We start from the raw sequence: 72,089 nt of genomic DNA, 5'->3' as shown, positions 1-72,089 counted from the left end.
CGGCAGCCGCAAGGAAGTGCCTCCTTATTATGTGGAAAATAATTATTCCTCCACCTGACAGCAGGGACCCACCGGACGAGCCACCAGTATTTCGTGAAAAAAATGTTTCCCCTGACTACTGGGACCCACAGGACGGGCCACCGTATTTCATGAAAAAAACGTCCCCCCCGCTGTCAGCTCGGACCCACCGGAAGTGCCTCCTTATTACGCACAAAAAATGAATACCCCCCTGCTAGCTGGGACCCACCTTGGTGGGAGGCTGACTTGTGGGCCTACTAAGTTGACTGGGACGGAGGCCTTTGTCAACTTTAGTCAATATATGAATGATTCTAGCTCCAGTGACCGTACGATGTCCATCCAACGGCCGTAGTGCTTCTTCAACCTCTGGTCTTCTTGCTCCAGCCGCCCAAAGCAGCGCCGGTCGTGCCGCCTACTCCTGCCGCCCGTGGCCGGCTGTGATGCCGCGGAGGCCTCACCGCCCCTACTACTCCCACCGCTGGCCAGGCCATCCCTCTACACACCCACACCCCCTGTTATTCTGCGGCGACGGCAGCCTCACACCGCAGCCGAACGAGTGAACATACTCCTCTACGCGTGGGCATCCACCGCCGCGTCTTCCCCGGCTCCGCGTCGTCCCCTTCTTAGGCCTCGCCATCGTTCACCGCCCTGGTGCTCTCGGTGCGGCGTGGTCAACGTGGTCAAGGAATGGCTTCCATCGGACGTGGACTATACGTGGAGAGGCTGACAGCTGGGTCCACGGCCGCAGCAAGGAAGTGCCTCATTATTACGCACAAAATAATTATTCCTCCACCTGACAGTGGGGACCCACCGGACGGGCCACCGTATTTCACGAAAAAAATGTTTCCCCCTGACTGCTGGGACCCACCAGCTACATCTTTGCACGCAAGGAAGTGCGTCCGAAAAGAAAAACGATTCGCCCCCCTAACTGCTGGGACCCACCAGCTACATCTTCGCACGCAAGGAAGTGTGTCCGAAAAAAAATGATTCGCCCCCCTGACTGCTGGGACCCACCAGCTACATCTTCGCACGCAAGGAAGTGCGTCCGGGCAAAAAAAACAAAACAATTCCCCCCTGACTGCTGGGACCCAACAGCTACACCTTCGCACACAAGGAAGTGCGTCCGGACAAAAAAACGATTCGCCCCCTGACTGCTGGGACCCACCAGCTACATCTTCGCAGGCAAGGAAGTGCATGACAGTCGGGACCCACCTGGTCGAAGCGTACGTAGCGTTGTCATTCTGGTCGCGAACGTGTACGTACATATATACTGGTCGATGTAGAGGCGCGCACGTGTCGTAGTAGAGGCGCATACGTGTCGTAGTAGAGGCGCGCACGTAGCATGTACACGTACGTACATCGGCCAGGGTGCAAGAAAGAAAATACGGCCACGTACGTACATACGGGCAGGGTCTCGAACGCCTACTCGTGCATACGTACGGCCATGGCTCGTGTACATGGCTGGGTCGGAACGGATAAACAGCGTCGTCGTCGTGTTCATGGGGAGGCAACGGAATGCGTCGTGTTCATCGGGAGGCAACGGAACGCATGGGAGCCAACCGGCTGGGTCGGAACGGAATGCGTGGTCGTGTTCATCGGGAGGGCTTGGACGGAACAGGCGATGGAAACGAGGCCTGGCGTACCGCAAAACGGAGGAAACGACCTTGTGTTCGACCGGCCACATTCGAAACGGGATCCTGTTCATCGGGAGGGGTCTGGCGTACCGCAAAACGGAGGAAACGGACCTCCTACGGTCGAAACGGGGGTCCTATTGATCGGGAGGGGTGTGGCGTACCGCAAAACGGAGGAAACGAACTTGTGTTGGAGCGCTACGGTCGAAACGGGGGTCCTGTTGATCGAGAGGGGTGTGGCGTACCGCAAAACGGGACTCCACGGGATACTGTTCATCTCCACCGTCGACCTCCTCCAGCCTCCACGGGCTCCTGTTCATCCAGCCTCCACCGCGCGCTACTCCACCGGCTACTGTTCAACCACCCTCCACGGGCACCCTTCCACCGTCTACTGTTCATCCAGCCCTCCACACCACGGGGTCCTGTTCAACCACCCCTCCACGGGCACCCCTCGACCGTCTACTGTTCATCCAGCCCTCCACACCACGGGGTCATGTTCATCCAGAGGCAACGCCACCGCTCACTGTTCATCCAACCCCCCCCCCCCCCGCAACACTCATTATTCATCCAATCGATCGGCTTTAGTTAGCAGCAGTAGCGAAGGAATCGCTCGATCGGGTTCAGTTAACAGCCATCGATCGATCGCTCGGGTTCAGTAACGCATAGCCTACAGTGCAATCGCTCGGGTTCAGTTAGAGCCCAATGCCTCGCTCGGGTTCAGTTAGAGCCAATGCATCGCACACACGCGCGTACGTGTATGAGAGAAACGCGCATCGCTCGGCCGCCGACCTCCCACCGTAACCGGGAACTCGCCGAAATTTTCCTCGCCCTCGCTTCTACCATGGTTTTTTCCGTCATGGACGGCCCAAAGAATGTCATGCAGTTGCGTCTCCGGCCCGCCCAGGACAAAAAGCCCATTTTCTGTCATGATTTTTTGTCATAGAAGTAGGAGCCCACCACGTCTATGATGATACCGGGTTTTGTCACAATTATCGTCATAGAAGTGTCATATGTATGACAGAAAAAATTTCGTTTGACCCAAAATGTCACGGATGTGTATTTTTTTGTAGTGTAAACATCTGGGGGGGCATGTATTTACAATAAGTAAAGTTCATCTTTTGTTCACCGACCGAGTATGCCCTTAAGAACGCTAGCTTTCGGCTTCACCCAGCCTGAGGTACACATCCGGCTGACCCGACAGTAACAATCGCAGAGGTGCTCCCCTTATGCCCTAGACGAATTAACGGGAACGTAGGGCATAAACACAAGAGCCAGGCAACCCAGCTTGGCCGAAACTTAAGTCATATCGATGCATATAATGGCGAAAAAAGGTCCATGCGGAAGAATAACACATGTGTGGGGCATAGAGCCCAGAAGATAGTTATATTATGCTTCTGTATAAGAAGCCCCCAGGTATCATGAGCGCAGCTAGCGCATCAAGATTGTGTAGTCAAGACACATTTTAGCCTTTTAAGGCCTTGAAGAAAAAAGGGGAAGACAGAAAGAAAGAAAAGACAGATAACGCATATACAAAAAATTGACAGAGGTAAGGAGACGAACACCGAGTCCGGCGCTAGGCGTAGAACCTTCGGAGCCTGGCTGCGTTCCATGGGTTTGGCTCGAGTCGATTGTCCGATGCATCCCGCAGACGGTACGGTCCACCGGTCAGAACTTGGTCAATAACGAAGGGACCTTCCCGTTTGGGCTTGAGTTTGTTCTTTTTCTTCTCCGGTAGGCGTAGAACGAGTTCGCCAACATTATAAGTTTTGGCCCGTACTTCTCTGCTTTGATATCTCCGAGCCTGTTGCTGATAGAATGCGGAACGGGCTTTTGCCACGTCACGCTCCTCCTCCAGGGCGTCCAAAGTGTCCTGCCGATCAAGCTCAGCTTCTTTCTCTTCATACATGCGCACTCGAGGTGAGTCATGAATTATGTCGCGGGGCAGTACCGCCTCTGCGCCGTACACCATAAAAAACAGTGTGTATCCGGTAGTGCGATTCGGCGTGGTCCGCAACCCCCATAGTACGGAGTCGAGCTCCTCTACCCAATGCGTATAGGATTCCTTCAAGGATCGCACTAATCTGGGTTTAATGCCGCTCATGATAAGACTGTTTGCTCGTTCGACTTGACCGTTAGTTTGCGGGTGATAGACAGAAGCATAATCGAGCTTGATGCCCATGTTGCTGCACCAAAGTTTTACCTCGTCGGCTGTAAAGTTCGAGCCGTTATCGATGATGATGCTGTGGGGGACGCCATAACGGTGTACGACCCCGGATATGAAGTCTATCACTGGTCCGGATTCGGCCGTTTTAACTGGTTTGGCTTCTATCCATTTGGTGAATTTATCCACCATGACCAATAAGTATTTTTTTTTTCTTATGGCTTCCCCCTTTGAGGGGTCCGACCATATCAAGCCCCCAGATCGCAAAGGGCCAAGTAATGGGGATTGTTTGGAGAGCGGTAGGCGGCATATGGCTTTGGTTGCAAAAAGCTGGCAACCGACGCAACGTTGAACGAGGTCCTGTGCGTCTGCTCGGGCCGTCGGCCAGTAGAAACCTGTACGGAAGGCCTTGCTTACAAGGGCCCGAGCTGCGGCATGGTGGCCGCCAAGTCCAGCATGAATTTCTGCCAAAAGTTGCCGCCCTTCTTCTTCGGAGATGCACCTTTGAAGGACTCCGGTAGCACTTTTCTTATAAAGCTCTCCCTCATGGACCTTATAGGCTTTAGACCGCCGCACAATGCAGCACGCCTCGTTTGGGTCTTTGGGTAGTTCCTGCCTAGTTAGGTAGGCCAGGACTGGTTCTGTCCACGGGGAGATGACAACCATTATTACGTGGGCGGAAGGTGTTATTTCGGTGGCAGAGCCCCCAATTATGTCAGAGTGTTCGGTATCTGTTGTTGTGGCCGGGTCCGGACTATTATTACCGGTCTCCCCTTCCCATACCACGGATGGCTTAAACAGCCTTTCCAAGAAGATATTAGGTGGGACGGGGTCGCGCTTAGCGCCGATGCGGGCGAGGACATCCGCTGCCTGATTGTTTTCCCGAGCCACGTGGTGGAATTCAAGCCCCTTGAATCGAGCTGACATTTTGAGGACGACGTTGCGATAAGCCGCCATTTTTGGATCCTTGGCGTCGAAGTCTCCATTTATTTGAGATATTGCGAGGTTCGAGTCCCCACGCACCTCCAGGCGTTGAATGCCCATGGAGACTGCCATCCGGAGACCATGCAACAGGGCCTCATATTCTACCGCATTGTTGGAGTCTGTGTATAGTATTTGGAGTACGTATTGGACTGTATCTCCGGTGGGGAACGTTAGGACGATGCCAGCCCCCAGACCAGCCAGCATTTTAGAGCCGTCAAAGTGCATAATCCAATTGGAGTACGCGCCGTACTCTTTAGGGAGTTCGGCTTCTATCCATTCGGCGACGAAATCGGACAGTATTTGTGACTTAATGGCTCGCCGTGGTTTGTATATTATGTTGAACGGGAGGAGCTCAATAGCCCATTTAGTAATCCGACCTGTGGCCTCGCGGTTGTTTATTATGTCGTTGAGTGTCACTTCAGAGGCCACCGTAATTGAACACTCTTGAAAGTAGTGTCATAGTTTCCGAGATGCCATGAAGACCGCATATGCTATCTTTTGATAATGTGGGCACCGTGATTTGCATGGAGTGAGGACAGTGGATACATAGTATACCGGCTTTTGAAGCGGGAACTTATGTCCGTCCATCTCTCGTTCGACGACGAGCACTGCGCTTACAACTTGGTGTGTTGCCGCTATATATAGCAGCATTGGTTCGCCGATGTTAGGTGTGGCCAAGATTGGGTTCGCGGCCGAAACGGATTTTATTTCTTCTAATCCGGCCGTGGCCGCATCCGTCCACTCGAAGTGTTCGGTGCGTCGCAGAAGGCGATAAAGGGGTAGTGCCTTTTCTCCTAATCGGGAGATAAAGCAGCTTTAGGCAGCCACGCATCCAGTTAGCTTCTGGATTTGCTTGAGATCTGTTGGGATAGCCAACTGTGACAGAGCTCGGATTTTAGTCGGGTTTGCTTCAATTCCTCTATTAGAGACGATGAATCCTAAGAGCTTTCCGGCGGGCACGCCGAAGACGCATTTTTCCGGATTGAGCTTGATGTCGTATGTTCGGAGATTGTCAAACGTGAGCCTTAAGTTGTCTATTAAGGATTCGACGTGTCTGGTTTTAATGACCACATCGTCTACGTATGCCTCCACTGTTTTGCCAATCTGTGTCTCCAAGCATGTCTGAATCATGCGTTGATAGGTTGCACCGGCATTTTTGAGCCCGAAAGGCATGGTGTTAAAACAGAAGGGGCCGTATGGAGTGATAAATGCCGTTGCGGCTTGATCAGACTCCACCATCTTAATTTGATGGTATCCGGAGTATGCGTCGAGGAAACACAACGAGTCGTGTCCTGCAGTGGCGTTGATAATTTGATCGATGTGAGGGAGGGGGAAGGGATCCTTTGGGCAAGCCTTATTAAGGTCCTTGAAGTCGACCATAGGCGCCGGGATTTGTCCTTCTTTGGTACCATCACCAGGTTTGCTAGCCAGTCCGGATGTTTTATTTCTCGAATGAATCCGGCCTCCAATAACTTGGCTAGCTCCTCTCCCATGGCTTGTCGCTTAGGTTCAGAGAAGCGCCGAAGAGTTTGCTTGACCGGCTTGAATCCCTTTAGGATGTTAAGGCTATGCTCGGCCAGCCTGCGTGGGATTCCTGGCATGTCTGAAGGATGCCACGCGAAGATGTCCCAATTCTTGCACAAGAACTCCCGTAATGCGGCCTCTACTGTGGGGTTTAACTGTGCCCCGATGGATGCTGTTTTTGTAGGGTCCGTTGGATGGACTTGGAATTTGACTATTTCATCCGCTGGTTTAAAAGAGGTGGACTTGGATCTTTTATCGAGTATCACGTCGTCCCTGTCCACTGTGGAGCGCAGCGCAGTTAATTCCTCGGCCGCGAGGGCTTCGGATAACGCCTCGAGGGCCAGTGCGGCTGTTTTATTTTCGGCGCGGAGTGCTATGTCCGGATCACTAGCTAGAGTGATGATTCCATTGGGTCCGGGCATTTTGAGCTTCATGTACCCGTAATGGGGTATAGCTTGGAAGATCGTGAATGCCTCCCGCCCTAGAAGGGCGTGGTATCCGCTATTGAATGGGGCCACTTGGAATGTGATTTCTTCGGACCTATAATTCTCCCACGTGCCAAATACCACATCTAGTGTGATTTTTCCAGCACATCGTGCCTCCCGACTAGGTATGATTCCTCTGAAGGCCGTGCTGCTTTGCTCAATGCGGCTTCTGTCTATTTCCATTTTTCGAAGGGTCTCCTCATAGATGAGGTTTAGTCCGCTGCCGCCGTCCATGAGCACTTTAGTAAGCCGGAAGCCGTCCACAATTGGACTAAGGACCAAGGCGGCTGGTGCTCGGGCTGTTCGGAATTTAGGTTCGTCACTGGCATTGAAGGTGATAGCCGTGTCGCTCCATGGATTTGTTGCTGCTACGTGGCAGACTTCGGCAAGGCTGCGGAGTGCTCGCTTACGCCTATTATTTGAGGCGAAGGTCTCGAAGACTGTCAATACTGTATTGTTGTTCTCCACGGGATGGTGCTCTGCGGTATTGTTGATGAGGATATCCTCACCGCTCTTGGCCACCTGCCGGAGTACCCAACATGCACTAAGGCTATGTGTTGGTATGGTATACGTTGTACTGTGAATTTTGCATGGCCCGTTGAGCCATCCCTCCAATACGGTTCCACGCCCTATAGTGGGCTTTTGTTTCTTTGTAATTGGATCGGGTGATTTATGAGAGTACACCCTTTTAATTCGGACGGGGGTTTTAGTGAGAGCCGGAGGATCCCAGAATTTTGTTTGGGTTTTCCAGGCGCTTTCCATCGCACAGTACTTCTATACTATGGCCGCCAAGTCAGCGAAGTGTGCTATGTCACGGCGACTTATGGCATTGAGGATTCCCTTGTCCGTGCAATTTTTGCAAAGAATGAAATTGCATCTTCCTCACGACAGTCCCTGACCTTGCTCATTACAAGGAGGAATCTGGCCCAATAGTGATGTACTGTTTCTTGGGGCTCTTGTCTAATGTGGGAAAGATCACTTATATCTGGGTGGGTGGGTAGATTTAGGTCCGAACCCTGACCCGATCTGAGACCCGGGAGCGGCGGAGTTTCCGATCTTGAAAGTTCGGGCTCCGGTTTGTTGCCCAATAGGTCTGTCCCGCTGTCTGATTCTAGGTTCAGAGCTTGGGCCATGTCCTCCCGTAGATGGGTATCCGGCTTAGAGAGCTCGGGAATCCGGACATAGCTTGTCCTCAAGATAGAGGAAGAATCGCTGCGTTGCTCCTCCACCACCGCTATCTGATGGGTGATCGACGGAGAGTTAATCTCCCTTTGGTCGGGTGTAAGCCTGATCCGATCATAGTCCATAGTGACTCCCAAGGAGGCGATGCGATCCAAGAGCTCATTCAAAGAAGAGAGCTCCATTGGATCCATCTGCTCGGCGAATTTCGAGCCGACGTGGAGACTGTTTTTGATGACCTGAGAAGTCATCGTCGGCGCAGCGGCCGAACGGGCGGTCATGACGAAGCCGCCTAGTCGGAGAGTTTGGCCTACAGCCAGGGCTCCCCCAGAGGTGACGTTGTCCTTGACAACGAGACGAGCCATCCCTCCTTATGATGACGGCACAGTGGAACTCTCAATGAAAGCACCAATGTCGGTGTCAAAACCGGCGGATCTCGGGTAGGGGGTCCCGAACTGTGCGTCTAAGGCGGATGGTAACAGGAGGCGGGGGACACGATGTTTACCCAGGTTCCGGCCCTTTCGATGGAGGTAATACCCTACTTCCTGCTTGATTGATCTTGATGATATGAGTATTACAAGAGTTGATCTACCACGAGATCGTAGAGGCTAAACCCTAAAAGCTAGCCAATGGTATGATTGTTGTTGTCCTACGGACTAAACCCTCCGGTTTATATAGACACCGGAGGGGGCTAGGGTTACACAGAGTCGGTTACAAGGGAGGAGATCTACATATCCGTATTGCCAAGCTTGCCTTCCACGCCCAGGAGAGTCCCATCCGGACACGGGACAAAGTCTTTAATGTTGTATCTTCATAGTCCGACAGTCCGGCTAAAGGATATAGTCCGGCTGTCCGAGGACCCCCTAATCCAGGACTCCCTCAATGAGAGTGATTATGCTTATGATATGAAAAGGCCCAAGCTTGGGGATGCTATGTTTGATGAAGATGATGTTTTTGAGAATATATTTTCTGCAATTAATGTTTGTCCCAAGCTTGGGGATGCTACATTTAATGAAGATGATATTTTTAGTGTCCCAAGTTTTGATATGCAAATTTATAATGATGATAGCATGCCTCCTACTTATGATGATTATATTGATGAAAGTGGGTTTGGAAGAGTGTCAACTTTAGGAAGTAATGATCCCACTATTTTGGAGGATGTTCAATCTTATTATGATAAATATGAAAGTGGATTTGGAGAGGTCATGACTTTATTTAGTGATGAATCCACTATTTCGGAAGAGTTTTAAATTGATTATGATGAGAACAAAGTTGCTACTTATGATGATTATTGTGATGAAACTTATGATATAAAGAGTAGTGATGATTATATTTATAAAACTTGTCATGATCATGATTACCCTTTTTCTGAACATTACTCTTTTAATGTGGAAACAATTTATAGTATTCAAGTCTCTTATGATACTCCCACTATTCCGAATGAGAAGAATTTTGCTTATGTGGAGAGTAGTAAAATTTCTATGCAAGTAGATCATGAAAAGAATGCTTTAGGTGCTGGTTATATTGTTTAATTCATTCATGATGCTACTGAAAATTATTATGAGGGAGGAATTTATGCTTGCAGGAATTGCAATAATATCAAGTTTCCTCTCTATGTGCTTAAAGTTTTGAAGTTATGCTTGTTTTGCCTTCCTATGCTAGTTGATTATTGTTCCCATAAGTTGTTTTCTCACAAAATCCCTATGCATAGGAAGTGGGTTAGACTTAAATGTGCTAGTCATATTCTTCATGATGCTCTCTTTATGTTTCAATTCTTATCTCTTATGTGAGCATCATTGAAATCATCATGCCTAGCTAGGGGCGTTAAACGTTAGCGCTTGTTGGGAGGCAACCCAATTTTATTTTAGTTTCTTGCTTTTTGGTTCTGTTTAGTAATAAATATTTCATCTAGCCTCTGGTTATATGTGGTTTTATGTTTTAATTAGTGTTTGTGCCAAGTAGAACCTTTGGGAAGACTTGGGTGAAGTCTTTATGATCATGCTGTAAAAAAACAGAAACTTTAGCGCTCACGAGATTTGCTTCAACTTTTTACTGGAGAGTGCTATTTAGTTAATTCTTTTTGCAGATGATTACTGGACAAATTCCTCAGGTCCACCAGTTTATTTTAGAATTTTTGGAGTTCCATAAGTATACTTTTGATACATATTACTACAGACTGTTCTGTTTTTGACAGATTCTGTTTTCATTGTGTTGTTTGCTTATTTTGATGAATCTATGGCTAGTAAAATAGTTTATAAACCATAGAGAAGTTGGAATACAGTAGGTTTAACACCAATATAAATAAAAAATGAATTCATTACAGTACCTTGAAGTGGTGTTTTGTTTTCTTTCACTAACGGAGCTCACGAGATTTTCCGTTAAGTTTTGTGTTGTGAAGTTTTCAAGTTTTGGGTAAAGATTCGATGGACTACGGAATAAGGAGTGGAAAGAGACTAAGATTGGGGATGCCCAAGGCACCCCAAGGTAATATTCAAGGATAACCAAGAGCCTAAGCTTGGGGATTCCCCGGATGGCATCCCCTCTTTCGTCTTCGTTCATCGGTAACTTTACTTGGAGCTATATTTTTATTCACCACATGATATGTGTTTTGCTTGGAGCGTCATTTTATTTTCTTTAGCCTTGCTTGCTGTTTGAATAAAATACCAAGATCTGAAATTCTTAAATGAGAGAGAGTCTTCACATAGCTACATAATTATTTAACTACTGACTGATCTTCACTTATATCTTATGAGTAAATGGTTGAATGATTTGAATGTCATAAATCTGAAATTATATATGATTCATATGCCTTTCCCATGGGGAGTAATGCCTTCACATATAAGTAGGAGTGGTAAATTTATTGAAGGTTAGCAAACATCGTATTGGTCACTTGAACAATTCATGAAAGAATATTGAGGGAAGAGAGATTTCACATATAAATATACTATCTTGGACATCTTCTATGATTGTGAGCCCCATTAATTATTTTCAAACCTGAGCAAATTAGTTGAAGTTGGACAAGGAAGACAACATAATGAGTTATGCTTGAGTATATTTGTATAGAATTTATATTGTTATGGATCCTCTAACATGTGGTGCTTGCTATTTAGAATCCTTTGCTAGCCAAAATATCTGTACTAAGCGGGAAAACTGCTTGTGCATCCAAACTCCTTGAACCAAGTTTCTTCCATGAGTGTCCAACATATCTACCTATATGCGGTATTTACCTGCCGTTCCAAGTAAATTTGCATGTGCCAAACTCTAAACCTTCAAATAATAATCTGTTTTGTATGCCCGAATCGCTCATGTAGCGACTAGGGGCTAGCAGTATCTTCCATGCTAGGTGGGTTATTCTCACGATGAGTGGACTTCGCTCATCATTCACGAGAAAATGGCTGGTAACTGGGATGCCCAGTCCCATGATCAAAAGATCGAAATCAAATCAAAAATAATTGCAAACAAAACTCCCCTAGGATTGATGTTAGTTGGAGGCACCCGTTGTTTCGGGCAAGCCATGGATTGATGATTGTTGGTGGAGGGGAGTAAAAATCTTTACCTTTCTGTTTGGGAACCGCCTATAATGTATGTAGTATGGAAGATATTGGGAACTCTTGGTCGTTATGTTGACAATGAAAGCATACCTCTCAAAATTATTTTCATCTCTGTTTTTGCTTCGAGCTCTGGCACCTCTGCAAATCCCTGCTTCCCTCTGCGAAGGGCCTATCTTTTACATTTATGCAAGAGTCAGTTGTATTCCTTCTCATTCCAACCTACTCTTTAGTTGGCAAGCATCATGTGATGGAAAGATCTAGGCATATATGGCCATTCAAATATATTTGAGCATGAATTATTACTGTTGACATTACCCCTGAGGTAAAAGCTTGGGAGGCGAAACATTAAGCCCCTATCTTTCTGTGTGTTCGATGAATACTATTTGTTCTAAAAATATGCTTTGAGTGGTAGCAATCATGGAAAACTAAATGATAGTTGAGTATGTGAAGTTTGCTGAATCAACGCTTTGACATAGACTCTTCCTGAAAATAAGATGAATTGTAATTGTTTGATGACTAATAACACGGTTCGTTAGTTTTCAAGAAATTTTATGTTCTATACTTGAACATGTGAATAGTTTGTTACTTGATCATGCAAAGTTATTTGATATGAGCTACTGTTATGACATATAATGATGCTAGAAAAGGTGATTGAAATTATCATTGATCAAACTTGTGCACCTGCTAGCATTCACACTTCATAAATTCTTTCTTTTATCATTTACCTACTCGAGGACGAGCAGGAATTAAGCTTGGTGATGCTGATACGTCTCCAACGTATCTATAATTTATGAAGTATTCATGCTATTATATTATCCATCTTGGATGTTTTATGGGCTTTACTATGCACTTTTATATTACTTTTGGGACTAACCTATTGACCCAGAGCCCAGTGTCAGTTTCTGTTTTTTACCTTGTTTCAGTGTTTCGAAGAAAAGGAATATCAAACGGAGTCCAAACGGAATGAAACCTTCTGGAGAGTTATTTTCGGAAAGAAAGCAACCCGGGAGACTTGGAGTGCACGTCAGGGGATCAACGAGGAAGGCACGAGGCAGGGGGCGCGCCGACCCCCTGGGCGCGCCCTCCACCCTTGTGGGCCCCTTGTGGCTCCCCTGACATATTTCTTCCTCCTATATATACCAATATACCCTAAAACCATCGGGGAACATAATAGATCGGGAGTTCCGCCGCCGCAAGCCTCTGTAGCCACCAAAAACCAATCGGGACCCTGTTCCGGCACCCTGCCGGAGGGGGGATCCCTCACCGGTGGCCATCTTCATCATCCCGACGCTCTCCATGACGAGGAGGGAGTAGTTCACCCTCGGGGCTGAGGGTATGTACCAGTAGCTATGTGTTTGATCTCGTGTTCTTGAGGTGATACGATCTTGATGTATCGCGAGCTTTGCTATTATAGTTGGATCTTATGATGTTTCTCCCCCCTCTACTCTCTTGTAATGGATTGAGTTTCCCTTTCGAAGTTATCTTATCGGATTGAGTCTTTTAATGATTTTAGAACACTTGATGTATGTCTTGCGTGGGATACCCGTGGTGACAATGGGGTATTCTATTGATCCACTTGATGTATGTTTTGGTGATCAACTTGCGAGTTCCTCCCATGAACCTATGCATAGGGGTTGGCACACGTTTTCGTCTTGATTCTCCCGTAGAAACTTTGGGGCACTCTTTGAGGTTCTATGTGTTGGTTGAATAGATGAATCTGAGATTGTGTGATGCATATCGTATAATCATACCCACAGATACTTGAGGTGACATTGGAGTATCTAGGTGACATTAGGGTTTTGGTTGATTTGTGTCTTAAGGTGTTATTCTAGTACGAACTCTTGAATAGATCGATCTGAAAGAATAACTTTGAGGTTTCGTACCCTACCATAATCTCTTCGTTTGTTCTCCTCTATTAGTGACTTTGAAGTGACTCTTTGTTGCATGTTGAGGGATAGTTATATGATCCAATTATGTTATTATTGTTGAGAGAACTTGCACTAGTGAAAGTATGAACCCTAGGCCTTGTTTCCTAGCATTGCAATACCGTTTACGCTCACTTTTACCACTTGTTACCTTGCTGTTTTTATATTTTCAGTTTACAAAAACCTATATCTACCATCCATATTGCACTTGTATCACCATCTCTTTGCCGAACTAGTGCACCTATACAATTTACCATTGTATTGGGTGTGTTGGGGACACAAGAGACTCTTTGTTATTTGGTTGCAGGGTTGCTTGAGAGAGAGAGACCATCTTCATCCTACGCCTCCCACGGATTGATAAACCTTAGGTTATCCACTTGAGGGAAATTTGCTACTGTCCTACAAACCTCTGCACTTGGAGGCCCAACAACGTCTACAAGAAGAAGGTTGCGTAGTAGACATCATTTTGCTGCGGCGTTTATATGCTGCTTTGTTCCCTATATTTGCACTTGTGGCAAACTTTGATGCCCAGTGGATGTAATATGTGTAATAGCCGTGATAGCCTAGCGTAAGTTGCTTGCTTATTTATTTCCTTATTGTCTTGTTTATTTGTTTTCTTGTAGTCAGTGCAGTTCTTTTTTCGCGGTTTGCTAGTGGCTGCAATAACCTATTTTTTAAAACTAGGCCACATTAACAATGGGCTACATATTTACTGTAGTTAACATGGGCCTCCTACGGGCCGTAGAAACAATGGGCCTTCTACGGGGCGTAGACACAATGGGCCTTCTACGAGCCGTATCATCAATGGGCCTTCTACGGGCCGTATGATCGGTTGGCCAAACATGGGCCAATAACATACCACATTATGGTCGTAAATGGGCTAGAGTTGAAATCGTCCGTTCATGGGCCGACCATAACGGGTCGTCGTTAATCGGCCGTATTTGATGACGCTATGAAAACGGCCCAACGTATTAACGGGCCACAAACGGGCCGACTGTAACCACGGGCTGTATTTGGCCCACAAGCAGAAAATGACAGTAACGGGCCGAAAGTAAACGAATGCTGGAAATGAGCCCAAGAATAAATGGGCCCTAAGAAGGCCGAAAGATAACATGGGCTGGAAACGGCCCAACGGAATAATGGGTCGTTAATGGGTATAAAGTGATACATTGTTCATTACGGGCCAGTTTTACCACGGGCCGTTAATGGGCCGAGGGTTACTAAGGGCCTCATATGGGCCAAAAGACATCATGGGCCATACATGGGCTGGAAGTTAAAACGGGCTGGAATTATATTGGACGGCCCAGATGACGCTACTGGGCCTAATTCGGATAGGCCATAAACGGGCCCTGGGTTAGCGGGCTGTAAATGGGCTATATGCGAACAGGCCGTTAACAGGCTTGCGATAGGCCGGCCCGCCACCTTTTGACCAAGTCAAACGGGCCGGCCTCTTCACAGGAATGGGCCTCTGTTGGGCCGTGCCACGTGTCGACGTATCATAGGCGCTTTGGGTCCAATGAGTGAATGACATCTGTCCCAACGGTGAGCCGACACGTGTTTCCTCCAGCCAATGATGATTTTACACGTGGAAAATCCCCATTGGTCGGGGCTGTTAACGGGTTATCGGATCCAAAACCGGACCCGATAGCTTAACAGCGTTCCGTTACGATGGATGCCACGTGTCGGTCACCCTTGACGAAAGCACTTCTGTGACGCGCGATTTATCGTCATGGAAGTGGACACTTCCGTGATGATAATTTTGGTAATGTCATGGAACACTTCTACGACAGCACAGGTATGACTATCTTGATTCTGTCATAAATTTTTCATGGATGTACATGCATGACAGAGAACGTGACCTACTGTGATAAACACGTATCATCACGGAAGTGTATTTTTTTGTAGTGGCATAACTTTGTTTGCAGGTTTGATGTGAATAGTATGGCTCATGTGTATGTGATGCATGTGTGTAATTTATACATGGCCTGCGCGTCATGTTTGTCAGCCGGCAGGAACCAAAGTGCTATCATTATGATGTATAATAGCGTCCCGGCGTGACAAATAAGATGGAGTTCCTAGATGGTCATCGGAGTCGGAGCCGACCTGGAAGAACGTCCAAGAAGGATCCATACTATTTCACAATATATGTTTATTTGTGATTGTTATGCTTCTTTGTTTCTATGCATGTTAAAATGGCAAAAAGATCCCTCATGAATATCAAGCGCATTGCCATCCCCGATGTTGCACCTTCGCACGTCAAGTACGTCTAGTAGTGGGCTCATAAAATTGGGGTGCTGCTAGGTGTCCTTGAACTGAAGGGTTCGTGTCGGACACGGACATGCACTACATCAGGTTAACTTGACAATGCTATCAAAACGGTTTTGGGCCTTGTGGCAAAGAAGGTTGGGAGCCGGGGTATGATATACCTTCCCGACCGACAGGAGTCGTATGGAGATACGATTAGCAAGGAGTTGCTTACCGGATAGGCATGTTGTCTAGCAGTGATGCTAAAGCTCACTAGTCGCATGTGCTAGTTGGATTCTGAATCACTGAGAGTTTGCGGAGGGATGCTAACTTCAGTGGGAGTATTTCTGTTTAGGCTTGAATTACTCTACATAAACACATTGCTTAGTGATTGCATATTTTCTGTTGTAGATCAATGGCACCACCTGCTCAACCCAACTTTGCATTGAAATCAATTCTGGAAAAGGATAAACTGAATGGAACAAACTTTACCACCTGGTATAGAAATCTGAGAATTGTTCTCAAGCACGATAAAAAGGAACATGTTCTAGAGGATCCACTTCCAAAGGAACCTGCCGATAATGCTAATGCCACAACTAAGAATGCCTACCAGAAACTCGTTGATGAATCAATGGAGATCAGTTGTCTGATGCTGTCTTGTATGGAGCCCGATTTGCAACAACATTTCGAAAATGTTGAGGCTTACGATATGATCGATAGTCTCAAGAGCATGTTTCAGACATAGGCTAGGACCAAAAGGTTCAATGTCTGGCGATCCTTGATGGATTTCAAGCTAAAGGAAGGTGATCCACTGAGCCCACATGTGATCAAGATGATCGGATATGTGCAAGTCTTGGATGAGCTAGCTACAGATGCAGTTCTGGGTTCTCTTCCGCCCAGCTATGGGACATTCATCTCGAACTATCATATGCATGGCATGGATAAGAAGCTCACTGAATTGCATGGGATGCTCAAAGTGGCAGAGCAGGATATTAAGAAAGGCACGCATCAAGTGTTGATGGTGCAGAAATCGGCTAAGTTCAAGAAGAGTTGGTCCAAGAAGAAGGCTAAGGCAAAGGGCACGGAGATGGTAACCTCTGCCGCTGCGGTGAAGTCGGGACCGGACTCAAAGACCATTTGCTATCACTGCAAGGAAACTGGTCACTAGAAGAGGAACTGTAGCAAGTGGCTTGCAGAGCATGGCAAGAAGGCCGGGAATGCTGCTTCAGGCAAAGGTACACTTGTTGCATATGTTATAGACATTTACCTTGCTGACATACCTAGTAGCTCTTGGGTATTTGATACCGGATCGATTGTTCATATTTGCAACTCGATGCAGGGGCTGGTAAGAACTAGGCATGTGGCACAAGGGGAGATTGACATCTGGGTCGGCAACAAAGCAAGAGTTGCTGCGTTGAAGGTCGGCACGATGCAGCTCCAGCTTCCTACTGGATTTATTTTGGAATTGAATAATTGTTATTACATTCCTGCACTTAGTCGGAACATTATTTCTGCCTCATGTTTGATGAGTCAGGGTTATGAATTCAATTTAAAGGACAATGGTTGTTCGCTTTATTTGAATGGTATGTTCCACGGCTATGCACCCATTGTTGATGGGCTATTCATATTGAATCTAGAACTGGAATCGGTCTATAACGTGAATGTCGAGAGGCATAAGCCTAATGGGATAAATCCGACATACTTCTGGCATTGCCGGCTTGGACACATTAGTCTAAAACGCATGAAGAAGCTCCATGATGATGGGCTCCTAACTTTGTCCGACTTCTGGTCGTTCGAGACATGTGAATCATGCTTGCTCGGCAAGATGACTAAGTCTCCTTTCACAAAGAGTTGCGAGAGGGCGTCCGAGCTGTTGGAGCTTATACACAGTGATGTGTGTGGTCCAATGAGCACAACTGCCAGAGGTGGCTATCAGTACTTCGTGACTTTTACCGACGACTTGAGTAGATATGGATATATCTATTTGATGAGGCACAAGTCGGAAACTTTCGAAAAGTTCAAAGAGTTTCAGAATGAGGTTGGGAATTAGCTCGGCAAGACTATAAAGCTTCTGTGATCTGATCGTCGAGGTGAGTACATGAACCAGGAGTTTGATGATCATCTGAAAAGCCGAGGTATAGTACCTCAGCTCACACCTCCAGGTACGCCACAGAGAAACGGCGTGTCGGAACAGAGGAATAGGACCTTGTTGGACATGGTCTGGTCTATGATGAGCAAATCAGATTTACCCTTGTCATTCTGGGGATACGCTCAAGAAACTGCAGCTTTCACACTTAACAGGGTACCATCAAAATCCGTAGACAAGACACCACATGAGATGTGGACAGGGAAGACTCCCAATTTGTCTTTTCTAAAGATTTCGGGTGGTGAAGCACTTGTCAAGCGACTTATGTCAGACAAGCTTACACCCAAGTCGGATAAATGCATATTCGTGGGATATCCGAGGGAAACCTTGGGATATAGCTTCTACAACCGGGAAGAGAACAAAGTGTTTGTTGCTCGGAACGGGGTTTTCCTTGAGAAAGAGTTTCTCAGTCAGGAGGACGGTCCGACTCAAAGAAATTCGAGGACCACTCGGGGACGGCTCGGCTGGTGATGAGATCATACCGGAGTCAGTCAGGGAATCCGTAGTGGAAGCGGCACCGGAACCACGAAGGTCGGAAAGATTGCGTAGAGTGCGTGATGTATTGTTGCTAGAAAGCGACGAGCCGGCCACATATGCGGAAGCGATGGTGAGCCCAGATTCCGAGGCATGGCTGGAGGCCATGAGATCCGAGTTAAAGTCCATGGATGAGAATCAAGTCTGGGACTTGGTTGATCCGCCGCCTGGCGTAACAGCCATTGGTTGCAAATGGGTCTTTAAGAAGAAAACCGATGTGGATGGAAATGTTCAGATCCACAAAGCTCGGCTTGTCGCTAAGGGTTATGGACAAGTTCAAGGAATTGACTACAACGAGACTTACTCGTCGGTAGCGATGGTGAAGTCAGTGAGGATCGTACTAGCTATAGCTGCATATTTCGATTACGAGATATGGCAGATGGATGTCAAGACGGCTTTCCTTCACAGAAATTTAACCGAGGACGTGTATATGATACAACCCGAGGGTTTTGTCGATCCGACTAGCGCTAGTAAGGTATGCAAGCTCAAGAGATCCATTTATGGGTTGAGGCAAGCATCTCGGAGCTGGAATATTCGTTTTGATGAGGTCGTCACTGGTCTTGGTTTCATCAAAAGCGAAGAGGATGCTTGTTTATACAAGAAGTTAAGTGGGAGCTCGATAGTGTTTTTGATCTTATATGTGGATGACATATTGTTGATCGGGAACGATGTTTCGATGCTGAACTCGGTCAAGGAGTCATTGAATGGCAAGTTTTCGATGAAAGACCTTGGTGAGGCAGTGTATATTTTAGGCATTAAGATCTATAGAGATAGATCGAGGAGGCTGCTCGGCTTAAGCCAGAGCACATACATAGATAAAGTGTTGAAGCGGTTCAACATGAGTGAGGCGAAGAAAGGGTTCTTGCCACTCTCACATGGTATAAGGCTAAGCGAGACTCAAAGTCCTTCGACATCTGATGAGCGAAGCAGGATGAGTAGGATTCCGTATGCCTCGTGTAACACCCCGGTGTCATGCTACAGGAATCTCATGCCTAATGATGCTATGTCATCATAATTTTTGCTAATCCTCACTTTGCTTCAAACCAAACTCAAATCCAAATTCTAATGCCAAGTCAAATTATAATTTTATAAAACAATAAAACAAAAATGTTCCCACTATTCTATAATTTCCCCTGATCATTGCTGTGATGTAACCAACATCTTTTGACTCTCCAATTAATCCCTAATAAAATATAAAGTGGTCCGATAGCAACAAAAATAACCGTTTCGGAATAAACAAATGTTTATGTAGTTCCATTTGACTTGAAACGTTGTAGGCCTCTCCAAAATAATAACTAATATTTATGTGACAAGTTTTCATAGTCAACTAAATTTATTTGGTATGAATTTTTTAAATGCAAAACATTGAAGAAAAAGTAAAACATAAGTTAGAAAGTATAAAAGGAGAAGGCCATAGTGCAGCTGGACCTTAGTCCACAGTGCAGGCCTAGCCCACCTCCACCTTTTCTCCCACCTCCTGTTCACAGGAGGCTCGGTGGCCACCGTGCGCCCGTCCACGCCGTGGATCGGCCACGTGCAGGCCATCCAGAGCTCCTCGATGTCTACAAGACCGCACCCGACCTCGATGGCGAACCCTAGCTCTCCTTTTTTTTCCCTCCCCGCGCCGCTCCGCCCTCTCACGCACAAAATCGACGTCGTCGCCGCCATAGCAACCTCCGTCCACGCGGCCACCGCTGTCCTGGCCGGCTGAAACTTTGCCTGGAGCTCCGCCGCGCTTGAATGCTTCGACTAAGACCACCCGTTCGAGCTGGAGCATTCTACACCATCCCCTTCGTCTTCGTCCTCTTCTTCGGCAGCTGCACGGCGTCGTCATCGGTTCGCCGCGCCTCGACCACCTCAGGCTGCCCCGAGATGCTCCTCGTCACCGATGTGAGCAAGGCGTATTTGCCCCTATGTTCCCGCCTTTAATATTGTCCCCTAGCACCGTTCCCCACGAGCCCCGACCTCCCGCGTACGTGTGCGTTTTGCTTCTGCTGCGCCCGCGTTGCCCGCTGCTGCTACCTGCGGCTGCCCTTGCCCTTGCCCGCGCTCGCACGCCTGCGGCGCCCTCTCCCGCTTGCTCCCGCTGCTCTGCTCTCCTACGAGTGCTGCTGCTACTGTTAATGCCGCCTGCCGTCATGGTTGTTGTTGCCCAAGGGCGCCGGAGCTTTCCGCGCGCGCCCGCCGGAGCACCCTGGCCGCGCCCGCCTGCGCATGGTTGCGCCTCGCGCGCGCTCGACCGCGCCCCGCCTCCTCCTGCGCCCGTTGTCGGCTCTGTCGCTGCTGCTGCATACTGCTACCGCTACTGATGCTGCGACCGCCGACCACTGCTTGTTGTCGCGCCGATGCCGCTGCTGCCGCCTGCGCCGTGCCCGGCCGCGACGGCTCCGCCCGGCTGCGCCCTCGCCCAGCTTCGCCCCCCGTCGTCCTCTGCTGCACCGCATGTGTCGCGCCGCCGCTCACCGCGCTAACCCGCCGAGTCCGCCCTTGCTGCCTCCCCCTCGCGCGCCGCCTCGCCTGCGCTGCTGCGACGCCGCAGCCCGCTCGCCCCGCCCCTAGCCTCACCGCGCCGGCCACCACCCCCTGCTGTCGGCCGACGCACGCTGCGTTCCTGCCGCCGTTCCCCACGCCGCCACCTGCATCCGCCGGCGCCCGCCCTCCTGGGCGCCCGAGCACACGGGCGCCGCACCTGCGCGCCCATTAGCCCGCGCCCGCTATGGCCTATGGGACACTGCCCAGTAGGCCCCACCAGCCTCTTTTTCTTAAAATAAAAGGTTTTTAAAAAAATGTTTATAAAAATATTAATTAATTAATTAATTAACTTAGTTAATTAGGTTTACTTAAACTAATTACTTGCTTAATCTAACTATCTAACTAGTTAATCAAATGGGCCTATGACAGGGGGCACCACCCCGTGTTGACCAGTCAAACATTGACTGGTCAACCGGGACCCCCTGGTCCACCTGTCAGCCACTGGGTGCCCTTTTGTGTACCCTGTGCTGGGTGCATCTAGCATTTACTCATTATTTTCGAATTAATTTAAATTGCAGAATATCTTTAAAACTTCGGAAAAACATAGAAATTAAACCGTAGCTCGGATCGAAAAACTTTCTACATGAAAGTTGCTTAGAATGACGAGACGAACCCGAATAAGCGGCCCATTTACATGTCAGATGCCTCTAACTATCTGAACATGAAACTTTCCCCCTTCGGTCATCTGTCTGACACAGGTCCGGAACCGGGAAAACATTCCCGGTTGACTTCCCCCTTCGCCGGTATCGTGTAGCACCGCGTTAGAACACATCTAGCTCTGCCTGTTGTCCTGTTATGCACTTGCTTACTATGTATTTATTGTTTCTCCCCCCTCTCCTCTTCGGTAGACTCCGTGACGATGCTGATGCCCCTGTAATCGACTACGTCACCGACGACCTCTCCTTCTCGTCTGAGCAACCAGGCAAGCCCCCCCTTTGATCATCCCGATATCGCCCATTCCATTCTCTCATGCTTGCATTAGATTTTGCTACTGTTATTGTTTGCTCCTATTCTGATGCATAGCCTGCTTTTGTAACCTACTTATTGTTACCTACCTGCTTATCCTAAACTGCTTAGTATAGGTTTGTTAGTGATCCATCAGTGACCCCCACCTTGTCCTTGTTGCCCCTGCTTCATCATTGAAGACCCGATCAACGGGATCGAAGACCAGGCCCCGGCACCGCACATCACTTTCCCCTTAGTTGCTCGACACTACTGGGTTACTATCGAGTGCCGAGGGTGAGACCTCTACAGCACTTCTGATGTTAACCCTGTAGTGTAGCTATTCGGTCGTGGTCATCGTGGGTGATTCCGCCTTAACCACTTCCGATACGACTCTGTCGGGCAACCCCTCAAGTGTGAACCTCGGGGGTGGTTCCTCTTACGTTCACCTTGATGATTACATCGAGTGGAATTCACCGGGGGTGATTCCTCGGGTTTTCCCCTTGATGTTTGGACACACGGATACTTGGACTTTACAACTGTTGCTTGGAAAGGCGGGTTGACCCTGAGAGGTACCCGCGAGTGATGTGGAGACGGGTTGACCTGGAGGGCACCCGCGAGTGATGTGGAGACGGGTTGACCTGGAGGGTGCCCGCGAGATAATTACGAGGCGTGGTCGGGCATTCCTAGCCCTTGCCGCAAGTCCTCGAGACGGGACAATGGGGTCACATCTTTCGTGAGTCTCTGCTTGTTACCGCACGTTCCTAATCCACTACGATTTGGATATTTGATCCGAGGGGCCTCTGGCCTGATAGCACTAACCATCACATGGGCATAGTATGGGCGTTCTGCGTCGTATGCATCAGCCGAAGCTTAATAGACATCAGCGACTGAGCGGCGTGCGCCGGGTTGGACTGGTAAGCACCTGCCTTTTTTAAGGAGGTAGCTAGGTCTGCTCACCGGCCGCGTTCGCAACGTGCAGGAGTTCCCAGGGCGATGGCCCATGACCCCTGGGGGCATAGGTTTAGTCTGGCATGTTGACCTTTCTATTAAGCCTAGGTCGGGTTGCGGCGTATTGTTTGGCCGAGGCCGGGCATGACCCAGGAAAGTGTGTCCGGCCGGAGTTAATCGAGCGTGGTGGGTAAGTTGGTGCACCCCTATAGGGAAAAAAACATCTATCGATAGCCTGTCCTACGGTAACGGACACTTGGAGTTGTATCCCGATCGATACAACTAGAACTGGATACTTGAGATGAGACATGGATATGAGAAATGGATAGTATGGCTCTGGGATTGATTTCTCACAGGGAGTCGAGAAAGGATCTCTGGCCGAGGTTGATAACACTTCTACTACTTTACTTTATGCTACTCTACTCCCTCCTGTTGCTGCAAGATGGTGGTTTCCAGAAGATGTTAGTCTTCGATAGGCTAGGCTTTCCCCTTCTCTTCTGGCATTCTGCAGTCCAGTCCACAGATACAACCCTTTTCATTGATACCGATGCATATGTAGTGTAGATCCTTGCTTGCGAGTACTTTGGATAATTACTCACGGTTTCTTTGCTCCTCCTTTTCCCCCTTTCTTCTTCTTTTTGGTTGACGCAACCAGACGTCGGAGCCCAGGAGCTAGACGACACCACCGACGACTACTACTACCATGAGGGTGCTTACTACTACGTGGAGGCCGCCGACGACTAGGAGTAGTTAGGAGGCTCCCAGGCAGGAGGCCTTGCCTTTCCGATCGATGTTGCTTTTGTGCTAGCCTTCTTAAGGCAATCTTGTCTAACCTATGTCTGTACTCAGATATTGTTGCTTTCGCTGACTCTTGTGTTTTCGAGCTTATGTATTCGAGCCCTCGAGGCCCATGGCTTGTAATATAAAGCTTGTATTATTTTAATTTGTGTCTAGAGTTGTGTTGTGATATCTTCCCGTGAGTCCTTGATCTTGATCGTACACATTTGCGTGTATGATTAGTGTACGATTGAATCGAGGGCGTCACACCTTGGCAATCGGATCCATCATGTATGCCATGATATGTACAAGGCCTGATGTTGCTTTTGCAATAAGCCTAACAAGCAGATACCAGGCCAACCCAGGTGAGAGTCACTGGGCAGCGGTAAAGACTATTTTGAAGTACCTGAAAAGGACTAAAGAGATTTTCCTAGTTTATGGAGGTGAGGAAGAGCTCGTCGTAAGGGGTTACGCCGATGCTAGTTTCCAAACCGACAGAGATGATTGTTGATCACATTCCGGATTCGTGTACGTCATGAACGGAGGACCAGTGAGCTGGATGAGTTCCAAGCAAGATACGGTGGCCGATTCTACCACAGAAGCCGAATACATTGCGGCTTGTGAAGCTCCAAAGGAAGGTGTTTGGATCCGGCATTTTCTGGATGATCTTGGTATTTTCCCAGCATCGGTAAAACTGTTGGACCTTTATTGTGATAATTCTGGTGCCATCGCACAAGCCAAGGAGCCGAAGAATCACCACAAGGTCAAACACATAGATCGGAAATATCACCTGATACGAAAGATCGTAAAGAATGGTGATGTAGAGTTATGCAAAATTCACATGGATTCAAATGTTGCAGATCCGTTGACTAAGCCGCTTCCACAACCCAAGCATGAGGGGCACGTTAGAGCTATGGGCATTCGATGTCTATTTGATTGACTCTAGTGCAAGTGGGAGACTATTGAAGTTATGCCCTAGAGGCAATCATGTATGATGATATTTCCTATGTGTTTATGAATAAAGATAGTCCTTAGACATTATCAATGATGTGTATCAGCAAGTACGTGACTTGTTTGTGGGACTATGCATTGTATGATGACTGTCCTAAAAGATCCCTAGTAGAAAGGGTTGTGTGGACGCGCAGCCGACTAAACTAGCATATGACACAGTCGATGGCTCGGTCTCACTAGCCATGGAGCATTTGATGCTAACCGGAAAATATGGACTTGGAAAGGTCTAGTCAGATTCGACGTAGTCGGATCCGAGTCGAGATAAGGTCCGACTCGGACAGACCCAACTATGAGACGCAGCGATAGGTCATTTGTGAGTCTCTAGTACAACATACATTCTATGTCCTAAGACCTGAGCTGGCGCATGTACTCGGGATGGTGACAGACCTGCTTTGGGCCAACCAAACGCTACTCCGTAACTGGGTAGTTACAAAGGTAGGTTTCAGGCTTGTCCAGACCCATGCTGCAAGACATGGTGCAGCAAGATGGGATTCGCCCCTCCGATCAGGAGAGATATACTCTGGGCCCCTCGTGTGATCCGACCAAGATAAGCATGGCCATGCGATTAGGATTATGAGATAATCCGGTTTGTGGTCGGCATCACTGGAACGAGAAAGAGGTCGGGCTAGCACAAGGATGACAATCTCGCCTTGAGCCCGACATCATATATCGTGTGGCAAAGGGAACAGAAGTGTGACATGTTGTACAGGTTCGCCTAACCAGCTTCATTGTCTACTTGGTGGTCGGCACTGATACGTCTCCAACGTATCTATAATTTATGAAGTATTCATGCTATTATATTATCCATCTTGGATGTTTAATGGGCTTTACTATGCACTTCTATATTATTTTTGGGACTAACCTATTAACCCATAGCCCAGTGCCAGTTTCTGTTTTGTCCCTTATTTCAGTGTTTCGCAGAAAAGGAATATCAAACGGAGTCCAAACGGAATGAAACCTTCAGGAGCATGATTTTTGGAATGAACGTGATCCAGGAGACTTGGAGTTGAAGTCAGGGAAGCTTCGAGGTGGCCACGAGGCAGGGAGGCGCGCCTGCCCCCCTCGGCGCGCCCCCACCCTCGTGGGCCCCTCGTGGCTCCCCTGACCGACTTCTTTCGCCTATATATATCCATGTACCCTAAAAACATCGGGGAGCAGAATAGATCGGGAGTTCCGCCGCCGCAAGCCTCTGTAGCCACCAAAAACCAATCGGGACCCTGTTCCGGCACCCTGCCGGAGGGGGGATCCCTCACCGGTGGCCATCTTCATCATCCCGGCGCTCTCCATGACGAGGAGGGAGTAGTTCACCCTCGGGGCTGAGGGTATGTACCAGTAGCTATGTGTTTGATCTCTCTCTCTCTCTCTCTCGTGTTCTTGAGGTGATACGATCTTGATGTATCGCGAGCTTTGCTATTATAGTTGGATCTTATGATGTTTCTCCCCCTCTACTCTCTTGTAATGGATTGAGTTTTCCCTTTGAAGTTATCTTATCGGATTGATTCTTTAAGGATTTGAGAACACTTTATGTATGTCTTGCATGTGCTTATCTGTGGTGACAATGGGATATCACGTGATCTACTTGATGTATGTTTTGGTGATCAACTTGCGGGTTCCGTGACCTCGTGAACTTATGCATAGGGGTTGGCACACGTTTTCGTCTTGACTCTCCGGTAGAAACTTTGGGGCACTCTTTGAGGTTCTGTGTGTTGGTTGAATAGATGAATCTGAGATTGTGTGATGCATATCGTATAATCATACCCACGGATACTTGAGGTGACATTGGAGTATCTAGGTGACATTAGGGTTTTGGTTAATTTGTGTCTTAAGGTGTTATTCTAGTACGAACTCTATGATAGATCGAACGGAAAGAATAGCTTCGTGTTATTTTACTACGGACTCTTGAACAGATCGATCAGAAAGAATAACTTTGAGGTGGTTTCGTACCCTACAATAATATCTTCGTTTGTTCTCCGCTATTAGTGACTTTGGAGTGACTCTTTGTTGCATGTTGAGGGATAGTTATATGATCCAATTATGTTATTATTGTTGAGAGAACTTGCACTAGTGAAAGTATGAACCCTAGGCCTTGTTTCCTAGCATTGCAATACCGTTTACGCTCACTTTTATCACTTGATACCTTGCTGTTTTTATATTTTCATATTACAAAAACCTATATCTACCATCCATATTGCACTTGTATCACCATCTCTTCGCCGAACTAGTGCACCTATACAATTTACCATTGTATTGGGTGTGTTGGGGACACAAGAGACTCTTTGTTATTTGGTTGCAGGGTTGTTTGAGAGAGACCACCTTCATCCTACACCTCCCATGAATTGGTAAACCTTAGGTCATCCACTTGAGGGAAATTTGCTACTGTCCTACAAACCTCTGCACTTGGAGGCCCAACAACGTCTACAAGAAGAAGGTTGCGTAGTAGACATCAGGCTCTTTTCTGGCGCCATTGCCGGGGAGGTTAGTGCTTGAAGGTATATCTTTAGATCTTGCAATCGAATCTTTTAGTTTCTTGTTCTATCACTAGTTTAGTCTATAAAAGAAAACTACAAAAAATGGAATTGAGTTTGCCTCATACGCTTCATCTTTTTAATATCTTTCGTGAGTTTGATGGAAAGGAAAATTGTGCCAAAGTGTTAGAAGAAGAATGCATTAAAATGTTTGGCACTAAATCTTTGAATGATGAGCATGATTGCAATGTTGTTAGTATGAACTCCTTCAATGTCCATGGTACTAATGATGATTGCACTAGTCATGATGAAAATATCTCTTATAAGCATGTCGATTTTTGTGGAGTGCATAGAGTTTGCAAATACATACCAAAAAGGGAAGATAGATTTTGTAAGAGGCACAAGTACTTAGAAACTAAATGGTTGCAAGAGAGGCTAAATGTTAGTGCTGAAAATTTAAAATATCTTAGCCATACTTGTGAACTTTGCAATAAACATGGTCATTTAAATATCAAATGCAAATTGTTTCATGATCGAATCGTGTCCAAAAATTGTGATGACTTGATTTTCCTTGCACATCATAATGAACTTAGTCTGCTTTTGGGTTACGAAGAATTGAAACGTCAAACTAAGTTCATTCCAGAATATAACCTCGAGAAATTCCTCAATATTGATCTAGAAGAAATTTATATGTATTGTGCGGTGAATTGCATTGAAAATCCTTATATTTCCAATTATATAAAGACAAGAAAACAAATAGAGGATGAAGAGAATACTAATGAAAGGGAAGAGGCTTCCTAATATCCTCCTATTATTTCTTATGATGAATCAGGTAACGAGGAGGAGCCTTCTATCCAACCAATCTCATCAATAAGGAGCTCCAAAAAGAGGATTGAACCCACACATGATGTGAAGAATAAAAACAAAAGACGGAGAAGCAAAGGTAGAAAGGTATCCCCCGCCCCCCAAATGATGTTGCTCCTATTACTCATCGTGATGATGATAATTGCTATACTATTGGTGCTATCCATACTATTAATGATGAGAGTGATTATGCTTATGATATGAAAAGGCCCAAGCTTGGGGATGCTATGTTTGAAGAAGATGATGTTTTTGAGAATATATTTGCTGCAATTAATGTTTGTCCCAAGCTTGGGGATGCTACATTTAATGAAGATGATATTTTTAGTCTCCCAAGTTTTGATATGCAAATTTGTAATGATGATAGCATGCCTCCTACTTATGATGATTATATTGATGAAAGTGGGTTTGGAAGAGTGTCAACTTTAGGAAGTAGTGATCCCACTATTTTGGAGGATGTTGAATCTTATTGTTATAATTATGAAAGTGTATTTGGAGAGGTCATGACTTTATTTAGTGATGAATCCACTATTTCGGAAGAGGTTTCAATTGATTATGATGAGAACAAAGTTGCTACTTATGATGATTATTGTGATGAAACTTATACTATAAAGAGTAGTGATGATTATATTTATAAACTTGTCATGATTATGATTACCCTTTTTCTGAACATTACTCATTTAATGTGGAAACAATTTATCGTATTCGAGTCTCTTATGATACTCTCACCATTCCGAATGAGAAGAATTTTGCTTATGTGGAGAGTAGTAAATTTTCTATGCAAGTATGTCATGAAAAGAATGCTTTAGGTGCTGGTTATATTGTTGAATTCATTCATGACGCTACTGAAAATTATTATGAGGGAGTAATATATGCTTCTAGGAATTGCAATAATATCAAGTTTCCTCTCTATGTGCTTAAGGTTTTGAAGTTATGCTTGTTTTGCCTTCCTATGCTAGTTGATTATTATTCCCATAAGTTGTTTGCTCACAAAATCCCTATGCATAGGAAGTGGGTTAGACTTAAATGTGCTAGTCATATTCTTCATGATGCTCTCTTTATGTTTCAATTCTTATCTTTTATGTGAGCATCATTGAAATCATCATGCCTAGCTAGGGACGTTAAACGTAAGCGCTTGTTGGGAGGCAACCCAATTTTAAATTTTGTTCCTTGCTTTTTGTTCCTGTTTAGTAATAAATAAATCATCTATCCTCTGGTTAGATGTGGTTTTATGTTTTAATTAGTGTTTGTGCCAAGTAAGACCTATGGGATAACCTACGGTGATAGTTAATTTGATCTTGCTGTAAAAACAGAAACTTTGCGCTCAGTCCCAGAATTGTTAAAAATCACCAGAAAGTGATAAAATACTGATTCCAATTGCAGTAGATCAATAAAAAATTTCTAGGTCGTCCTATTTTGGTAGATTTTTCTGAGTTCCAGAAGTATACGTTTGATACAGATTACTACAGACTGTTCTGTTTTAGACAGATTCTGTTTTCCGTGTGTTGTTTGCTTATTTTGATGAATCTATGGCTAGTAAAATAGTTTATAAACCATAGAGAAGTTGGAATACAGTAGATTTAACACCTATACAAATAAAGAATGAGTTCATTACAGTACTTTTAAGTGGTGGTTTGTTTTCTTTCGCTAACAGAGCTCATGAGATTTTCTGTTGAGTTTTGTGTTGTGAAGTTTTCAAGTTTTGGGTAAAGATTCGATGGACTATGGAATAAGGAGTGGCAAGAGCCTAAGCTTGGGGATGCCCAAGGCACCCCAAGGTAATATTCAAGGACAACCAAGATCCTAAGCTTGGGGATGCCCCGGAAGGCATCCCCTCTTTCGCCTTCGTTCATTGCTAACTTTACTTGGAGCTATATTTTTATTCACCACATGATATGTGTTTTGCTTGGAGCATCAATTTATTTTGTTAGGTTTTGCTTGCTGTTATTTATAACAATGTTTTGCATCTTTTATTTCAATAAAAGTGGCATTGATAGCCTTTACTATGCCTATTTTACAAGTCTACATGTTGCTGTTTGAAAACAGAAAGTTTACCGCTGTTACAAAAATTCCCTAGAAAAGTCAGAATGTGATAAAATGTTGAAACCTTTTGCATAATAATCTCTGATAAATTTACTACAGTGGGAATTTTATTTCATAATTTTTGGATCTAGGGAAGTATGGATCTTGCTGCATTCTTTACAGACTGTCTTGTTTAGGCAGATTGCTGTTATGTTTGCATTGTTTGCATATGGTTGCTTGTTTAATGATTCTATTTGAGGATAGGACTATTAAATATGCAGAGGCATTTAGTATGCAATGTTGAATAATAATTTTAGTGATTTGCTACAGTAGAGTATGATAAGGTTTTTGCATTGGTTTATACTAACTTATCTCACGAGTCCTTGTTGCGTTTTGTGTGGATGAAGCTTTTGAGAGTTAGGGAGACCGTGATATAAGAGGAATTAAGGAGACACAAAAGCTCAAGCTTGGGGATGCCCAAGGCATCCCAAGATAATATTTCAAGAAGTCTCAAGCGTCTAAGCTTGGGGATGCCCCGGTTGGCATCCCACCTTTCTTCTTCAACAACTGTCGGTTAGTTTCGGTTGATCCTAAGTTTTTGCTTCTTCACGTGATGTTTGCCATTCTTAGAATGTCATTTTCTTTAGCTTTGCTTGCTGTTTGAATAAAATACTAAGATCTTAAATTATTAAATGGGAGAGTCTTCACATAGCTAAATAATTATTTAACTACTCATTGATCTTCACTTATATCTTTTTGGAGTAGTTTGTCATTTACTCGTGTGCTTCACTTATATCCTATGAGTAAATGGTTGAATGAATTGAATATCATAAATCTGAAATTATACATGTTTCATATGCTTATCCCATGGGGAGTAATGACTTTACATATAAGAAGTAGAGGTGGTAAATTTCTTGAAGGTTAGCAAACATTGTATTGGTCACTTGAACAATTCATGAAAGAATATTGAAGGAAGAGAGATTTCACATATAAATATACTATCTTGGACATCTTCTATGATTGTGATCCCCATTAATTATTTTCAAACCTGAGCAAATTAGTTGAAGTTGGACAAGGAAGACAACATAATGAGCTATGCTTGGGTATATTTGTATAGAAGTTATATTGTTATGGATCCTCTAACATGTGGTGCTTGCTATTTAGAATCCTTTGCTAGCCAAAATATCTGTACTAAGTGGGAATACTGCTTGTGCATCCAAATTCCTTGAACCAAGTTTATTCCATGAGTGTCCACCATATCTACCTATATGCGGCATTTACCTGCCGTTCCAAGTAAATTTGCATGTGACAAACTCTAAACCTTCAAATAATAATCTGTTTTGTATGCCCGAATCGCTCATGTAGCGACTAGGGGCCGTCAGTATCTTCCATGCTAGGTGGGTTATTCTCACGATGAGTGGACTCCGCTCATCATTCACGAGAAAATGGCTGGTAACTGGGATGCCCAGTCCTATGATCAAAAGATCAAAAACAAATTCGCAAATAATTTAAACAAAACTCCCCCAGGAATGTTGATAGTTGGACGGCACCCGTTGTTTCGGACAAGCCGTGGAGTGTGAATGTTGGTGGAGGGGGAGTAAAAACTTTACCTTTCTGCGTGGGAACCGCCTATAATGTATCTAGTATGGAAGATATTGGGAACTCTTAGTCGTTATGTTGACAATGAAAGCATACCTCTCAAAATTATTTTCATCTCTGTTTTTGCTTCGAGCTCTGGCACCTCTACAAATCCCTGCTTCCCTCTGCGAAGGGCCTATCTTTTACTTTTATGCAAGCGTTAGTAGTATTCCTTCTCATTCCAATCTACTCTTTAGTTGGCAAGCATCATGTGATGGAAAGATCTAAGCATATATGGTCATTCAAATATATTTGATCATGAATTATTATTGTTGACAATCATCTATATGATAAATAAGTTGGGAGACGAAACATTAAGCCCCTATCTTTCTCTATGTTCGATGGATGCTATTTGTTCTAAAAATATGCTTTGAGTGGTAGCAATCATGGAAGACTATATGATAGTTGAGTATGTGGGATTTGCTAAATCAAAGCTCTGACATAGACTCTTCCTGAAAATAGGATGAATTGTAATTGTTTGATGACTAATAACACGGTTTGTTAGTTTTCAAGAAAGTTTATGATCTATACTTTAATATGTGAATAGCTTGTTACTTGATCATGAAAAGTTCTATGAGTTGAGCTACTGTTATGACATATAATGATGCTAGAAAAGGTGATTGAAATTATCATTGATCAAACTTATGCACCTACTAGCATTCACACTTCATAAATTATTTCTTTTATCATTTACCTACTCGAGGACGAGCATGAATTAAGCTTGGGGATGTTGATACGTCTCCAACGTATCTATAATTTATGAAGTATTCATGCTATTATATTATCCATCTTGGATGTTTAATGCGCTTTACTATGCACTTTTATATTATTTTTGGGACTAACCTATTAACCCAGAGCCCAGTGCCAGTTTCTGTTTTTTTCCTTATTTCAGTGTTTCGCAGAAAAGGAATATCAAACGGAGTCCAAATGGAATGAAACCTTCGGGAGCGTGATTTTTGGAACGAACGTGATCCAGGAGACTTGGAGTTGAAGTCAGGGAAGCTTCGAGGTGGCCACGAGGCAGGGAGGCGCGCCTGCCCCTGGGCGCGCCCCCACCCTCGTGGGCCCCTCGTGGCTCCCCTGATCGACTTCTTTCGCCTATATATATCCATATACCCTAAAAACATTGGGGAGCAGAATAGATCGGGAGTTCCGCCGCCGCAAGCCTCTGTAGCCACCAAAAACCAATCGGGACCCTGTTCCGGCACCCTGCCGGAGGGGGGATCCCTCACCGGTGGCCATCTTCATCATCCCGGCGCTCTCCATGATGAGGAGGGAGTACACCCTCGGGGCTGAGGGTATGTACCAGTAGCTATGTGTTTGATCTCTCTCTCTCTCTCTCGTGTTCTTGAGGTGATACGATCTTGATGTATCGCGAGCTTTGCTATTATAGTTGGATCTTATGATGTTTCTCCCCCTCTACTCTCTTGTAATGGATTGAGTTTTCCCTTTGAAGTTATCTTATCGGATTGAGTCTTTAAGGATTTGAGAACACTTTATGTATGTCTTGCATGTGCTTATCTGTGGTGACAATGGGATATCACGTGATCTACTTGATGTATGTTTTGGTGATCAACTTGCGGGTTTCGTGACCTCGTGAACTTATGCATAGGGGTTGGCACACGTTTTCGTCTTGACTCTCCGGTAGAAACTTTGGGGCACTCTTTGAGGTTTTGTGTGTTGGTTGAATAGATGAATCTGAGATTGTGTGATGCATATCGTATAATCATACCCACGGATACTTGAGGTGACATTGGAGTATCTAGGTGACATTAGGGTTTTGGTTAATTTGTGTCTTAAGGTGTTATTCTAGTACGAACTCTATGATAGATCGAACGGAAAGAATAGCTTCGTGTTATTTTACTACGGACTCTTGAACAGATCGATCAGAAAGAATAACTTTAAGGTGGTTTCGTACCCTACAATAATATCTTCGTTTGTTCTCCGCTATTAGTGACTTTGGAGTGACTCTTTGTTGCATGTTGAGGGATAGTTATATGATCCAATTATGTTATTATTGTTGAGAGAACTTGCACTAGTGAAAGTATGAACCCTAGGCCTTGTTTCCTAGCATTGCAATACCGTTTACGCTCACTTTTATCACTTGCTACCTTGCTGTTTTTATATTTTCATATTACAAAAACCTATATCTACCATCCATATTGCACTTGTATCACCATCTCTTCGCCGAACTAGTGCACCTATACAATTTACCATTGTATTGGGTGTGTTGGGGACACAAGAGACTCTTTGTTATTTGGTTGCAGGGTTGTTTGAGAGAGACCACCTTCATCCTACACCTCCCATGAATTGGTAAACCTTAGGTCATCCACTTCAGGGAAATTTGCTACTGTCCTACAAACCTCTGCACTTGGAGGCCCAACAACGTCTACAAGAAAAAGGTTGCGTAGTAGACATCAGGCACGCCTTGCTAGAGGCTGCTACCAGCCGAGCAGGTCGGAGGTGATCCGACCTGCGACCAAGCCGACTTGAACCTAAGGGGTCGCGCGCTTAAGGGAAGGAACCTGTGAGGCCGGATCGGACTCCACGAGTCAGATGTGATCCTACTCGGACTCGGATCCCGGGCGAACAGATTTTGGGCTTTAGGGTCCGTGCGAGGCCCAAGTGTTGAGCCCGCGACGGACGCCTATATAAAGTGGAGGTGCGGCCCACTCATTCGGTTGATCGCTTCGGCGCTGTTACTAGGGTTGCATGTGTTGTGAATACACCTCCACTCGCCGCCGGTTGTGTGATCGGACCTAGCAGTCCGCCGCACGACGTTCCTCCTGCACGCGCGGATACCATTAAAGGCGGTGCACCTGCGCCGCTCCGGCAAACTTGTACGTGGGATCCGACGACCGGTTGTTCGAGGGAGATCGGACAAGGAGGAGACAAACCACGCGGACGCGCTGCCCCAACTCTTCTTCCGCTGCACGGCACTGCGGGTCTAGTGGTAACGATATGTGATCCATTCCCGTAGCATGTTCCTGGTTGTTCTGCGCGTAGGAAAATTTTAATTTGCAGTCGACGCACCCTGCGGTAGAACCAAACATGCCGGTCAGCCCAGGCGTTTGTCCGCGGTTTGAGAGCTCCAGTTGAGTCGGTTTTTGATCAGGCAGTGACCGGACAGCCTGCCCGGGCGTTTGATAGGCCCAGCTATAGATGTTGTTCTGCACCCTTACTAGATTCCAATCCACCGTGATCGGGCAACAAAAATAAATGATGATGCCGCAATTTCTAAGAACACAATGGCTGGATCAACAGTGGTCTTCGCAAGGGATAGCATAGGAGTATTCCTTGGTGCTTCATCGATACTCTTTCAAGGAGTGGTCAATCCGAAGTCGTTTGAGGCAATGACTTGTCGTGAGGCGTCTCTACTATAAAGGGAAGTTGGTAATCTTGTCACATCGGTTTAGTTTCGCCTCAGCACTCACCCACCAAAATCTGAAACTGACTCGTCCCACTTGACGAAAAACCGGCCCCTCCGTCCCACGTCCCAGTTGAGAAATTAGTCAAAGACAGGTTGCAGTTAAGAATGATCTAGAACTAGTAGAACAATGCCAACATTACATAGTTGTATGTCATTTAGGGCTGTCTAAATTTCATATCACCAGAAGTTGTCTGATATGTCTCCGAATATGTTGATCCCATGAGGTAGTAAGGTTTACAACATTATATTTAGCATACATGCAATGAAAAGTCAAATCATGTATGTGTTCAAGAACTAAGTCCAAAACCATATTGACAGTTTCTTTAATTTCTAAGTTGCAAGCATATCTTTTTTTTTTTGCAATTGTTGGGGATAATAGATGGTTATGCTTGATTTTTGTCTTTCTTATGCCTTTGGTCATCACAGTAATATATATTTGTTGTAATGCATGAATATTCAACTATGATATCAAGTAATTCTTCACTGATTCATCGATGAAATTGCAATGTTGCCCGTAGCAACGCACAAGCACCGTCCTAGTTAATCTTAACGAGCGACCTGCTTTTACATGAATAACGATCGCCAACGACGGATATCAGTTGTGAGAAACTTGAAGAGTTCATCGACAAATGAATATGGACACATTGGATTGGATATCAAATAAAGGATGAATGACTTTCATGAGATGAATTTGTGCATGAGAACTGGGCTTAGAACAAAGAAGCTTTTTTTTGCATTGTAGAACAAAGAAGCTCATCGCCTAGCTCGTAATGCTTTGTATTTGCTTGACGGTTGTTTCTCCTGATGAGCTATGTATCCCTGTAAACATTATCAACTAATAAAGAGTGGGATTTGCCAGAAAAAACCTTGGATCATAGCTCATCCTTGCCCCCTCTTGCTCCACGACCATATCAACCAATGCAAATAGACAATAAAGTTAGCACTTTCGTATACTACTTGACCTTTTTAAATCGCGCACTTTCTAACTAGTAATTCATGCTTAATAACTACCGATCCCTCCGTCTTATATCGTGAGACAGAGGGAGTACAACTTTTTAGGTGGCTAAGATTTAGAAAAAAAAGATGACCAAGAATTAGCGCAAAAAATGTATCAAAAAAGAATTTGCCTACTATTAATTTGCTTGACATGTGTGTTTTCCACATACGTCACATACAACCTGTAGATCTAAAGCAATACTAATGTTCTAAACTGCATAGTTTATAAATTGAAAGGTACTAGTATAATTTTAGGTTAGTGTATGTTTTAAAATTTATGGAAAATCCAGACAATTTTTTTAGGGGAAAATCCAGACAATAAAGGAAAAAAGTTCGCGAACTTCCTCTCACATGATCACGTCCCCGTCCACCTTTATAAATAACCGCTCGTCCTTTCCCCAAATAACTAACCAGGCCCTTTCGTGAACTTCCTCCAACGCCCCCGCATTAGCAGAATTGCCAAGCAAGTCCTTTCCGCTCCACCCGCAAAGTTTTTCCCGCCGCGATGGCATCCGGTTCAGGAAAAGACCGGGACGATGGCAAGCAAGAACCGGCCCGTGTGCACGGGCAACGCGACGACGCCAGCGCCGCCTCCCCCGCTGGGGCGCCGAGCTTTGGGGCAGCGCAGGCGGGCTCCGGTGTCTCGTCGCCACCACCTCACCCTCCTCCGCCCGTCGATGACCAGGCCGGGGGCGGAAGCCGCAGAGCCGGCGAATCCATCTCCTCGCCACCACCTCCCTCTGCTCGGCCCGTCGATGTGCAGACCGGGAGCCAAATCTTCGAAGCCGGGGGATCGAGCTCCGCTGCTGCGCGCGCCGGGGAGCAGGTAATGGCGCGTCTCTTGCGCTTGAGATGTAGCGACCTGCTGTGTTCCCTTTCGAGTTATTCGAGTTCGTCTAAGCGTTTCTTGGTTTCTGCCGAGTAGGCTGGATTGCCGAAGGCCAAGAAGACGATCTTGAGAAAGATAATCAGCTCCGGCAAGGACAAGGTATAGCCTGAATCTTGTGCTTCTTGATTACTCTGTGATTCTTTGCTCTTCTTTGTGCTTTCTTGTGCCAATTCTTGTGTTCGCGATGTGCAATTTGTGGTCTCAGAGTTCGTGTGGAATGTTGGTAAGGATTTAGGGTAAAAGGGATGAAACTTTTGGGCGAATGTTGGGGCCAATCTGGCTTTATGTTGCGCGCAGATTAGGCGGATCCTGACTATTACTCCGTGCTCTTCTTGCGATCTTGGAATATGGAGACAAGTGAACAACCTCTCTGTGATTAGTCAAAAACTCGAATATGTTTAAGATTTGGGTGCTCGTGCCTGTACCAATTCATTCTTGTATCAAGTGTGGTAGCATATTCATCGTAGTTTACAGCGGGGGAAGCATTGGGAACATGTTTTTGTTTTAGGCGTGCATATCTTGATCAGTGCTCCTGTGAAATTTTAGCTAGAAGTCCTAAAGACAAAGGTAAGAGGTTTTAATGTGAATGGATGGTTTTATAGGCATAGTTAATGCATTTGTTTATTCAGGGCTGCATACCTGGACATGATTTCCGTAGACCATTGGTCATTCACATGCAAAATCACTGACCACAGCCCACAAAATAAATAATTAAACTCACTGACCATTTACTCCGAAATTTGGTCTAAAAGATGTGATGTTTGGTTGTTTGGTACTTGAAACCGGCTTGGAAGCTTCACAGCATGATTCTTGTAAACAGTTGCTGAAGTAAGATGTTTCGGATTTTGCAGCATCAGTTGTGCGATACTGCTATTAGATTCTTCAAAAACTCTATCTCTTATTCCCCTGTTTCGTATTCTAAAATCCTGATTGTGATGTTTAATCTGTACAATTACTTCTAAGTTTGGCAAGTTATATATGGATCTTAACCCATCTCTTGTGGAAAAGGTTTTTTGTAGAAAAGGAATCGGAAGCTCGGAGAGACCTCAAGTCGGAAGCTTGGAGAGACCTCACGTGACTCAACAGGTTTGACTCCTTTTAGTCTTTGGTTATTTTCAAAGTGGAAACCCATGAAATGTCGGGATCAAAATCCCAGGTCAGATGGAACTGTGGGCATTCATGGTTACTGTACAAGTAACTGATTTCGTGGAAAATGTTCTTACTTTCTTGTCTGAATGCTTAATAGTATATTACCCTTGCAATGTGATGGAACCAGTAGACTTTATACCATTGAGTGTATGGAACACTACACATATTTTTCTATTTTTAACTCAACAACAACCAATCAGTGTCAATGAAGGGTCTCTTACATTTATTAGCAGTTCCAACCATTTCCAGAGAACATACAAGCCAGAAAAGTGGGAGCAAAACAAAATTTGGATCATATTTTAGATCTGTTGTTGCAAAACAAAGTTTCTATCAGGCTTTAGATCTGTTATTTCCTTGTTCTAATCAGCATAAACTGAATTCTCTTATCTGATTGTGCGGTGCAGGCAATTCCCTATGGGCAAGCCTTAAATCATTATGTTGGACAGATACTTGCACTTTATCGCGACAGAATATATGCTGTGAATGCAATCGGCCTTGGTGACCGCTATTCAGAATTTAGGCCAGTGGAAGAAGATGGGGAGTGTTTCTACAGGAGCTTCATATTTTCCTACCTTGTAATTGTCCTTCTCCTTGTCCCTTAGTATACTACAGGATGCATGTTCCCTGATCTAACTCTCTTTGTTTATGCCAATGTACGACAGGAGCAAGTTCTTGATAGGAAAGGCAGAAATGAGGAACGCCGCCTCCTTGCAGCTATCCAAGAGTTGGCTGAGGAATCTGCATGTCTTGGATGGGCCTCTGAATTTTCTAGGAGCCACGATGTAAGTTCCTGCCTTTTTCCACATTTGTGTTTTTTCCTTGAATACACATATTTGTAAGGGACAAATACAATTCTCTTCAAGTTACTCTCCATGTCAAAATGGATTCAGTTGTCTAACCATCAATCATTTGAAGGGGATGCACAATTGCTTAGCAGTAATGGCATGACATTGCAGTTTACGCCCTGTTGACGCAAGCTCAAGTCTGAAGCTTATTGTTATGTTACAACTTAGGACCCAACTTAACAAAAATACACCTTAAGTTTATTGTAAGGGATACTAGTGTGACAATGTAAACCGCAAGAGTATAATTCTATGCTTCATTGAACACTGAAATGCTTCAGACCTGCTGCTTCTTATGATGTAGATATCTCACCATTCTGTTACTAAGTATTTGTACTCTTTAACTATTGTATAGTAGATCGTTATTAACTGAAGTTGTTCAGGCGAGTTATCCTAATTATGTGTTAATGTCTTGTTATCGAATATTAATAGGTTGCAAGCACTTTTGTAACCTTACAGAGCTGTATGGAATGGTTACCAAATGCGATTTATTAACTCACGGATTGTTTCAGGCATTTAAGGAGTTGATGAAGAAAGTAAAGAGATGGAAGAAAAAACGCAGATTGATCCCCCTATTAACTGACAGGTTTTTGATATGTTTGGTTTTCTGCAATTCCAGCCAAGTGTTGTGGCCGAATGCTTCCATCTCACTGACTTAACCTGCTTCTTTGTCAGGTACAAGCGGAAACTTCTCGAGTTCTTCAGCACTTACGATCAAACAGAAGACAGTGAGAAAACACTTCTCAACTTATCCTTCAGTCATCAACCTATCTTTCCCGGTTCATCCCAATTCATGTTTCTGACACATTGTGGTGGCCAGTTTTTGCTTTCCTCAGATTAGTAGCAGCTACCTGGTTGTGCTTGCACAGGGCGGACTATACAGAGGATATACCTGGACTTGGAGAAAATGACTGTGTGGCAAATGTGAGTATCAGCATCTCTACCTTTTCATCAATGTCGTGCTGAATTTCTGATCCATCCATTCTTGGATACATGACCCTGATATTTCCTGACTCGCTGCTCTAAACAGTGGTGCTTACAGCACGTTACTCCACGCCGCGTGGTGGCGGGCCGTGTTCAGATGTGGGCCTTGGCGGCTGCGCTTCAGGTGTCCCTCGTGCTTGTGCAACTCAATGAGGAAGCGCCTGATGATGTGTACGTTAGTCCTGGAGCTGACGCTGCGCGTGTGCACGTGCTGTTCACGGTCAACCACTACGACATCATCTACCCAATATAAGTCTCCCATTGCTAGGTTAATGTTGAGTCTGGGTGACTGCCCATGAATGCGGGCGGTGCTGAGCTCTAGGTGGTAGATAATTTGGCATACACTGAAGCGGGTGAGCTTATACTTGTACATTCTTCTTCTGATGACATATAAGGATAGAAAAACATTGGTCTGATTAGTTTCTGTGACTAGTTCTGATGTGCTGAAATCATGTATATATACCTCTCATGCCTATTGTTTTTCCTCTGTAACTATTTCTATCTCTATCAAACATGTATGATAGTCGAAGTTGCTCGAGAATGTGCTTGTATGATAATCACAACCTGGTGCTGTTTCTCTCTATATTGCAGTGCGACGTGAAAATTATCAACATTTGACATGAGTAAGTCTGAACGAGGAGAATGTGCTTGTATGACATACAGTAAGTCTGAACATGCTGATTCAGTAGTAGAACATCAACATTTGACATGAAAATTTGTGCCCTTTCGCTTACATTGGCAGAAGCTCTAGTTGCTGCGCTACAAGTATTGCAGAGTGCAATCTTTGGCAATGGCCTCTAGCTCCGGAAGAACGTTGCATGCATCAACGTTTTAGAAGAGGGAAAAAACAAAGAAAGAACGAAATCAAACAACAGTAGTATTATCAGTTTAGAACAACGGGAGCCTTCAGAATTCTGAAGCACAGCATCTTCTCTTCATCTCCCTGATTAGCAGAGAGGCAGGGGCTCGCCGTTCCACTCCTTGAGGCATTCCAGCAGCGCGTCGATGTGCTTACCCTGGTTCATAGCAACAAACACCTTGTCCACCTCCTCCCCGGGGGACCGTGTCTTCTCTCCGGTCAAGTACACCGTTCCCAACTCCTTGCGAACGAACCGGTATAGAGGGTATGACCGGCAGTCAACGATGCGGTTTGGTTCTGCAGCGGTGCCATTCTCCACTGCACCTCTAGCAGCCTCAACCTCCTGAGGTAGTGTCGCACAGAGCTCCTGCTCGAATTTGGCAACCTTGGCAAACACCGAGGTTTCCACGTTGCGCTCAGCCTCACCGTTGGCCAAGGCGTGCTCCACTAGCACTGCTCGCATCTTCTTCATGAGAGGATAGTTGGCGCTGCAAGGGTCATCTGCGTATGCAAACACCGCCTCGCGGTCAATTGTTTGGAGCAGGTCCTTCTCACAGAAACGTGCGTTGTGGAGGCCACCCATGTCATTTGTGATCAGGGTCTTCCTAGCCACTCTTGTGACACAATTCTTGACGGCATTCTTGACATTTTCCTCGAGGTGGCGCAGGTCGATGGCTTGGCACAGCGCAACCAAAAATGTAGAGGACATGAGCTTCAGAATGTCGATGGCCTCGGCAGTCTTACGGGCTGAGATTAATCCGAGGGAGTTAACATCTTGGTTGTGCTGTTCCGCACTCTGGACATGGTTGGTCACAGGGTTGCCCAAGAATTGGAGCTCCGAGCAGTATGACGCCATTGCGATCTCGGCACCCTTGAAGCCATAGTCAAGACTTGGGTTGCGGCCACCAGAGAGGTTGGAGGGCAAGCCATTGTTGTAGAAGTCGTTTACTAGCTCCGAGAACTGGGCAAACATGAGCTTGCCAATCGCAGCAATGGCAAGCCTCGTGTTGTCCATGGACACACCGATGGGCGTGCCCTGGAAGTTTCCACCGTGGATTGCCTTTCCACGAGATACGTCAATGAGTGGGTTGTCATTGACAGAGTTGATCTCGCGCTCGATTGACTTCGTCGCTGCACGGATGACCTCAATTTGTGGCCCAAGCCATTGCGGCGATGTGCGGAGAGCATATCTGTCTTGCTTTGGCTTCATCAATGGGTCGAGCTCACCAAGCTTCTTCGCGAGCATCATGTAGGAGCTGCCCTCCAGGATGTGCTCCATGATGGCCGCGGCCTCGATCTGTCCAGGATGGTGCTTCAACTTGTGTGTCAGGTGGTCAGTGTACTCTGGCTTGCCGTTCATCACTTCGCAGAACACCGCCGACAAAACTTCGGCAAGCACACCAAGAACATTCGCTTCAAAGAGAACTATGGACGCGAGCCCGGAGCCCACCGCCGTGCCATTAACCATAGCAAGGCCTTCCTTGGGTTGCAGCTCGAAGAAGCCGTGCTGGATGCCCGCAATCTTAAATGCCTCGGCGGCATTAACCTTGGTGCCATCAGGAGCCACGGCCACGGCATTCGGGCGGCCGGTGACAAGTCCCGCGATGTAGGAGAGCGGGACGAGGTCGCCGGAAGCGGTGATGGTGCCCCGGAGCGGCAGGCACGGTGTCACGTTGGCATTGAGCAGCGTGGCGATGGTCTCGAGGATCTCGAAGCGGATGCCGGAGTAGCCTTGGAGCAGGGTGTTGACGCGGACAAGCATCGCCGCGCGCGTGGTGGCCGCGGGCAGCACGTGGCCGTCGCTGCCGGTGCCGAACGCCCCGGCGTTAAGGAACCGGATGAGCTCCCTCTGCAGCGCGCCCCCCTCCTTGGTCCTCCGATGGGAGGTGGCGCCGAAGCCGGTGGTGACGCCGTAGCTGTCGGTGCCGTTGGCCATGCTGGTCATGACCCAGTCGCTGCTCTCCTTGACGCGGCCGCGGGCGGACTCGTCGAGCTCCACCCTGGCCCCGTCGGCGGCGGCCACCGCCGCGACCTGGGCGATGGTCAAGCTTGCGCCCTCCATAACCACCACCGGCCTGCGGTACTCCTCCACCATCCGCTTGACGGCGTCCAGGTGGCTCCCCGACAGCGCCTCCGCGGCTTTCCCCCAGTTGAGCGGGTCGGCACTCCGCGGCTCGGCCACGCACAAACCGTCGTTGCCGTTGGCCGCCATTGGTTTGATCTACAATGGATCTTGAAGTCTCGATGTAGCAGTTGTGGGAGAGAAGAGCTCGAGCAGAGACTAGAGGCTGGCGATCTCTACTGTAGCAGCTGAATTTTCTTTGTGGAGATTCTGTGGAGTGGCCGTGAGAGAGAAGAGCTGGATGGAGTGGGAGAGGTGAGGGATGCTCTTCTTGGATGGAAATGGAGGAGAGGGAAGGGATTAAATAGGTAGAGCAACCAGGGTGGGTGGGGAACTGGGGATTGGTGTGGACTGTGACCGGGATGTTAGTGTTGACCGCTGGACTTGGCCGCGGGTGAGCACGAAGGTGGGGTTGGTGGCCTCGTGCGCGTGGACTAGGAAGAAGACGAACAAAGGCAGCTGCTGCGACAATGGGATACTACAGTAGTATATTAGGGGAACGCACGAGTCGACGCCCCTGCACGCGGTTGCTAGCTGATGGTGATGGTTTCCGGCTGCCATTTTCCAGTCGCTAGTTAACCATTCGGCGGCCCTGTTTTGACTTTTTTTCAGTTATTAGGTGTGTCCAAATCCAATTCTTGTATGATCAGGTGAGACTGTTTCTTTACAAATGCATGTACGTACAACATGGCATTTGAGTTTTGACCATGACTTGAAGACGGCAAGGTTCACACAGGAGATTTGGACGAGTTTCACTTGTTCCACGAAAAAAGTTTTCTTAATAATCTGTCCAGGTTAGGTCCCAAGGATTCTCACTAATGCGTGCCAACATGCTTCAGCGTTCAAAATTAAGGGTCGTGTATATGTATGTACTATGTTTGTGTGTTGCGGTATTAGAAGTGCTTTGTCTGGTGGCTAGTTTACACATGAGCGCTATGAACCTTCTATAACCAGTAATCGTGTACATGTAATACACGTTATATCAGAAAAGATATTAATTTCATTGCACGAAAGATGCTGACTGCAAAATGATATTAGGTAGAATATAATTATCACATTATATTACAAAACATATTTTTATTGCGGGGAATATTACAAAACATATTAATTGCATTCCACGTTAATATTAGGAAATATATTCATTATACGTGGATAGTATTAAGTAGGATATAATTATGTGGTTACCACTAAAGTTGATGATGGGTATGGTATTAATTGTACACTAAACATATTTAGCGCTAAACATAAGAGCAACATAGACAATTGGATAGACTGTGGAATAGAGGTATAAATTCATGTTTTTTTGAACCCCGAAACCATAGAACAATTCTTCTATGGTACATTTTTGAATAGAGTTATAAAGTTATGAACAAATATACATGCAAAAATTATTCTACAGCTATCCACTCCAGTTTTTACTTGTGTCTAACATTTATGGCTTCATTATTCATCTAAGCATGGAAAATAGATTATCACATGTCACTTCACATTCATGTTGATCGCTTAAGAGTCTTACTTCAGATAATTGACTTGTTCAGGAGTTAACATTGTTCCATAGTTATCATCCATCAGCCAATGCTATCCCACATGCTGGTGATTATACCCCTTCTAGTATCACCTATGTTGTTGTTCTTTAATATTTTTGTGTGCCATCTAGTTAATATCGAGTACAAACAATACATATTCTGTAGCTATCATTTGTGCTCTCTCTTTAGTTTTTGAGACCTGTTGATGCTAGTTAAGTCCAGTCATATTATTTAAGTCTCCTACATGCACTCATTACATAATCTCACTACTAGTTGTCTTCCATGCATGTCAGATATTATTGTACACACTGATATTGAATATCAGAACAAATCCACTAGAAAAACCTCACAGAGCAATGTAACGGCCAACAAACTCGACGCTAATGATATCTAATATGATGGAGCAATTAAATGTAGTTCTTCAGAAGAGTTACAAAAAGATGATGATTCCTGTTCACTTCATAAGGTCCTTACTCTAACTTGGTCCGTGATATGGGTAGCATCATGCATATAATGCCCTGCAGTGCATCTACTCAGTTGCAATGCCATGTGCTTAGCCTGCTGATCATACATGTAAATATGTCATGTTTTCCTATTTTTAGTACCTATTCCATTCATGATAACATGTTTTCAAATTCAAGTATTGTCATTCTACTCTGACGCAATGCCATTTGCTTAGTTTGGACATCATCCTTCTGAATATCTCATACATTGTTATTCATCAGTATGTACTCTATCCGTCTACCATACCATTTTTTTTACATTGAAGTGTTGTTCTATTGGTCTGCTGCAATACCATCTTAGTTTCCCCATCATACATGCATATGTTACCTTCCTGTTTTTCTGTATCTATTCCAGCTATCATATAGTTTTACATTCAACTAGTGTTTCTTTTACTCTGTTGTCCTATCGTATCCCTACCTCTTACATCATAATCGCTCCGTCCGGATTACATGTCACATAAATGGATAAAAATGAATGTATCTAGAACTGAAATACGCATAGACACATCCATTTATTTCCATATGGAGGGAATACATGTCAATATGTCTTGACTTTCTATTCTTCAGTACCTATTCCATCTCTCTGTTGTAGCATGTTTCATAATTAAAGCACCATTCTACTATATAAGGCTTGCAAGGGGAAGATGACTATGTTATAATCTGAAGGGCTACAAATAAGGTCTTTGCAAAAGATACAAACTCCACGAGATAGTAAACCAACTCCAGTGCTCATAGATACTGCTCCAGCATAGAGAAACCCAACTCCTCTAGGTAATAATCAGATTGCAGTGGCCAAAGAACTAGTCCGCTCCAGTCCAGCAAAAATATGTCAACTCCTTTCTAAGAAGCGTGTGCGTATCCACACATCATGAAATTTTATAGCATTCAAATCATATTTTCTACATGTTTCTTACGCATCTGTCTTGTAGAAAATACGTTTAAAGGATAGAAGACGTTCTAAACTGGGATCATGTTCGAGGAAAGTATCTTGCGGGAATGCTTTGTGCTCCAATGTTGATGTAATTACCTGTTGTATATATCACTATATTTTTACATCAGCGTGTATTTTGTTAAGTAGCATCGGCGTGAATCCAACCTTCAGTACCCTACACCAATTATCTGATCTAAATTTACTTCTAGCAAAATGTATGATTAAAGGCGCTAATGTAGATTTTTGAAAGGAAAACTACCTGATAGTTTTGCATATTGAGCTGCATGATTGTACTATTGTGACGTCCCCGATTTGACCGTACACTAATCATGCACGCAAATGTGTACGATCAAGATCAGGGACTCACGGGAAGATATCACAACACAACTCTAAAACATAAATAAGTCATACAAGCATCATAATACAAGCCAGGGGCCTCGAGGGCTCGAATACAAGTGCTCGATCATAGACGAGTCAGCGGAAGCAACAATATCTGAGTACAGACATAAGTTAAACAAGTTTGCCTTAAGAAGGCTAGCACAAACTGGGATACAGATCGAAAGAGGCGCAGGCCTCCTGCCTGGGATCCTCCTAACTACTCCTGGTCGTCGTCAGCGGGCTGCACGTAGTAGTAGGCACCTCCAGTGTCGTAGGAGTCATCGTCGACGGTGGCGTCTGGCTCCTGGACTCCAGCATCTGGTTGCGACAACCAGGTAGAAAGGAAAGGGGGAAAAGAGGGAGAGAAGCAACCATGAGTACTCATCCAAAGTACTCGCAAGCAAGGAGCTACAATACATATGCATGGGTATATGTGTAAAGGGCCATATCAGTGGACTGAACTGCAGAATGCCAGAATAAGAGGGGGATAGCTAGTCCTGTCGAAGACTACGCTTCTGGCAGCCTCCATCTTGCAGCATGTAGAAGAGAGTAGATTGAAGTCCTCCAAGTAGCATCGCATAGCATAATCCTACCCGGCGATCCCCTCCTGGTCGCCCTGTTAGAGAGCGATCACCGGGTTGTATCTGGCACTTGGAAGGGTGTATTTTATTAAGTATCCGATTCTAGTTGTCATAAGGTCAAGGTACAACTCCGGGTCGTCCTTTTACCGAGGGACACGGCTATTCGAATAGATAAACTTCCCTGCAGGGGTGCACCACATAACCCAACACGCTCGATCCCATTTGGCCGGACACACTCTTCTGGGTCATGCCCGGCCGCGGAAGATCAACACGTCGCAGCCCCACCTAGGCTCAACAGAGAGGTCAACACGCCGGTCTAAATCCTATGCGCGCAGGGGTCTGGGCCCATCGCCCATTGCACACCTGCACGTTGCGTACGCGGCCGGAAGCAGACCTAGCCTAGCAGGCGTTCCAGTCCAATCCGGCGCGCGCCGCTCCGTCGCTGACGTCAAGAAGAGCTTCGGCTGATACTACGACGTCGAGTGCCCATAACTGTTCCCGCGTAGTTGATTAGTGCGTATAGACCAAATGGCCAGACTCAGATCAAATACCAAGATCTCGTTAAGCGTGTTAAGTATCCGCGAACGCCGACCAGGGCCAGGCCCACCTCTCTCCTAGGTGGTCTCAACCTGCCCTGTCGCTCCGCCATAAAGTAACAGTCGGGGCCCGTCAGGAGCCCAGGCCCACCTCTACCGGGATGGAGCCACCTGTCCTTTCAGCCCCCTCATCAGAATCACTTGCGGGTACTCAACGAGCCGACCCGACTTTAGTCACCACATGTGTCATGTATATAAAGTATATAGTATATACCCGTGATCACCTCCCGAAGTGATCACGGCCCAGTAGTATAGCATGGCAGACGGACAAGAGTGTAGGGCCACTGATGGAACACTAGCATCCTATACTAAGCAGTAGGATAGCAGGTAAGGGTAACAACTGTAGCAACAATGACAGGCTATGCATCAGGATAGGGTTAACGGAAAGCAGTAACATGCTACACTACTCTAATGCAAGCAGTATAGAGAAGAATAGGCGATATCTGGTGATCAAGGGGGGGGGGCTTGCCTGGTTGCTCTGGCAAGAAGGACGTGTCGTCAACACCGTAGTCGAACTGGGGGTCGCCGGCAGTCTCGGGGTCTACCGGAAAGAAATATCGGAGGGGGAACACAATAAATAACAGAGCAATCAAAGTATCACAAAGCGTAACATGGCAATGCGCGGTGCTAGAGGTGACCTAACACGGTAGTAGGTGATACTGGCGAAAGGGGGAAACATCCGGGAAAGTATCCCCGGTATTTCGCGTTTTCGGACAGATGAACCGGAGGTGAAATGTTGTAGGTTCACTAGGCTAGGGACGCGTGGCTGACGAACGGGCTGCGTATTCGGATTCGTCTCGTCGTTCTGAGCAACTTTCATGTACAAAGTATTTTCATCCGAGCTACGGATTATTTTATATTAATTTATAAAGATTTAAACATTTTCTAGATTCCCTGGATTTAATTTAATTCGAAATTCATTTAAATAATAAATGCTATGGGTACACAGAAGTGTACCCAAAGAGGTGGTAGTGAGGCTGACAGGTGGGGCCCTGGTCAAATGTCCAGTCAGAGTTTGACTGGACCGTTGACTGGTCAAAAGGGCCCATGGGACCCGCAGGTCATTGACTGGGTTATCCCAGTCAGCGGTTTGACTGGTCAATGGGACCAGTGGGACCCATGTGTCATTGATACATGTCTTACTAAACAATAATTGACTAACTAAACTGGTTGATTAGGTTATTAAGCAAGTTAATAAAGTTAACTAATTAACTTAGTAACTAATTAATTAATGTAACAATTATTATTTAATTAATCTCTTATCTTTTGTTTTATTTCTGGGCATGGGCCCCATTAGTCAGTGACAGATTAGTGTTTTAATTAACTAATTAGGTTAATTAACCAGGGTTAGTTAATTGATTGATTAATTAATTTTAATCATTATTATTATTTTTAGTTCCTTTTTTTTGTTCTGGGGCGTGGGGCCCATATGTCATAGGCCCAAGGCCTTAACGGGGCGGGCGCTAGGCGGCTGAAGCGGGAGCTGGGCGCAGCCCGTCTGACAGGGCGCTCGCCCGATCCAGCCGCGGGGCAGGGCGCAGCGGGCACCGGCGGGGCGACGGCGCCAGCGCCAGGGGGTGAAGCGAGGAAGGCAGAGCAGCTGGGGGTGGCGGAGGACGCCGTTCGCGGCCAGAGGTCCGCGGCGGGCGCGGAGCAAGGCCACGACAGGCGCAGGCCTCGGTGGCCAGAGCAGGGGGAGGCGCGCGAGGCACCGTGGTGCGCGTCGGCGCACGCGCGCGCGACGTGAGGGAGTGGCAGACGGTGGCCGTACGGGAGGAGGGGAAGGAGGATAGGAGGGGGGTTCCTCACAGGGGAGCTCCAGGGGGAAGGCAATGGGCTCGGTGGAGCCGTCGAAGGGGAGTCGAGGACGGGGCGACGGACGAGGCGGAGGAGCTCCGGGCTGCGGCGATGAGCAGCGACGGCGGGTGGTCCGGCGATGGGGAGGCCTTCGGGCAGCGGCGAGGGGCGATGTATCCTAGCGGGGAGGTGGACGAAGAGGCGGGCTACGGGGAGCACCGGCGACGACGGGGCGGCGAAGGACGGGCGCAGGGCGATGGCGCGCGACGGCGACGGGTCGGTGACTAGGCGAGCCGCGGCTTCAGGCGATGCCGCACGAGGGAGAGGAGGGATGCAGAGGAGTCCGGGAGGGGCGGGGCCGGCGCCGGCTGGCGATGGGGTTCCCTGGGCAACGGCAGGCGGCGACGAGCCTGATCCCGATTGGATCGGGGGAGAGGGAGAGTGGGGGCGTGTAGTGGAGCGAGTGGGGGTGGGGGGTTAGGGTTTCGGGGGGTGGAGGAGGCCTAGTAGGCCAGTGGGTGCGGGAGTGAGTCGGTTGGGCCTACTGGCTCCTTCGGCCAACTGGGCCAAGGCCTAGTCGGGGGGGGGGGGGGGGTTCTTTTATTTCTTTTTTTCCTTTTCTGGTTTGTTAATTGCTTAACCACCAAAGGACTTTTGTAAATCATGTAGCTTGTCACATGAACATCATTGCATTATATAGCAATGCCACAAAAAGCTGAAGGTCTTTCGAAAAGGTTTAATTATTTTAGAAATCGAAAAGGCCAAGTGATGTGCCGTTGGTCTACTGTTTTAATTTCTAGGGGCATTTCTGGAGTTTCTAAATTGTTGGTTTTATTTTTATAACAGCTTTGGTAATTTTTGCAATATTGTGAACATTTTAGTTTTTAGTGTTTGAAAACTTTTTTTGTTTGTTTTTATTTTAAATTTGAATTTGAATTGTTTTAAACTAACGCTAGTTTATCAACAGTAACCTAGGTGACGTGGCATCATTAGCAGAGGTTTACTGTAGCCTAAATATCCGGGCATCACAACTATCTCTCATATCTTGCACATTACTAAAATGTAGTGTTGTGGTCTGGTTGCCCAATCATTCATTGTGTCAATGTTGCTTTCCTATTACCTTACTTGGCTGATGATAGCAGTGTCATATTGTGTTAATTTGGTGTAGGCTGGTGTGATCTGTGGTTGCCCAAACGTTCATTGTGTCAATGTTGCTTTCATATTATCTTACCTGGCCAATGATAGTAATGCTAGTGTGTTAATTTGTTTCAGGTTGCTGAAGATAATAAGACAAACTCTAAAAACGGCAAGGCAACCTCATTGTTTCTCTCCAATAAATCTAGTGCAGGTAATATGGAAACCCCATTGTTTCTCTATAATAAATCTAGTGGAGGTCATATGGCAATAACTCTTGATTAATCTGTTCAGTTCCCCTCCTAATTTATGTTATGATGCAGTGGTCGAGACACTCTCCACTATCAATGATTCAAACCTGCCAAAATTGCCATCTGAATCTGTTCAGTTTCCTCTGCCTCGAATCCAACGGAAAATGTATGTTTGTGAACCAATTACTAGCTGAAGCAATGATGGAGATTGTGGAGGAATCAGAGGTGCGCATTCTTGCGCAACAACAACTGATCGATGTTTTCAGAGATAGTATAGCAAAGAAGGAAGAACTTGCTCACATGCTTATGGGCGTCATCCGCACTGAGGTTCCTGATACGTCTCCAATGTATCTATAATTTTTGATTGTTCCATGCTGTTATATTATCAATCTTGGGTGTTTTATATACATTTACTAGCAACTTCATATCATTTTTTTGGACTAACCTTTTTACATAGTGCCCAGTGCGAGTTGCTGTTTTTTTGCTTGTTTTTCTACTTTGCAGAATATCAATACCAAACGAAGTCCAAATGCCACGAAACTTGTTGGAGATTTTTTTCTGGCAGAAAGAGACCCTGGAAGCTTCTGGAGGCCACAAGAGGATACCCATGGGGCCCATTAGGCACCAGGGCGCGCCAGGGGCCTCTGGCGCGCCTTGGTGGGTAGTGGGGCCCATAGGAACCTCCTTGACCTACCTCCACCTCTATAAATACTCTAAAATCAAAAAACCCTAGGGAGTCGAGGAAATACTTTTTCCGCCGCCGCAAGTTCCAGAACCACGAGATCTAATCTAGAGGCCTCTTCCGGCACTCTATCGGAGGGGGCAACGTTCACGGAGGGGTTCTTCATCATCCTTGTTGCCCCTCTGATGATGCGCGAGTAGTTTACCACAGATCTACGGGTCCGTAGTTAGTAGCTAGATGGCTTCTTCTCTCTGATCGATCCTCAATACAATGTTCTCCTCAATGTTCTTGGAGATCTATTTGATGTAACACTTTTTTGCACTATGTTTGTTGGGATCCAATGAATTGTGAGTTTATGATCAGTTCTATCCACGAATATTATTTGAGTCTTTCCTGAACTCTTTTATGCATGATTGTTATTGCTTTGTATTTCTTCTCCGATTTATTGGTTTGGTTTGGTCAACTAGATTGATTTATCTTGCCATGGGAAGAGGTGCTTTGTGTGTTGGGGAACGCAGTATTTCAAAAAATTTACCTACGATCACGCAAGATCTATCTAGGGGATGCATAGCAACGAGCGGGGAGAGTGTGTCCATGTACCCTCGTAGACCGAAAGCGGAAGCGTTTAGTAACACGGTTGATGTAGTCGAACGTCTTCACGATCCAACCGATCCAAGTACCGAACATACGGCACCTCCGTGTTCAGCACACGTTCGACACGATTGAAGGAAATATGCCCTAGAGGCAATAATAAAGTTGTTATTTATATTTCCTTATATCATGATAAATGTCTATTATTCATGCTAGAATTGTATTAACCGGAAACTTAGTACATGTGTGAATACATAGACAAAGAGAGTGTCACTAGTATGCCTCTACTTAACTAGCTCGTTAATCAAAGATGGTTAAGTTTCTGAAAGTCAATTATCCCTGGGTGGTTTTGGTAATTCCTAACAACATATAGCTCGTTGAGCTAATGCTATTTCGAGATAAATATTTCAGGAAAGCTCAAGGACTGGCATGGCATGGGTTAAGAAAGTGGACCCCTCAAAATGCTAAGGACAAAAGGATTGGCTCAAGCTCAAAGCACAAGACTCTACATTTTATTTTTAGTGATCCAAGATCACATTGAGTCCATAGGAAAAGCCAATACTATTAAGAGGGGGTGAGGTGTTGCTTAATGAGTTTCTTGCTTGAAATGCTTAGTGATATGCTCCAAAGCCCTCAACTACTTTCTCATATCCAAACATGTCCCAAACCAAAAGTCAAACTTGACCCCACCGATTTGATCTATCCGGCGCCACCGAGTTCTCTTGACATAGCCACTGCCACAAACCCTAGTCTTTTCGGTCTCACCGATAGGGATCTCGGTCTCACCGAGATGCGATTGTAATCTCTCTGTTTCCCTTCGTAACGTTTCGGTCAAACCGAGATGAGCGATCGGTCCCACCGAGATTGCAATGCAAACTCTCTGTTTCCCTTTCGTAATGTTTCGGTCCAACCGAGATGAGCGAATCGGTCCCACCGAGTTTGCCTGACCAACTCTTTGGTTAGCTTATTACCAAAATCGGTCTCACCGAGTTTGTGTAATCGGTCTCACCAAGATTACGTTATGCCCTAACCCTAATGGAATCGGTCCCACCGAGTTGACATGTCGGTCCCACTGAAAACCCTAACGGTCACATTATGAACCAAATCGGTCTGACCGAGTTCTCTGAATCGGTCCCACCGAGTTTGGTAAATTGTGTGTAACGGTTAGATTTTGTGTGGAGGCTATATATACCCCTCCACCCACTCTTCATTCGTGGAGAGAGCCATCAGAACATGCCTACACTTCCAACATACATTTTCTGAGAGAGAACCACCTACACTTGTGTTGAGGTCAAGATATTCCATTCCAACCACATAAATCTTGATCTCTAGCCTTCCCAAGTTGCTTTCCACTCAAATCATCTTTCCACCAAATCCTATCCTACGAGAGAGAGTTGAGTGTTGGGGAGACTATCATTTGAAGCACAAGAGCAAGGAGTTCATCATCAACACACCATCTATTACCTCTTGGAGAGTGGTGTCTCCTAGATTGGTTAGGTGTCACTTGGGAGCCCCCGTCAAGATTGTGGAGTTGAACCAAGGAGTTTGTAAGGGCAAGGAGATCGCCTACTTCGTGAAGATCTACCCTAGTGAGGCAAGTCCTTCGTGGGCGACGGCCATGGTGGGATAGACAAGGTTGCTTCTTCATGGACCCCTCGTGGGTGGAGCCCTCTGTGGACTCGCGCAACCGTTACCCTTCGTGGGTTGAAGTCTCCATCAATGTGGATGTACGATAGCACCACCTATCGGAACCACGGATAAAAAATCTCCATGTCAACATTGCGTTTGATCCCTCCAAACTCCTCCCTTTACCTTCATATGCAATTGTTTTACATTCCGCTTCTATAGTCTTAGAATTGCATGTGTAGGTTGATTGCTTGACTTGTGCTAAGTTGCTAAAATCTGCCAAGAATTAAAATTGGGAAAAGTCTAGATTTTTATTTGGTCAAGTAGTCTAATCACCCCCCCTCTAGACATACTTTCGATCCTACAAGTGGTATCAGAGCTTTGGTCTCCATTTGCTTTGATTTCCATAGCTTTTGGTGGTCATAGCCTTGGTTTCACAACCTAGGAGAGTATGGCTTCTAGCGAGGGAAATTACCACCGTAGAGGTCCTTACTTTGATGGTACTAATTTTGTTAGTTGGAAGCATAAGATGAAAATGCATATTCTTGGACATAACCCCGCCGTTTGGGTTATTGTGTGTATTGGCTTGCAAGGTGAATTCTTTGATGGGAGAGAACCAAACCGTGAAGCTACCGCGAAAGAGTTGAAGATGCTGCAATACAATGCTCAAGCTTGTGATATTCTCTTCAACGGATTGTGCCCCGAAGAATTCAACAAAATCAGCCGTCTTGAGAATGCAAAGGAAATTTGGGATACTTTGATTGATATACACGAAGGTACCGACTCTGTCAAGGAATCCAAATTGGATGTGCTTCAAAGTCAACTTGACAAGTTCAAAATGAAGGATGGTGAAGGTGTCGCTGAAATGTACTCTATGCTTGCTCTCATCACAAATGAAATTGCCGGCTTAGGAAGTGAAGAGATGACCGATAGATTCATCATCAAGAAGATCCTAAGAGCCTTGGATGGAAAATATGATACCGTGTGCACATTGATCCAAATTATGCCCAACTACAAAGATCTCAAGCCAACGGAAGTCATTGGAAGAATTGTTGCTCATGAGATGTCACTCAAGGATAAGGAAGAGCTTCACAACAAGTCAAGTGGTGCTTACAAAGCCTCATGTGATGCTCCCACATCATCAAGTGAGAAACAAACCTTCAATGAAGAATTGAGCCTAATGGTGAAGAACTTCAACAAGTTCTACAAGAGTAGAAGCAAGGAAAGAAGCTCCAAGTCAAGGTCCTACAATGACAAAATATCTTCTAGTCGTGAGCGTAATTGCTACAATTGTGGAAGACCCGGACACTATTCCAATGAGTGTATGGCTCCCTACAAAAGAAGAGAATATTCTCCCAAAAGAAGGAGTAGGAGAGAAGAATCACCGCCAAGAGAGAGAAGGAGTAGAGATGATCGTTATGAACGAAGACCCTCTCGGAGAAGCAAGGATTTGGAGAGGAAGGACAAGTCATCAAGGAGCTACACAAAACGAAGACATCAAGCTCATGTTGGTGAATGGGTATCCGGCTCCGACTCCGACCATCACTCCGAAAGAAGTTATCGCTCCGACTCCGAATATACTCAAGATGAAAGTGTTACCGGTCTAGCACTTGTGTCAACCAACTCCTACGACATATTTGACTCACCAAATGAAGGAATTGGGAGATGCTTCATGGCCAAAGGTCCAAAGGTAACACACCCCGAGTATGTTGATTTCAATAGTGATGAAGATGATTTGCTAGGAGATGATGATTTACTTGTTGACAACTCTAGTTATGAAAACTATGGTGAACTTGCTAATGATCATGCTAATCAAGATAAAACAAATGATGATGATAATAAGGAGATTGAGCGTCTAACTAAAGAACTAAACACTCTTAAGTTAGCTCATGAAACTACCTTGGAAGATCATCGAGAACTTTTAAAGACTCATGAGAAGCTACGCTTTGAAAAGCTCAACCTTGAGCAAGAGCAAGAGTTCTTAAAAGCAATCAATGATGATCTTCGCAAGAAAAGTTCTTCTTACATTGCCAAGCGTTTACTCTTGTCTACTTACATGCCACAAGTTAAATCTAGCAACAAGAACAAGAAAGGTTCTTCTAGTAGTAACAACAATCATGCAAAATCCAATATTGTTGCTTCTAGTAGTTCTCTTGATTCCACTAATGATTCTCTTAGCCAAGTTACACTTGAGAAATAAAATAGCTTATTGAAGGGAATTATAGAGAAAGGTGTTTACAAGAGCCTTGCCGGAAGTAAGAAATTTGAGGAAATTGTACGCAAGCAAGGAAGACACCGGAAGAATCAAGGTGTTGGTTTTGAACGAAAGTTCAATGCCAATGGAGTTGAGTGGGAAGAAGATCAATACCCCAAGATGAAGTTTGTTCCTCAACAAGAGAAGTATGATCCTACTTCTTTCCAAGGAACACAAGCTCAAGATGATCTTCCACCACAAGACCACAAGCAAAAAGGCAAGGACAAGCTTCAAGAGGAGATTGATGCATTTGAAGAAGCTCCTAAGGCCTTAGTCAAGTGGGTTCCCAAGACTACATCAAGTTCTAATTCATCAAGTACGACTACAACTCCAAGGATTACCATCAAGATGGTGTGGATCCCGAAGAAGAAGAACTAGAGAGTTCTTGAGGGTGACTCCGCCAACATACTTCACTCTTATCATTTTGGCAATGACAAGTGCAAACAACTTCCATATCTTGCACTAGTTCAAGGAGTCACAAACCCTCTTTTTGGTAAGACAAGGGACAAGGTAACCTAATGCTTTCATGGACATCATCTTGTGTGAACATCACTCTATGTCTATGGATATCCTTGCTTGTTCCTTGTGGGACTAACCCGTGTAGGTATTGAAAGTGCAACTCACTCCAAAGGATTGCTCCGAATAATCTACGTTAAAATTGAGCGTCCACATCTTCAACACCTACATGAAGTCATCATCGACAAAACCCAAGGTTAGTTCATCCCTCTTAGGGGGGATATCACATCTAGGGGGAGCTTTACTCTAATCAATTGAGCTAAAGCAACTCTAATGGTGTGAGCACAACAATGCTTTATGTAAAAGTGGTAACCCCACTCGTGCTTAAACGATGAGTATGACCTATGATCAAATGTTCTCATTTGACTCCTAAGTCAATATACTCATATATAGATGACCTAGTCATAGCCAAATGGCTTGATAGATGCTAGAGTGTTTGTGCATGCTTTGTCACATATTTCATTTGTCATTTTATTGTGTGAGCATGTTGGATGCATATTTTGCTCATTCGAGGACATCCATTTGTTGCTTTGATTGTTTGGCTTTTTCTCTTTTGCCAAATGGATGGACAAGATTGCCTAGGAACTCCCTCTAGCTATCTATGCTTTCCTCGTCTCAAACTCTATTCATGCTACATCACAAAGTTTGATCAAGTCAGATTCGAACCACTCTATGTGAGGAGCACTCGGAGTCCCCGATTCGTCATATACTTAAACTTCCAAAACCTCTTTGTGCATTTCGGTCTGACCGATTCTCCCTTTCGGTCATACCGAGATCACTAAGTTGATCTAGGTTTTCAATCTCGGTGCAACCGATTAGAACTTTTCGGTCACACCGAGTTGCAGTAACTGCCCACAGTTTTGCATATCGGTGCTGATGTCTACTACACAACCTTCTTCTTGTAGACGTTGTTGGGCCTCCAAGTGCAGAGGTTTGTAGGACAGTAGCAAATTTCCCTCAAGTGGATGACCTAAGGTTTATCAATCTGTGGGAGGCGTAGGATGAAGATGGCCTCTCTCAAACAACCCTGCAACCAAATAACAAAGAGTCTCTTGTGTCCCCAACACACCCAATACAATGGTAAATTGTATAGGTGCACTAGTTCGGTGAAGAGATGGTGATACAAGTGCAATATGGATGGTAGATATAGGTTTTTGTAATCTGAAAATATAAAAACAGCAAGGTAGCAAGCGATAAAAGTGAGCGTAAACGGTATTGCAATGCTAGGAAACAAGGCCTAGGGTTCATACTTTCAGTAGTGCAAGTTCTCTCAACAATAATAACATAGTTGGATCATATAACTATCCCTCAACATGCAACAAAGAGTCACTCCAAAGTCACTAATAGCGGAGAACAAACGAAGAGATTATGGTAGGGTACGAAACCACCTCAAAGTTATTCTTTCAGATCGATCTTATTCAGGAGTTCGTACTAGAATAACATGAAGCTATTCTTTCCGTTCGATCTATCATAGAGTTCGTACTAGAATAACACCTTAATACACAAATCAACCAAAACCCTAATGTCACCTAGATACTCCAATGTCACCTCAAGTATCCGTGGGTATGATTATACGTTATGCATCACACAATCTCAGATTCATCTATTCAAACCAACACAAAGTACTTCAAAGAGTGCCCCAAAGTTTCTACCGGAGAGTCAAGACGAAAACGTGTGCCAACCCCTATGCATAAGTTCACAAGGTCACGGAACCCGCAAGTTGATCACCAAAACATACATCAAGTAGATCACGTGATATCCCATTGTCACCACAGATAAGCACATGCAAGACATACATAAAGTGTTCTCAAATCCTTAAAGACTCAATGCGATAAGATAACTTCAAAGGGAAAACTCAATCCATTACAAGAGAGTAGAGGGGGAGAAACATCATAAGATCCAACTATAATAGCAAAGCTCGCGATACATCAAGATCGTATCACCTCAAGAACACGAGAGAGAGAGATCAAACACATAGCTACTGGTACATACCCTCAGCCCCGAGGGTGAACTAATCCCTCCTCGTCATGGAGAGCGCCGGGATGATGAAGATGGCCACCGGAGATGGATCCCCCCTCCGGCAGGGTGCCGGAACGGGTCCCAATTGGTTTTTGGTGGTTACAGAGGCTTGCGGCGGTGGAACTCCCAATCTATTCTATTCCCCGAAGTTTTTAGGGTATATGGATATATATAGGCGAAAGAAGTCGGTCATGGGAGCCACGAGGGGCCCACGACGGTGTAGGGCGCGCCCGAGGGGGTGGGCGCGCCCCCCTGCCTCGTGCCTTCCTCGTTGCTTCCCTTACGTGCACTCCAAGTCCCCTGGATTGCTTCCGTTCCAAAAATAACTCTCCCGAAGGTTTCATTCCGTTTGGACTCCATTTGATATTCCTTTTCTGCGAAACACTGAAACAAGGGAAAAAACAGAAACTGACACTGGGCTCTGGGTTAATAAGTTAGTCCCAAAAATAATATAAAAGTGCATAGTAAAGCCCATTAAACATCCAAGATGGATAATATAATAGCATGAATACTTCATAAATTATAGATACGTTGGAGACGTACCAGCATCCCCAAGCTTAATTCCTGCTCGTCCTCGAGTAGGTAAATGATAAAAGAAAGAATTTATGAAGTGTGAATGCTAGAAGGTGCATAAGTTTGATCAATGATAATTTCAATCACCTTTTCTAGCATCATTATATGTCATAACAGTAGCTCAACTCATAGAACTTTGCATGATCAAGTAATAAACTATTCACATGTTAAAGTATAGATCCTAAACTTTCTTGAAAACTAACAAACCGTGTTATTAGTCATCAAACAATTGCAATTCATCTTATTTTCAAGAAGAGTCTATGTCAGAGCTTTGATTTAGCAAACTCCACATACTCAACTATCATTTAGTCTTTCACAATTGCTAACACTCACGCGATATTTATGGGTTCAAAGTTTTAATCAGACATAGAGAAAGATAGGGGCTTATAGATTCGCCTCCCAACCTTTTACCTCAAGGGTAATGTCAACAATAATAGTTCATGATGCCTTACATCCAATTGGAGATATATATCAGAATCTTTCCAACACGAGGTGCTTGCCAAAGGATAAAATGAAAAAAAGGAAAGGTGAATACCACCATGACTCTTGCATAAAAGTAAAAGATAGGCCCTTCGCAGAGGGAAGGGCACAAAATCTTAATGCGAGGGAACATCACTTTATATTGCCACTTGTGATAGGGACCTTTATTATGCAGTCCGTCGCTTATTTCTTCCATATCACAAGATCGTATAAAGCTTATTTTATCCACACTAAAAGATCATACATATTTAGAGAGCAATTTTTATTGCATGCACCGATGACAACTTACTTGAAGGATCTTACTCAATCCATAGGTAGGTATGGTGGACTCTCATGGCAATACTGGTTTAAGGGATGTTTGGAAGCACAAGTAGTATCTCTACTTGGTGCAAGGAATTTGGCTAGCATGAGGGGGAAAGGCAAGCTCAACGTGTTGGGCGATCCATGACAATATAATTTATTTCGGATATAAGAAAACATAATCCATTACGTTGTCTTCCTTGTCCAACATCAACCTTTTATCATGTCATATTTTAATGAGTGCTCACAATTACAAAAGATGTCCAAGATAGTATATTTATATGTGAAATCTCTCTTCCTTCAATATTCTTTCATGAATTGTTCAAGTGACCAATACAATGTTTGCTAACCTTCAATAAATTTACCACCTCTACTTCTTATATGCAAAGTCATTACTCCCCATGGGATAAGCATATGAAACATATATAATTTCAGATTTATGATATTCAATTCATTCAACCATTTACTCATAGGATATAAGTGAAGCACACGAGTAAATGACAAACTACTCCAAAAAGATATAAGTGAAGATCAATGAGTAGTTGAATAATTATGTAGCTATGTGAAGACTCTCTCTCATTTAAGAATTTCAGATCTTGGTATTTTATTCAAACAGCAAGCAAGGCTAAATAAAATAAAATGACGCTCCAAGCAAAACACATATCATGTGGTGAATAAAAATATAGGTCCAAGTAAAGTTACCGATGAACGAAGACGAAAGAGGGGATGCCATCCGGGGCATCCCCAAGCTTAGGCTCTTGGTTATCCTTGAATATTACCTTGGGGTGCCTTGGGCATCCCCAAGCTTAGGCTCTTGCCACTCCTTATTCCATAGTCCATCGAATCTTTACCCAAAACTTGAAAACTTTACAACACAAAACTCAACAGAAAACTCGTAAGCTCCGTTAGCGAAAGAAAACAAAACACCACTTCAAGGTACTGTAATGAACTCATTCTTTATTTGTATTGGTGTTAAATCTACTGTATTCCAACTTCTCTATGGTTTATAAACTATTTTACTAGCCATAGATTCATCAAAATAAGCAAACAACACACGAAAAACAGAATCTGTCAAAAACAGAACAGTCTGTAGTAATCTGTATCAAACGTATACTTATGGAACTCCAAAAATTCTAAAATAAATTGGTGGACCTGAGGAATTTGTATAGTAATCATATGAAAAAATAATCAACTAAATATCACTCTCCAGTAAAAAGTTTTAGCTAATCTCGTGAGCGCTAAAGTTTCTGTTTTTTTACAGCATGATCATAAAGACTTCACCCAAGTCTTCCCAAAGGTTCTACTTGGCACAAACACTAATTAAAACACAAAACCACATCTAAACAGAAGCTAGATGGATTATTTATTCCTAAACAGAACCAAAAAGCAAGAAACTAAAATAAAATTGGGTTGCCTCCCAACAAGCGCTAACGTTTAACGCCCCTAGCTAAGCATGATGATTTCAATGATGCTGACATAAAAGATAAGAATTGAAACATAAAGAGAGCATCATGAAGAATATGACTAGCAAATTTAAGTCTAACCCACTTCCTATTCATAGGGATTTTGTGAGCAAACAACTTATGGGAACAAGAATCAACTTGCATAGGAAGGTAAAACAAGCATAACTTCAAGATTTTAAGCACATAGAGAGGAAACTTGATATTATTGCAATTCCTACAAGCATACATTCCTCCCTCATAATAATTTTCAGTAGCATCATGAATGAATTCAACAATATAACCAGCACCTAAAGCATTCTTTTCATGATCTACTTGCATAGAAATTTTACTACTCTCCACATAAGCAAAATTCTTCTCATTCGGAATAGTGGGAGTATCATAAGAGACTTGAATACTATAAATTGTTTCCACATTAAAAGAGTAATGTTCAGAAAAAGGGTAATCATAATCATGACAAGTTTTATAAATATAATCATCACTACTTTTTATAGCATAAGTTTCATCACAATAATCATCATAAGTAGCAACTTTGTTCTCATCATAATTGATTGAAACCTCTTCCAAGATAGTGGACTCATCACTAAATAAAGTCATGACCTCTCCAAATCCACTTTCATAAATATTATAAGATTCAACATCCTCCAAAATAGTGGGATCATTACTTCCTAAAGTTGACACTCTTCCAAACCCACTTTCATCAATATAATCATCATAAGTAGGAGGCATGCTATCATCATTATAAATTTGCATATCAAAACTTGGGAGGCTAATAACATCATCTTCATTAAACATAGCATCCCCAAGCTTGGGACAAACATTAATTTCAGCAAATATATTCTCAAATATGTCATCCTCATCAAACATAGCTTCCCCAAGCTTGGGCCTTTTCATATCATAAGCATAATCATTCTCATCATTAATAGTATGGATAGCACCAATAGTATAGCAATTATCATCATCACAATGAGTAGTAGGAGCAACATCATTTTGGAGGGATACCTTTTTACCTTTGCTTCTCCGTTTTTTCTTTTTCTTCTTCACATCATGTGCGGGTTTATCCCTCTTTTTTGAGCTCCTTATTGATGAGATTGGTTGAATAGAAAGCTCCTCCTCGTTACCTGATTCATCATAAGAAATAATAGGAGGATATTGGGAAGTCTCTTCCCTTTCATTAGTATTCTCTTCATCTTCTATTTGTTTTCTTTTCTTTATGTAATTGGCAATATAAGGATTTTCAATGCAATTCACCGCACAATACATATAAATTTCCTCTAGATCAAAATCAAGAAGTTTATAACGGGCAAATTCTGGAAGGTAGTTAGTTATACGTTTCATTTCTTCATAACCCATAAGCAAACTAAGTTCATTATGATGTGCAAGGGAAATCAAGTCATCACAATTTTTGGACACGATTAGATCATGAAACAATTTGCATCGGATAGTTAAATGACCACGTTCATTGCAAAGTTCACAAGTACGGCTAAGAAAATTTAAATTTTCAGCACAAACATCTAGCCTTTCTTGCAACCATTTAGTTTCTAAGTACTTATGCCTCTTACAAAATCTATCTTCCCTTTTTGGTATGTATTTGCAAACTCTATGCACTCCATAGAAATCGGCATGCTTATAAGAAACATTTTCATCATGACTAGTGCAATCATCATTAGTACCATCGATATTCAAGGAGTTCATACTAACAACATTGCAATCATGCTCATCATTCAAATATTTAGTGCCAAACATTTTAATGCATTCTTCTTCTAACACTTTGGCACAATTTTCCTTTCCATCATACTCATAAAAGATATTAAAAAGATGAAGCGTATGAGACAAACTCAATTCCATTTTTTGTAGTTTTCTTTTATAAACTAAACTAGTGACAAAACAAGAAACAAAAAGATTCGATTGCAAGATCTAAAGATATACCTTCAAGCACTAACCTCCCCGGCAACGGCGCCAGAAAAGAGCTTGATGTCTACTACACAACCTTCTTCTTGTAGACGTTTGTTGGGCCTCCAAGTGCAGAGGTTTGTAGGACAGTAGCAAATTTCCCTCAAGTGGATGACCTAAGGTTTATCAATCCGTGGGAGGCGTAGGATGAAGATGGTCTTTCTCAAACAACCCTGCAACCAAATAACAAAGAGTCTCTTCTGTCCCCAACACACCCAATACAATGGTAAATTGTATAGGTGCACTAGTTCGGCGAAGAGATGGTGATACAAGTGCAATATGGATGGTAGATATAGGTTTTTGTAATCTGAAAATATAAAAACAGCAAGGTAGCAAGCGATAAAAGTGAGCGTAAACGGTATTGCAATGCTAGGAAACAAGGCCTAGGGTTCATACTTTCACTAGTGCAAGTTCTCTCAACAATAATAACATAGTTGGATCATATAACTATCCCTCAACATGCAACAAAGAGTCACTCCAAAGTCACTAATAGCGGAGAACAAACGAAGAGATTATGGTAGGGTATGAAACCACCTCAAAGTTATTCTTTCAGATCGATCTTATTCAGGAGTTCGTACTAGAATAACACGAAGCTATTCTTTCCGTTCGATCTATCATAGAGTTCGTACTAGAATAACACCTTAAGACACAAATCAACCAAAACCCTAATGTCACCTAGATACTCCAATGTCACCTCAAGTATCCGTGGGTATGATTATACGTTATGCATCACACAATCTCAGATTCATCTATTCAAACCAACACAAAGTACTTCAAAGAGTGCCCCAAAGTTTCTACCGGAGAGTCAAGACGAAAACGTGTGCCAACCCCTATGCATAAGTTCACGAGGTCACGGAACCCGCAAGTTGATTACCAAAACATACATCAAGTAGATCACGTGATATCCCATTGTCACCACAGATAAGCACATGCAAGACATACATCTAGTGTTCTCAAATCCTTAAAGACTCAATCCTATAAGATAACTTCAAAGGGAAAACTCAATCCATTACAAGAGAGTAGAGGGGGAGAAACATCATAAGATCCAACTATAATTGCAAAGCTCGCGATACATCAAGATCGTATCACCTCAAGAACACGAGAGAGAGAGTTCAAACACATAGCTACTGGTACATACCCTCAGCCCCGAGGGTGAACTACTCCCTCCTCGCCATGGAGAGCACTGGGATGATGAAGATGGCCACCGGAGATGGATCCCCCCTCCGGCAGGGTGCCGGAACGGGGTCCCGATTGGTTTTGGTGGCTACAGAGGCTTGCGGCAGCGAAACTCCCGATCTATTCTGTTCCCCAAAGTTTTTAAAGTATATGCATATATATAGGCGAAAGTAGTCGGTCAGGGGAGCCACGAGGGGCCCACGAGGGTGGAGGGCGCGTCCCCCTGCCTCGTGCCTTCCTCGTTGCTTCCCTTACGTGCACTCCAAGTCCCCTGGATTGCTTCCGTTCCAAAAAATAACTGTCCCGAAGGTTTCATTCCATTTGGACTCCGTTTGATATTCCTTTTCTGCGAAACACTAAAACAAGGAAAAAAACAGAAACTGGCACTGGGCTCTGGGTTAATAAGTTAGTCCCAAAAATAATATAAAAGTGCATAGTAAAGCCCATTAAACATCCAAGATGGATAATATAATAGCATGAATACTTCATAAATTATAGATATGTTGGAGACGTATCAGGTGCCACCGAGTTGTTCCACTCGGTCACACCGACAGGGTCAGGTTATATATACTGACGGGTCAAATTTTGGAAATTTTTCCAAAACCTTTCACCCGCGCGTGACCTGCTCTGCCTCCTCGGGTCTCCGGATCGTCCTCTCGCCGCCAGCGAGCTCCCGCCGCTGGTCTCTGCCGCCGTTAACGGCAATCTGCCCCGCCGTTGCCGCCGTAGCAAGTTCACCGCCGAAGCAGGGTATGAACTTGATCTTTGTGCTATTCCTTAACTCCGATTCGTAGCACATTGCTTTGCCATGATTCTTGCCACATATGAAATCATCCTGTCCAGCGAAAGCATCCCGTAGATTAGATTTGATTTGAAAATTTAGGGTTAGGTCTCCGCCGAACTCATCTCAGACCGACCGAGTTGTAGAAATCGGTCTCACCGATTTAGCTTAGGCCATTGCACATGCGTTTTCGGTCTGACCAAAAATGGCAAATTGGTGTGACCGAGTTCGATTCTCTGTGAAACCCTAGCAGTATCGGTGCCACCGAACTGTGACTCGGTCTGACTGGGTTCACTAGTTTAGGTTCCAAAAGCTGCTTCGGTATCACCGAGTTTACAAATCGGTAGATCCGAAATGCCTTCTGTGAAGAACTAAAACTAAGTTTTTAAGTCATTTGTTTTGCAAAAACCTCTGCACTTTGTGATGCTCATCTACTCTACCTCATTTACAACCTATTCACAGGGTCTGCTGACAGTTTCCCTGCAAGATGTCTGATCAAAGTAACAGCCAGAATAGGTCAGAGGAACATGTTCAAATGAGTGAAGGCACTAGTCCCTCCAGCAACTATGATGATGGAAGCAGGAGCACTCCAAGCAACTTGCCAAAGGCAGCAACCAGGACCAGGTAGAAGAGAACCTCAGATTCTGAGGATGAGGATTATGTGGCTGTTGAGGATGAGGCCACTTCAAGGAAAAAGGTGCTGAAAAAGGAATATGGCACAACTGCTGCAAGTAAGCCTGTAATGAAAACAAAGGCTCCAGTAAGAAGAGTGCCAATGTCAAAGCCAAGGAAAGTTGCCACAGGTGAAACTATGAAGTTCACCATTGAATCTGAAGAAGAAGCAGCTCGTGAGGACAAGAAGAAGAAGAGGGCAAGAACCACTACTGCCAGAGTTCTTGGCAAGCCCTCAATGATGAGAGATTCTGAAGGGGAAGAGGAAGAGGATGCTGCACCAGCACCCAAAGCTCAGAAGCTTATGTGAGATGCAATCAGGTCAGGGGCTGCTCCATCTAAGCACAAGTCTGCTCCCAAATCTCAAACTCAGAAGCCCCAAAGCCCAAGAGAAACACCAGAAGTATACCTGCTGAGGAAAAGAACAAGGCCCCAGTGCCTGAAGCTGAAGAAGAAGAAGATGATTCACTTGTTTTGAGAAAGTTGAAGCCCAAGATTCCAGACCACAATGATGTTCATCCAGTGGCTGAAGACATGCACATCAGAAAGGATGTAGGACTGAGACCATGGAGACAGTCTAATCCATATGCTGTCAGGAGGAGAACTGCTGTGGATTACAGGTTCCACACAAAGGAACAGCAAGATTTTTATGAAACTATTTTGCTTGACAAGAAGCCCATTGTATGTGACATGAGATGGGTTGACTGGGAATTCATCAAAGAGAATGAAGATCACTTTCCAGGAGTTTATGACAGCTTCAAATCATGTGAATTTGATAAATTTGTGGCTCAGAAGCTCACAAAATGGAATGATGAGCTGATCATGCAGTTTTACTCCACTGCTCACTTTTACCCAGATGGGAGGATAGTTTGGAGGTCAGAAGGTACTAGGTACCAATCCACAGTTGAAGAATGGGCCAAGCTGATCAATGCCCCTAAAGAACATGAAGATGACTTGGATGTGTATGCCACCAAGAAGAAAGACCACAACACTATGGCACACATGTATAGAGAGATCCCAGATAAAGCTTTGGAGACTCACAAGCTTGGATCTGTACACTTCTTGTTGTCTGGTCTGCCCACAATCAACTGGATCCTTAGGCACACATTGCTACCCAAGTCTGGAGATCACAAGATGATCAGAGGACATGCTATCAATTTGCTACACTTGTTTGATGTGCCTCAGAAGTTCAAGGTTATGAGTTTGATTGTAGAAACAATCAAGAGGACAACTGCTGATTAGAAGAGAAGTTGTGGGTATGCTCCACACATTCAGGAGCTCATCAACTCCAAGATGGGCACAGGAACATATCTGTTGGACAAGGAGCACCTTCCTTTGCATCCTGATTTTGAAGACAACACTGTCGTGATGAATGAGGAAGACCCCACATCTGTTCAAGCATAGGAGAAGAGAGCCAAAGCAAAGGATAAGAAAGCTACCAAGATGCCAAGCGTTGAAGAGGCATCTCAAGTTTTCTTGAAGAGCAAGCAAGATCAACTTGCATATCTGATCCAGTCGACACTGAGGATTGAGAAGGGCTTGGCCACCCTGACTCAAAACCAGGAGATCTTGGAGAGGATCATCGAAACCAAATTTTATGATCTTGATCTGAAGGTAACCGAGATTCAAACATCAGTTGAGCAGCTTCAGGAGGAAGCAGAGGAGAAGAAGGGCAAGTCTACTATAGATGTTTTTGCTAGAGTGCCCCAAAGCCAGAGGTCTGCTGCAGTGCCAGTCACAGATACTAGAGCTACAACATCAGCACCAGTAGCTACAGCTCCAGTGCCACCTCCAGCAGCCACTCCACTAGCTCCAACTACATCAACGGATGAGTGCATTCACTTGCTCATTCACTTGCTTGGTGATGAGTGCATGGTTTTAAGTTATATCATTTTGAGTGCTCCACCAAGATGTATGTGACATGGAAGAGTAACCCATGATCCTAATCGATTGTGCATTTGCATTCAAAAGAAAATTTTAAATAATGCACAAATTTAGGGGGAGCTCTTGCTTATCACATACTTCTCAAAGCGACGATGTTTTTCATTCTTATGATCATTTGTCGAAGCTTTGATCTATATGTTGTCATCAATTACCAAAAAGGGGGAGATTGAAAGTGCAACTATCCCTGGGTGGTTTTGGTAATTCCTAACAACATATAGCTCATTGAGCTAATGCTATTTCAAGATAAATATTTCAGGAAAGCTCAGTGACTGGCATGGCATGGGTTAAGAAAGTGGACCCCTCAAAATGCTAAGGACAAAAGGACTGGCTCAAGCTCAAAGCACAAGACTCTACATTTTATATTTAGTGATCCAAGATCACATTGAGTCCAGAGGAAAAGCCAATACTATTAAGAGGGGGTGAGGTGTTGCTTAATGAGTTTCTTGCTTGAAATGCTTAGTGATATGCTCCAAAGCCCTCAACTACTTTCTCATATCCAAACATGTCCCAAACCAAAAGTCAAACTCGGCCCCACCGATTTGATCTATCCGGCGCCACCGAGTTCTCTTGACATAGCCACTGCCACAAACCCTAGTCTTTTCGGGCTCACCGAGATGCGATTGTAATCTCTCTGTTTCCCTTCGTAACGTTTTGGTCAAACCGAGATGAGCGATCGGTCCCACCAAGATTGCAATGCAAACTCTCTGTTTCCCTTTCGTAACGTTTCGGTCCAACCGAGATGAGCGAATTGGTCCCACCGAGTTTGCCTGACCAACTCTTTGGTTAGCTTATTACCAAAATCGGTCTCACCGAGTTTGTGTAATCGGTCTCACCGAGATTACGTTATGCCCTAACCCTAATGGAATTGGTCCCACCGAGTTGACATGTCGGTCCCACTGAAAACCCTAACGGTCACATTATGAACCAAATCGGTCTGACCGAGTTCTCTGAATCGGTCCCACCGAGTTTGGTAAATTGTGTGTAAGGGTTAGATTTTGTGTGGAGGCTATATATACCCCTCCACCCACTCTTCATTCATGGAGAGAGCCATCAGAACATGCCTACACTTCCAACATACATTTTCTGAGAGAGAACCACCTACACTTGTGTTGAGGTCAAGATATTCCATTCCAACCACATAAATCTTGATCTCTAGCCTTCCCAAGTTGCTTTCCACTCAAATCATCTTTCCACCAAATCCTATCCTATGAGAGAGAGTTGAGTGTTGGGGAGACTATCATTTGAAGCACAAGAGCAAGGAGTTCATCATCAACACACCATCTATTACCTCTTGGAGAGTGGTGTCTCCTAGATTGGTTAGTTGTCACTTGGGAGCCTCCGTCAAGATTGTGGAGTTGAACCAAGGAGTTTGTAAGGGCAAGGAGATCGCCTACTTCGTGAAGATCTACCCTAGTGAGGCAAGTCCTTCGCGGGCGACGGCCATGGTGGGATAGACAAGGTTGCTTCTTCATGGACCCTTCGTGGGTGGAGCCCTCCGTGGACCCGTGCAACCGTTACCCTTCGTGGGTTGAAGTCTCCATCAACGTGGATGTACGATAACACCACCTATCGGAACCACGGATAAAAAATCTCCGTGTCAACATTTCTTTTGCTCCCTCCAAACTCCTTCCTTTACCTTCATATGCAATTGTTTTACATTCCGCTGCTATACTCTTAGAATTTCATGTGTAGGTTGATTGCTTGACTTGTGCTAAGTTGCTAAAATCTGCCAAGAATTAAAATTGGGAAAAGGCTAGATTTTTATTTGGTCAAGTAGTCTAATCACCCCCCTCTAGACATACTTTCGATCCTACAGTTTCCTAGCCATAGACATTAGTTGTCATTTGATGAATGGGATCACATCATTAGAGAATGATGTGATTGACTTGACCCATCCGTTAGCTTAGCAGTATGATCGTTTAGTTTATTGCTATTGCTTTCTTCATAACTTATACATGTTCCAATGACTATGAGAATATGCAACTCCCGAATACCGGAGGAACAGCTAGTGTGCTATCAAACGTCACAACGTAACTGGGTGATTATAAAGATGCTCTACAGGTGTCTCCGATGGTGTTTGTTGAGTTGTCATAGATCGAGATTAGGATTTGTCACTCCGATTGAGAGAGGTATCTCTGGGCCCTCTCGGTAATGCACATCACTATAAGCCTTGCAAGAAATGTGACTAATGAGTTAGTTACAGGATAATGCATTACGGAACGAGTAAAGAGACTTGACGGTAACGAGATTGAACTAGGTATTGAGATACCGACGATCAAATCTCGCGCAAGTAACATACCGATGACAAAGGGAGCAACGTATGTTGTTATGCGGTTTGACTGATAAAGATCTTCATAGAATATGTGTAACCAATATGGGCATCTAGGTTCCGCTATTGGTTATTGACCGGAAGTGAGTCTGGTCATGTCTACATAGTTCTCGAAACCGTAGGGTCCGCACACTTAACGTTTGATGGTGATTGGTATTATGAGTTTATGTGTTTTCATGTACCGAAGGTTGTTCGGAGTCCCGGATGTGATCACAGACATGACGAGGAGTCTCGAAATGGTCGAGACATAAAGATTGATATATTGGACCATGTCATTCGGACACCGGAAGCGTTCCGGGTGGTTTCGGGTAAAATCGGAGTGCCAGAGGGGTTACGGGAACCCCCCGGGGGAATTAATGGGCCACCATGGGCCTTAGTGGAGAGAGAGGAGGGCAGCCAGGGCAGGCCCCCCCTTGGAGTCCGAATAGGACAAGGAAGGGGGGGGGGGCGACGCCCCCTTTTTCCTCCTCCCTCTCTCCCTCTCCTTCCTTCCCCTCTCTTCCCCTGTTGGAAACCTACTAGGAATAGGATTCCTAGTAGGAATCCTACTTGGGACATGCCCCATGAGGGCCGGATGGCCTCCCCCTTGCTCCTTTATATACGGGGGCAGGGGGCACCCTAGAACACACAAGTTGACGGTTCTCTTAGCCGTGTGCGGTGCCCCCCTCCACAGATTTCCACCTCGGTCATATCGTTGTAGAGCTTAGGCGAAGCCCTGCGTCGGGAACTTCATCATCACCATCATCACGCCGTCATGCTGATGAAACTCTCCCTCAGCCTCAGCTAGATCAAGAGTACGAGGGACGTCACCGAGCTGAACGTGTGCAGATCGCGGAGGTGCCGTGCGTTCGGTACTTGGATCGGTTGGATCGCGAAGACGTTCGACTACATCAACCCGCATTACTAAACACTTCCGCTTTCGGTCTACGAGGGTATGTGGACACACTCTCCTCGCTCGTTGCTATGCATCACCTAGATGGATCTTGCGTGTGCGTAGGATTTTTTTTGAAATTACTGCGTTCCCCAACAGTGGCATCCGAGCCAGGTCTATGCGTAGATGTTATATGCATGAGTAGAACACAAAGAGTTGTGGGCGATAATAGTCATATTGTTTACCAGCATGTCATACTTTGACTCAGCGGTATTGTTGGATGAAGCGGCTCAGACCGACATTACGCGTACGCTTACGCGAGACTGGTTCTACCGACGTGCTTCGCACATAGGTGGCTAGTGGGTGTCTGTTTCACCAACTTTAGTTGAATCGAGTGTGACTACGCCCGGTCCTTGTTGAAGGTTAAAAAACACACTTGATGAAAAATCGTTGTGGTTTCGATGCGTAGGTAAGAACGGTTCTTGCTCGAAGCCCGCAGCAGCCACGTAAAACTTGCAACAACAAAGTAGAGGACGTCTAACTTGTTTTTGCAGGGCATGTTGTGATGTGATATGGTCAAGACGCGATGAGATATAAATTGTTGTGTGAGATGATCATGTTTTTTTAAAGTTGCGGCAACTGGCGGGAGCCTTATGGTTGTCTCTTTATTGCATAAGATGCAAGCGCCATATAATTGCTTTACTTTATCGCTGCGTGATAGCAATAGTTGCAAAAGCAATAGTTGGCGAGACGACCATGTGACGACACGTTGATAAAGATCAAGATGATGGAGATCATGGTGTCATGCCGGTGACGATAGAGATCATGACGGTACTGTGGAGATGGAGATCAAAGGCACAAGATGATGATGGCCACATCATGTCACATATTTTGATTGCATGTGATGTTTATCTTTTATGCATCTTATTTTGCTTAGTACGATGGTAGCATTATGAGATGATCCCTTACTAAAATTTCAAGGTATAAGTGTTCTCCCTGAGTATGGACCGTTGCGACAGTTCTTCGTGCTGAGACACCATGTGATGATCGGGTGTGATAAGCTCTACGTTCACATACAGCGGGTGCAAGCCAGTTTTGCACATGCAGAATACTCAGGTTAAACTTGACGAGCCTAGCATATGCAGATATGGCCTCAGAACACTGAGACCGAAAGGTCGAGCCTGAATCATATAGTAGATATGATCAACATAGTGATGTTCACCATTGAAAACTACTCCATCTCACGTGATGATCGGACATGGTTTAGTTGATATGGATCACGTGATCATTTAGATGACTAGAGGGATGTCTAT

The 72,089-nt window shown here is 44.9% G+C and overlaps 2 protein-coding genes across 2 annotated transcripts; one reads left to right on the top strand and one right to left on the bottom strand.

Moving 5' to 3' along the window:
- The first annotated feature begins 36,434 nt into the window (after positions 1–36,434).
- Positions 36,435–40,454, top strand: LOC123052336 (ubiquitin thioesterase OTUB2). The gene is made up of 9 exons (XM_044475476.1): positions 36,435–36,833; positions 36,933–36,995; positions 37,905–37,982; positions 38,450–38,620; positions 38,708–38,827; positions 39,400–39,473; positions 39,563–39,615; positions 39,708–39,811; positions 39,918–40,454. Exons 1-9 carry the CDS (start codon positions 36,513–36,515, stop codon positions 40,122–40,124), a joined length of 1,191 nt encoding a protein of 396 aa, XP_044331411.1. The 5' UTR covers positions 36,435–36,512; the 3' UTR covers positions 40,125–40,454.
- A 37-nt stretch (positions 40,455–40,491) lies between these two features.
- Positions 40,492–43,136, bottom strand: LOC123052335 (phenylalanine ammonia-lyase-like). Its single transcript, XM_044475475.1, has one exon. It carries the CDS (start codon positions 42,940–42,942, stop codon positions 40,819–40,821), a length of 2,124 nt encoding a protein of 707 aa, XP_044331410.1. The 5' UTR covers positions 42,943–43,136; the 3' UTR covers positions 40,492–40,818.
- Between the last annotated feature and the right edge of the window lie 28,953 nt (positions 43,137–72,089).

The sequence above is a fragment of the Triticum aestivum genome, chromosome 2D (assembly GCF_018294505.1).
Source record: "Triticum aestivum cultivar Chinese Spring chromosome 2D, IWGSC CS RefSeq v2.1, whole genome shotgun sequence".
Classification (NCBI taxonomy): Eukaryota; Viridiplantae; Streptophyta; class Magnoliopsida; order Poales; family Poaceae; genus Triticum; species Triticum aestivum.
This window is presented reverse-complemented; position numbering and strand designations above follow the sequence as displayed.

What these genes read in the sequence shown, in the direction of transcription:
- LOC123052335 (XM_044475475.1), bottom strand. Translation starts at nt 42,942, where the DNA reads ATGGCGGCCAACGGCAACGACGGTTTGTGCGTGGCCGAGCCGCGGAGT.
- LOC123052336 (XM_044475476.1), top strand. Translation starts at nt 36,513, where the DNA reads ATGGCATCCGGTTCAGGAAAAGACCGGGACGATGGCAAGCAAGAACCG. An exon ending in CTGCGCGCGCCGGGGAGCAG is followed by an intron (nt 36,834 to 36,932) that starts GTAATGGCGCGT and finishes TCTGCCGAGTAG; the next exon opens with GCTGGATTGCCGAAGGCCAA. An exon ending in AAAATGACTGTGTGGCAAAT is followed by an intron (nt 39,812 to 39,917) that starts GTGAGTATCAGC and finishes TGCTCTAAACAG; the next exon opens with TGGTGCTTACAGCACGTTAC.